Raw genomic sequence first — 69,946 nt, forward strand, 5'->3', positions numbered from 1 at the left:
TGTATGAGGTGCTTCACGTCTTCGCGACACCTTAAATATTTCATCCTTCAATGTACTCAATATTGAGCAGATTAGTAGCCACTAGTCCTAGAGAGCATATGCACGTACGTAGCAGCTAGCTAGCTAGAGTTTGAAATAATTTGAGAGGATTATTTACTTGATCAAACTTAACCGATAATTTAAAATAAATGGTCTAAGCAATATATTTTTTAAATATATAAATTATTTTAAGGAAATATATTTTTCGAGACATGGAGCAAATAATATGTTCAAATAATTCGGTAAAAATCTAAACATATAAGCATAACTACATATTCATGCTTCCGGTGCGTACCGCGCGTAATGATTATCTAAGAATCTAAGATCAAGTTCTTATTTTTTTTTAAATAAAGAAACATAAGTTGTACTCCCTTCATACTAAAATATAAACATTTTTAGATTGTTTACTAAGTACTCCAATTTTAAGGTTTCCTTAATTTCAATCACTTTAGTGGTTAAACTTTTATCTTGAATTATTTAGATTACCCTCCAATCATTTCGCATACAATTGATTATAAACCCTAATGTTATTTGCGGCTAAAAATTAATTTATAGCAAAACTTATATATATAAAAAACAAACAACGTGTAAAAAAAATTAAAATCAACTTTAAAATAAGTTTTGAAATTTAAATTCTAACCTTGGCTAATCTCTACTATTAAATTGAATATGTTTTTGCTAGTATTTTGGTACGTTATCCGTGTTTGAGTCGGTTTTTAAGTTCATTTGTTTTTGAAAATACAAATCGGTGTTTAAGTCGGTTTTTAAGTTTATTTGTTTTTAGAAATACAAAAGGAGTCGTATAAAAAATCTCTTAAAAAAACTTACATGCTAATTGATGAAAGTTGGACTCCTAAATGCAGCTCATGATTTTTTTTAAAAAATATTTAAGCAAATTTCTACAGTGAATATCATCCTAATCCAAAATAAATCGTATAACAATAATAAAATTAAAATAACATTTATCTGTGGTAACGTATGGATATTTTTCTAGTAAGTTAAATAACAAAGACGATGAGAAGGGGATGAAAGAAGAACAGCCGGGACGGTCTATCCTGCTCTGGCAGCCAGGGTTCAGATACGGCCTGCACACTGTACCATCCGGTATTCCGGTTGATGGCATCTTCCATTCCCTGCATACATGGTCAATAAATAACAGCCGCTTTGCCGTCACCAAAATTACCTGTCAGGTAGTGTAACTACTTATTTTTGGCGTATATACGTACTCCTACAGTGTGTACGCATGTCAATGGTCAAGTCAAAACCCTCTTTGCATTGGTCGACGCGGTACAACTTTTCTTCCCTCCCGGGTCACTGCATGTCTCCGCACAGTAATTACTACTACCACTACAGCAGCAGCCAAAACCAAAGGGAATAGACTAGACCCAAGAAGAAAAATTCAGGAGAAAAAATTGGGGCTACGTGCATGGAAGCTTCGCGCCGAATCACACGTGCCTCGTCCCACCTGTCCGCGTCACCCGTCTCTCCTCGCCGCCGCCGCTCTTTGCTTCTGCACGTAGCATCCTCTATCTCGCTCTTGTCCTCTTCGCTTCGTTTTGTATATAAAGACGCCACTGCGCTTCGCTCTCCTCTGCTACTACCTGACAAGCTTTGCTTTGCTCGCACGCGTTCGCAGCTCCACCTCATCATCCATGGCGTCCACCGACAGCGTCCAGGTGGCTGCAGGATGGCCCGCCGCCGCCAGGGAACACGAAGAGTGCCCGCCGCCGCTTGTCGTTGGAGCCCCGTCGCATGATGCCGACGCGCAGCCGGAGGAGGAGATACCGTACTCCGTCTCCTTCAGCGTGCCGGCGTCGCCGTCGGGGATGCACCTCGGCGCGTCCGTCGTCCGCGTGCACGCCGCGCCGCCGTCCGTGGGCGAGGCCAGGATCGACATGATCCACCCCGCCGAGCCACCGCCGCAGATGCTGTGGCAGCAGGCGAGGTTCCACTCGCAGCCCACCCTGACGGTGATCAACGGCGAGGCGGCGGCGCCGGTGCCCCGGAGCGACAGCACGCGGGACCGGCGGTTCGACCAGTTCAAGACCTTCTCCGGCCGCCTCGAGCGCCAGTTCTCCAGCCTCCGCGGGATGCTGCCGCAGGAGCCCGCCGCCGACATCGAGACGGCGGACTCCAAGATCTCCGAGGAGGAGGCCGACGGCGGCGAGGTGCCCACCGCCGACCGCTACTTCGCCGCCCTCGAGGGCCCCGAGCTCGACACCCTCCGAGTACGTCACTTCGAAACCTTAGCTAGCTCAAAATTTCTTGCCATTGTAACGACTAGACTAATGAGGATGTCGGCGTGCAGGCGACGGAGGTGCCGGTGCTGCCCGAGGACGAGAGGTGGCCGTTCCTGCTGCGGTTTCCGATCAGCGCGTTCGGGATGTGCCTGGGCGTGAGCAGCCAGGCGATGCTGTGGAAGACGCTGGCGTCGGAGCCCTCCACGGCGTTCCTCCACATCAGCCTCGACGTCAACCACGTCCTCTGGTGGGTGTCCGTCGCGCTCATGGCCCTCGTCTCCGCCATCTACCTGCTCAAGGTCGTCTTCTACTTCGAGGCCGTCCGCCGCGAGTTCCACCACCCCATCCGCGTCAACTTCTTCTTCGCGCCATGGATCGCCTGCCTCTTCCTCGTCAAGGGCCTGCCGCGCCAGGTCTGGACCATCCACCACGTCGTCTGGTTCCTCCTCATGGCGCCCATCCTGCTCCTCGACCTCAAGATCTACGGCCAGTGGATGTCCGGCGGCGAGCGGCGGCTGTCCAAGGTGGCCAACCCGTCGAACCACCTCGCCATCGTCGGCAACTTCGTCGGCGCGCTGCTCGGCGCGAGGATGGGGCTCCGGGAGGGCCCCATCTTCTTCCTCGCCGTGGGGCTGGTCCACTACATCGTGCTGTTCGTGACGCTGTACCAGCGGCTGCCGACCAACGTGCAGCTGCCCAAGGAGCTCCACCCGGTGTTCTTCCTGTTCATCGCGGCGCCGAGCGTGGCGTCCATGGCGTGGGCGAGGCTGACCGGCGAGTTCGACTTCGGGGCGCGGATCGCCTACTTCGTCGCGCTCTTCCTCTACATGTCGCTGGCGGTGCGCGTCAACATGTTCCGGGGGTTCAGGTTCTCGCTGGCGTGGTGGGCGTACACGTTCCCGATGACCAGCGCCGCCATCGCCACGGTGCTGTACGCGTCGGAGGTGACCAACGTGGCGACGAGGGCGATGGCGGTGGGGCTCTCCGGGATCGCCACCGTGACGGTCACCGGCGTGCTGGTCACCACCATGTACCACGCCTTCGTGCGCAGGGACCTCTTCCCCAACGACGTCTCCATCGCCATCACCCGGAGGAAGCCCAAGTTCAGCAAGATCCTCGCGCACCTCCGCTCCTCCGGCACCGACGTCAAGGAGCTCGTCTTCTCCGTCTCCTCCAAGAACGGCGCCGACGACTCTGCCTCCGTCTCCAAGGCAAGCAACTGCAGCTCCGGCGATCAGTCCCCGGTGCCACACGCCGGAGCTGGGCGTGGGCGTTAACTAATTTAGTACGCTGTCGCGTGCGCGCGCGCGTGTACAGACTTGATAATTAATTTCTCTTTTTTTTTTCTTTTTCGATCCTTGCACAATCGATTCGCTACGAATGGACGGCATTGGCGGATCGGCAGCGACCAGGGGTTTATTCTTTGAGCGAATTGCAATAAGGATATTATAAGCTTCAGTTTTGTAGGTTAGTTCCAGTTTATAATTATTGACTCGGGAGTTTTTTTAATTTATTCCATCGGACATGTGTTTTTAAAGAGGAGATATAACGTGTAACTGCATTTGGATTTGGATTTGATTGTATCTTAATCCATCACGCCGTGCTGTTCGTCTAACTTCTGGATGAGATAATGGGAGACCCAATTTGGAAAAAAATCTATTTAATTAATGTGGTGTTTGAGATGGGAGGGACTTAACATAAGTCTCTAGGCGAGCGACTATATTTTTTTTTTGTGAGAGAGACTAAAAAATACTCCCTCATTCCCTAAATGTTTGACACCGTTAATTTTTTTAAACATGTTTGGCCGTTTGTTTTATTTAAAAACTTTTGTGATATGTGTAAAACTATATGTATACATAAAAGTATATTTAACAATAAATCAAATGATAGAAAAAGAATTAACAATTACTTAAATTTTTTGAATAAGACGAACGGTCAAACATTTTTAAAAAAATCAACGGTGTCAAACATTTTAGGATGGAGGTAGTAAGTCCATCCCATCCTAAACACCACCTTACGTCTGTCGACTCTAACGGAGTCTGATTTTCTTACCTCAACTTTAGAACTATTAAAAAAAACTAGATATATATAACAACTTTATTAAATATTAATTAATGTCAATTTAATTTGTCTCCTTCAATAGTTTAGATGTTGTTTTATTCTACGTGACATGTTAATCAGTCCAACCCATACTAACATGACATCTAGGTTGCACTTAGGTAGGACTGTAGGAAAAATTAAAAACAAGAATCTCATTGGGACTTTGAGAGGGTGTTTGGGAGAGAGGGCCTTAAAAAAAATAAGACGCTTATCCCCTCAGTCCGGCCCTTGCTTCTCTCCCCATCTACTACTTTCTTCGTTTCACAATGTAAGTCATTATATCATTTCTCACATTCATATTAATGTTATATCTAGATTCATTAACATCAACATAAATGTGTGAAATGATATAATGACTATCCCTCACATCTTCCTCTGACGCCGCTCCTTGTTTATTGCCATTGTCGTCGTCGCCTGCTCCTTCTCGCCGGCGCCTCGAGATTTGGGGACGGAGCTCGAGCTCCACCTGTGAGAGGAACAAGAGACAAGGTCAGAGAAGAATGTGAGCGTGACGTTGGGCTTGGATGTGAACTTGTTAATTAATTTCTCTTTTTTTATCCTTGCACAATCGATTCGCTACGCATAGACGGCATTGGCGGATATCGGTAGCGACCAGGATTATATCCTTTGTGCAATAGTTACAATACAATTTTGTAGGATATCAGTTTAAAATTATTGTCTTGAGAGTTTTTTTTTTCATTGGACACATGTTTATAAAGCTGTGTGTACCATGTAACTGGATTTGATAAAGTATTATTCCATCGCGCGGTGCTACTCCTCTGAGTCGTCACACCAGATGCGATCATGGGATGCCTAATTTTGTTCCATCACGCGGTGCTACTGTCACGCCCAGAAATTTAGCCCAAATTTCCAGACTATTTTATGTATTAAATCCCTGTCCAGAACCAGCCAGGGTACACAAAACGACAAGTAATATACAGTTCCAAACGTAAATAAAGCGTAAAATACTTACAGAAGAGGCACTTAGTCCTCACACCGAAACAAAAGCAGCAGCAGCGGAAAAGGCGATCCTAGCGGGGCTTCAGCTCCACTCCACAGGCAAAACTCAACTGGGGTCTGAGCCTTGGTCTTCCAACTTCGTCTTCAGCTCAGAAGCACTACACTTCTGAAAAGGGGGAATAATAGCAAGGCTGAGTACAACCACCGTACTCGGCAAGCCACACCAATGATGCAGACGTGCAAAGGGATACAAGGACGGTTTGTGGCTATTTGCATAAAGGCGGTTGTAAAACATTTTATTTAGCAAAAAGTAAAACTGTTGAATAATTAAGGTAAATTAGATCTCCACTGATCAACGCTACACCACGTTGAACAGGCCCAACCAACCCACCTGTACAACAGTGCATTGGGTCGATTTATTAAGTGTGAGACTAATCATGGTGAATCTGGTCGATCGCCCATAACCGCGGGCACGGCTATTCGAATAGTTTTACTCTGGCCAGAGGTGCACAACTGTACCCACAAGACACAACCCACCGACATGTCACCGCGTCATCATGTGCCCATGATGCACACGTCACCATGTCGAGTGATTGTGACGAGACCCTTCGCATAACCCTCCCCTAACCATCCACACCACGCTAAGGTTTCACCCCCACCCTCAAAAGGCAGTGGGCGGTCCCCTCTTGCGCCGCGGCGAATCCGGCAGCTGGACAACCAGACACCCCGGCCGACCCAACTCCATCACGCCCACCCTCGCCACCGGTGCCTAGGAAAGGGTCGAGCTATACTTCAGATCAAGCAGTTACCCACTCCCGCTTGTGGCAAGCGCTGTAAGTCTTCCAGGGTTTCCCATGAACCGGTCCTTAATTGCCATGGGTGCGACTCGCAAAACCATGCACCCACAGCCCACCATTCAGTCGCATTTTAGTTGGATAATTGCGACCATGAAACATGGCCAGATGTCTCGAGCACGCAGCTCAACAAGATACTAGAATGTCTAATACTGCAATTATCCCATCGACTGAGCTAGTGGTAATTAAGCATGGCTAAGCATATAGTTCTAGCTAGGTCACATAAGTAACATGAGCTAGTCGATTTATCACCCAAGGTTGACAAAGGACAGATATCATGGCACAAGCGAGCAGATAGGTAAACCCCTGATCCCATGTAATTAGCAAAACATGCATATTTATTTGCAAACAGTAAAACATTTATAAATTGGGAACAACATGCTCAAGAGGAATGTGTGACTTGCCTTGCTTCTTCACTTGGATTTTCTGAACTCTTTTCCTCGCGACCGCGATCTTCCGAAACTACGGATTCTACACGCTGGCACGCAAAACGAGGAAAAACCATAATAAAAACCAAGGAAACAGTACATAAAAAGTAAACAAACATTTAGAACTCAATTTTAGATGAATTTTGCAATTTGAATGGCCCAATTCGGAGTTCGAATGAATTAGATATGAATTTTAGAAGTTTTGAGCCATTTAAATGGATTTCTATAATTATTAATGATTTATTGCGCAATTATCAATTATTTTCTCAAAGGAAAAGGCATTCGCTGACGTCAGCAAGGGGCGCCGGCGCCGACACGCGGGCCCCGCACATCAGCGGCACAAAGGGGCGGGCGCACGGTGGACTCGGTCCACCGCGGCCTGGCGGCACCGTGGACCCAGACCACGAGAGTGGTCCACGGGCAGCGAACAGAGCGGCAAGGGGCGGGCTCGCCGGCCAGCCCGACAAGGCAGCGGCACACGCGCGGACGGCCGCCGGCGATGGCAGCACGACGCGGCGCCGGACAAGGGAGGCAGAAGGGAAAAGGGAGGAAGGAGGCCTCACCGTGCACCGGGCGGCGAGGGGCGACGAGCGCGGCGGCGAGCTCATCAGGACGACTGCGGGATGGCGCTCCCGTGGCGGCTCCACGGGAAGGAGAGGACTCCGGCGGTGAACGGCGGACGGAGGCCGGGATGACCTCGACGGGAAGGAGAGGACTCCGGCGGTGAATGGCGAGGGCGAAGGGGCGGCACCAGACGGAGAAGCCGATGGAGGCGACGGCGCATATTAAGGTGGTCTGGGATGGCAGCAGGAGGCGGCCGGAGGCGGCAAATGCGGCGTCGGCCTCAGGTTGGCGGTGGGGGTGGTTTTTCGGTGGTGGAGGGGATAAACGGATCGGTGGTTGGGCTTGCCCACGCGGCGGCGAAGCCGGCTGCGGTGGTGGCAGGGCACGGGAGCGGCTCAGGCGACGACGACATGCGGCTGGAGGCGGTTTAGGGTGGTGGCGACTCGGGTGCATGGTGGAAGGGGAGTTTCGGCGGAGGTTTGTGCAAATGGAGCGGTGGCCGGTGTGCGGCGAGGCATGGCGAAGCCGGCGGTGTAAGCGGCGCAGCGCGGCGGTGGCTACGGCGACGGCGGCGTGCAGCCGGAGCTCGCCGGAAAGCGGCGGAGCGCGGGCTCGCGCGGGGAGCACGGGAGAGGTAACGAGGAGCTCGGGGAGGAGAGGGAAACGGAAGAGGAGAGCACGAGGGTGCTTTTTGTAGGCTCGGGGAGGAGAAATCGTGGCCGGACGTGGCGGATTTGAAGCGGCAACGGCCGGCGACGTGGGCGACATCGTGGGCGAAGTGGGGCTCGATTTGGCGCCAAAAATTGGGGAAAAGTGGGGGATTTGGTGGAGGAGGTGGAGGGGAACCGATTTTATGCGGTTTGGGCGCGAGGGCGCGAACGGGAGGAGCCGGAATCGGCGGCGACGTGGGTGGCAATGGCGGCAATGGCGGTTTCGGCTCTGGAGGCTGAAGGTAGAGGAAGGACCGGACAGGTGGGATCGTCGGGCCCACCTGTCGGGGAGGGAGAGAGGGAGGAGAGCCAGGGGGTTATTTAGACTTTGCGCGAGGGGAAATTGATCGGGCTGAGAAGGGAGGGGTCGGCCCGAGAGGGAGAAGGGAAGGAGAGAGGGGCGAGCGGGCCAAGGAGGGGGAAAAGATCTTGGGCCGAAAGCGGCCCAAAGACAAAGAGGGGAAATTTTATTTGTTTTCTTTTTATTTTAATTGATTAAATGAAATTTGTGCTATTAAAATTATTTCTTGAGCTCCGAAAATTCACGAGAAAATTTCAGAGAATATTTTAGGGCACAGAGAATATTACAAAATATTCTCGGCCAATGATTTTTAAAGGAAATTTTAATTTCCTCAATAATTCACTTGATTAAAATGCTTTAACTTTTATTTAATTTCTAGAAAATGCATTATTAAATGATTTTTAAATCCCGAACGAAAATCGGGGCGTTACAGCTACTCCTCTGAGTCTATTTTACCTCTCTCGATTTTAACCCTAGTCTAAAATTGCAATAGGGATATCATAAGTTATTCCAGTTTTGTAGGAGTAGATTAGTTGCCAGTTTAAAATTATTTTATCAGGTTATGGATACCACATACCTAATAGTAGTTGACTAAATCTCGGCAGGACCCACCACATACCATGTCTTATACGGAAACAACCTTTAGATATAGGAGGAGTTCCGCATAAGAAAGGATAACCAGAGTCCTACATGGAAATGACAAGGACTACTCGGATTGTATCCATATTGGTTTCCCTAGTTCTACTTGAACAAGGGGACACCTATAGGTACAAATACAAGGTCCCCTAGGAGGAGAGGGGAGACGGAACAACAGAAGCCACAACATACAAAGCCAACATACGCTAAGACAAGATGTCGGATATCGACTTCAGAAATAGGCATGGCTAGTCCCCTACGATGCCTACGGGTACTGTCAGGAGATATCGACTTCAGAGATAGGCATGGCTAGTCCCCTACGGTGCCTACGAATACCGTCAGGAGAGATATAGCGCTGTCTCTGATCTCGCCGGATGTGGATTCAAGGAGGAAGACCACCCTGTTGTCGACTACGAGTCAGACCTTCAGACCGCCATGTCGACAACAGTTAGATAGGCTACCCCAAATATTGTACTGGTGTTATTATGATGAATAAGAGCAAGCCCAAATATTGTACTGGTGTGATTATGATGAATAAGAGCAACGACCGGCTTCGGTCAACAGTATGTAGGGTTATTACCTGACAATTCAGGGGCCCGAACCTGTATAAAAATCCTCGTCTCCGTCTTTTTTACCTAAGTCTTTGAAGACTGGGCCGAAATATTGTACTGGTGTGATTATGATGAATTAGAGCAACGACCGGCTTCGGCCAACAGTATGTAGGGTTATTACCTGACAATTCAGGGGCCCGAACCTGTATAAAAATCCTCGTCTCCGTCTTTTTTACCTAAGTCTTTGAAGACTGGGCCGACAAATCCTTGAGATTGATGAAGTCACCACGTGTTTTTTTAGAATTACACAGTACAACAGACACGCACTCACCCCTATGAACACACGCACACAAACCCTACCCCTATGAGCATCTTCGAAGACTGGGCCCCCTATAAACACACGCACACAAACCCTACCCCTATGAGCATCTTCGAAGACTGGGCCGGCCCTATGAGCATCTTCGAAGACTGGGCCGGCAAATCCTTGAGATTAATGAAGTCACCACAAGCGTATCGCCGTCGACAGGTACATCACCTACCACTTAAAACACAACGCCGTTAAATCCTGGAAAATTCGCTCTCATAGGGAGTCAAACCCAGGACCTAAGGTGCTACTGAGGCACTTGTAACCACTAGGCTACCGCTACAGGCCCTTTCGCGACTCGAGAGTTTTTTATTCCATTGGACTTGGACACATGCTTTTAAAGCTGTATACATGATAGATGTATCGTGTAACTGGATTTTGATAGTATATCTTATTCCATCACGCTATGTTGCTCCTCTAACTCTTGAGTCCTCACACGGAATGCGATCATGGTAGGACTAAAAAATAAATCTTGTTCATGTTCCTCTCCGCGAGGAGCCTCCTCCTCGCCCGAGATTTCTAAAACGCGACTCGCCCTCCCGCGCGCGACTGAACACGTGTCGCGCGCGGAGAGGAGGCGGCGGACGGCGCGTACGGTTCTTTTTTTCGGGCGTACAGTTTCTTTTTTTTTCTTTTTTTTCTTCCGTACCTTTTCTGGTTTTCTTTTTTTCTTCCCGTATATTTTCTGTTTTTCCGTTTTCTAATACGTATGTATGCAAACTTTGTATGCGTATAAGTACAAACTTTATATACACGTGTACAAAATTTGTATATGTGTATGCAAACTTTTATATACGTGTATACAAAGTTCGTATACGTGTATTTTTTAGGTTTTTATACATATGTATACCAATTTTGTATATATGTATACGAAGTTTATATACACATACATAAAGTTTATATACATGTATTTTTTTTAGGTTTTTTATACATACGCACACAAACTTTATAGACATGTGTATATCTTTTATCCATTAAAAGTGCATACATATAAAAAAAATATGTATATATATACACATATGTATATATTATATAGTTTATACGTATGTATATATAGTTACTATCTCCGTTTTTTAATAGATGACGCCGTTGACTTTTTCTCACATGTTTGGCCATTCGTCTTATTCAAAAAATTTACGTAATTATAATTTATTTTGTTATGAGTTGTTTTATCACTCATAGTACTTTAAGTATGATTTATATCTTATACAGTTGCATAAAATTTTTGAATAAAACGAATGGTCGAAACATGTGAGAAAAAGTCAACGGCGTCATCTATTAAAAAACGAAGGGAGTATATACATACGTATATACATATAGTATGCATAGCCCCCCCCCCCCCCCCCCCCCCCCCCTCCTCACCGCCGTGGCCATTCCATGACGTTGAAGTCATACGGTATCAAGGACGATGCGCCTGTAGCTGAGTAGACACGCCCTAATATTATTAATAGGCAAGAGAGTCTACGTATCTGGTTTTATACAATTGAGGAACGAAAATCAGCTACTATATTATTGAGGGAGGGAAATATACCCTTTTTTTTTCCCCCATTTTTACTGCCCTTTTCCGTGTGCCTTTATACGTCGATGGGCCACCGCGATAGACCTGAAAAGATTAAAAGCCCATTGACCGAAGTATTGGTCTTGCCAAACCACGGCTGAAAAGTTTGAAGCAATTCGATCCATATATATTGGCCTTGTTTGTCTCCGTCTATGTTACCCAGATACGGCTGAAAAGCCATGTATCCGTATCGGATACGCTCCGATACGTATCCGTACGTATCGCTATTTACTTCGATTTTCGAAAAAATAAATTAAATCGGATACTTCGTTGATACGTCCCCTCCCGTCGCTCTTGATACGCCTGAACCCATCCATGGAAGACGAAGCGCCGATCCAATCCGTCGCCGCGCCGCCTGCTATTGCTCCAATCCCTGATGCAGTTCCCACGGGCCACGTCCTCCCCATCACCGCATCCATGCCCGAGGCGTGAGTCCTCCGCTAGCTGTCGGGTTCCGCCGCCGCATCGCCAACCAAGCCGCAGGGTCCCAACCAGCCCGCAATCGAGCTCGAGCGCCTCGCGCGTCGCCGCCCCTGAGCGCAGCTGCGCAGGGCCATCGCCGGTCGCCGCATCTCCTCCACCGGGTGCAGCGTCTCCACTGGCCGCCAAGACCAACACCATCAGTACGCCACCAAGCTACTTGGTTCTTTCCCATTGAAGTCTCGATCTGCATTTCTTGCGTGTTTCCCCATCTCATCTTAGTGCTAAGTGTTCTCTCCTCTCCTAAATCCAATGAGTTTTGGAAGTGGCAGTGCATCTCTAGCACTCGTGCGTACTGCTACTGCTAGCGTGGCTATGCGGCTGCACTTTGCAGATTCATTAGTAGTACTAGCGACCAGACATGGGAGCTCCAAGGTGAGCCTGTACTAAAAAAATTTGGTGTATTGATCAATTGATGTCATGTATTGGCTATCTCTATTTACAGCCTCATAGTTATTTACCTCTATATATTTATTATTTTAAATATATATTGACGCATCCCCGTATTGGTGTTTTTAAGAAAATGCCGTATCCTCGTATCCCCGTATCGCGTATCCGTATCCCCATATCTAGGTAACGTAGGTTTCTGTTTTCTCCATGTAAAGGAGGTGGCCAAGTAGCAATGGTAGTGGCAAAGTATACAAGCCAATTGATCAATTCAAATGGACCACCACCTCGATCAACCCTCTTAATTTGATTCTAGATGGGTACAGTGACAGTACATGGTCTTTTCAGACGACGTACATCCGTTCGTAGACTACCTCCACAACGGTTTTTTCCTTGACGGATAAAACACGACGACAGGAAGGAAATAAAGGTAAGAGAACCGAACCCATTCTCTGTCTGCCACTGTCAGGAATGCACCACGGGATTTCCGATCGAGATGAAAGAATTCTTGCTCTTGCCTGGCTAGAACGTCCTTTTGACGATCTGATCGATCGATCGATCCAGTCATATATGGCAGGCATGCTAATTAAGACCATATATAGTATATTCCATCCGTTCTTAAATATTTAACGCCGTTGACTTTTTTTAATCATGTTTGACCGTACATTTTTCTTAATCATGATGAAATATATTTTAAAAAATAAACGGTATCAAATATTAGGGACGGAGGAAGTATTATGCAACAACTAATGCCCGTATGTGATTAATTCAATTTCAATGCAAGCTGAGATACTCAGGCACTCAGCTTCTTCCACCAGCGAGCAACTGAGCGTTTCGTTCAGTGCAGTGCTCTGCCCTGCCTCTATTCCATCCACAAGTCACGACTAATACATGACACGAGATTATATTTGCTCTTTAGTGTGCATTTTTTGGACGCTCTAAATTAAGCACATATATCCTTTACTTTTAATTAAATCCTAGTAGTATAGTAGTATTGCCTATTGCCTAAAGAATTCTAAAAAAAGTATTCTTGAACTCTTGATACATATTTTTTTTTCTAACGCGCAGAAGAATTACTCGTTAATATACTAAAAGGGAAAATGGAAAAAGTGTTTGTTACACAACGGTCTTGATATATTAATTAAACTAGCATGGTGGCCCGCGTAGATTACGCGGCTAGTATCATTATATTTTCTCTCATATAATAGCATATATATATTCTTAATTTATTATTAAAATATATTCCTCCCTCCGTTTCTAAATATTTGACACCGTTGACTTTTTAGCACATGTTTGACCATTCGTCTTATTAAAAAAATTTATAAAATATGTAAAACTATAATATTTAGAAAAAAGTATATTTAACAATGAGTCAAATGATAAAAAAAAATTAATAATTACTTAAATTTTTTAAATAAGACGAATGGTCAAACATATTTTAAAAAATCAACGACGTCAAATATTTAGAAACGGAGGGAGTAAAATGACAACATAATTTTAAATTTTATACTAACTTTACCAAACTACAAATGTATAATATTCATATTGTATTGTATATACGTGATAATTATTAATTATTTTTAATATCAAATTTTAGTTATTTCTAAATTGTATTCCTATATAGACTCTACACTCATCTTCCAATATTCCTTATTTTTTAATTTTGAATTTTTGTATTTGTAAATTGTATTTATATAAATATTATTTATTTTTAATTCTGAATTTTTATTATTTCTAATTGTAATTATATGTGAAATCTAAACTCATCTTTCAATTTCGAATTTTAGTTATTTGTAAATTGTATTTCTATATGAGCTCTAAACTCTACTTTTTAATTTTATTATTTTTATTCTAAATTCTAGTTAATGCTAAATGCCTATATGGACTCCATACTCTTCTTCTAATGCTCTTTTTTTTCATTTCCGAATTTTTATTAGTTCTTAATTATATTTCTACATGGACTCTATACTATTCTTCTAATATTCTTTATTTTTGCTCCCTAATTTCAATTATGTCTAAATTGTATTTCTATATGGACTCTATACTATTATTTCAATATTCTTTTTTTAAATTTCGAATTTTAGTTATTTCTAAATTCTATTTCTAAATGGACTCTAACCTGATTTTAATTTTCCTTTTTTAATTTCGAATTTCCATTAATTCTAAATTATATACCGGCATGGACTCTAATCCCCTCTTCCAATATTCTCTATTTTTAATCAATGTTGATGATCACGGCGAGAAGTTTGAACGGCTATAAGTATTTTGGCTTGTTGAAGATTTTTGGCTTGCTTTGGTTAATTGTAAATTTGGAAACGGTGCAGAGTTTCTAGCAGTGGTGTGAACACACAAATTCCTAAAGCAATGTCTGTTTCCAATGTCCTAGTATACTTCGCTGAATAGTATACAAAACGGTGCAGTGTTTTTTTTTCCTTCTTTTCGTTTTTAACCAATCCTAATCTCGTTCCAAGGTACTGTCCGCTTCCAGTGTCCTATTATGCTTCGGTTTTTTCCTTTTTTTTTTCTTATTTTTCTGATTAATGTGAGATTTTCTAGGCCATGAGAACAAACGTGGAGGCTTCTTTTTTATTACTTTAATAAGTTAATAGATGGGTAAATCCCTGCACAACGATAAAGAAAGAAAACATCTTACATGACACACTGTTGCATGCGCTTGTTTGGCAAAAGCGAATTAAACAAGGGAAACGATGAATACAAATTCCGTTTTTCTTTTTTAATTTCTTGGCACGCACAAACTGACAGAAAGACATCCGGAGATCTTATATTAAACAGAAGGAAGAGCGAGTCGTTCAAAAAAAAAAAAGGATGAGAGCTTACAGGGTAAGGTAGCTATCAGTATCTTCAGAGACAACATATGAAATAAGAGAGAAGAACCGACAATTATTCAACTTGCCTTCTTCGGACTGATATAGGTATTGCAATGACCATTTGTTTACCTATCATTGCGACTATCAGGATTACAAAATCATTCAATCAATCTATAAATATTTGATATTCACGGATAAATCAGCACTGCAATTCTCCGAAAATAGCCTAATCACCGGTATCAGTGACTTCACTGAATTGAAAGAACCAATGGTAACTTGCCAGATGAATGCACAGAGATTTGCAGATAATCAAACATGCTGTCCATAGCTCTTGCACAATGCAGACTCCTTTGGTAGTCAATACCCTCCTTACATGAATAAGTAAAAAATTACACTACAATCTAGTACCATTAATAAAACAAGAAAGAAATATCCAAAGCATGGGGAGCATATGATTGAAAATTATCCCAGGTGCACATATATGCTAATAACAAATAACAAAGATTGTTTGGTGTACTTGGAATCAATCAAAAGAAAATGCACTATTCTCTTTTGATCACCAATAACAATTAGAGCATCCTTCTAGTGTTACTTGGATATCTGATCGTCTCCTCAAGCCCTTGGGAATGGATCGAAGTACAGGGCAGTCAGACATCCTCAATGATGTGAGACAAGGAAAACTCTGTAACCAATTCGGCAAGCTTTCCAGTCTTACATAGTTTTCTACTCTCAAGCTACGGAGCGATACAAGATATCTCATACCATACGGAGCGATACAAGAACAGACCTCAAGCTCCTGAATGTGCCTCAGTTCTAGAAGTCCCTTGCAACCATCAGATACTATGAGCTCCTGGCATAGAGAAAGCGAAATGCTCCTGACGCTTCGTGCCACGCCATTAAAACTGCCTCTTCTACTGTACAACAACCAGTTGTTCATCGACAAGCTTAGCTTCTGGAGATGCTTCAGCTCCATGCACAGTGCTTCAAACTTTGGGCAGTGAATGAGTGTTAGTTCACAAAGACGAGGAAACATGTCCTTCCTCTCACTGTGATGCCAGATTTCAAGGTTGTGCATGTGGGATAATATGAGCTTCTCAAGCGAGGGGAACGTGCCATTATCACCATAGAATGCATCATCAATGATGCTGACAGCACTCATTCCATTTATCTCTGCAGTCTTGAGGAGAGGTAACTGCCCCAGTGGTGGTAATTTCTGACATGCGTTCATATTGAATAGCTTGATATGTAGAAGAGATTTCAGGTATGGTTCCCTCCAAGTCATCCACTGGGGCAACTTCGCTCCGGGATAGGAAATAATCTGCAAGTTTTGTAAGCCATCACTGGGTTGAAGAGATTCGAGTACCTGCTCAGCATTTTCAACATATGTGTTCCACTGATATGATAAGGATACCAGGTCATGCTTGTCATTCAGAATTGCATCCTTAGCTTCTTGGACCTGCAAAACATTTTCAAGGAAATCCAATGCTAGTACTTTCAGCTTTTTAAGGGGCTTCAACTCAGAGATAGAACTTTCATGAGTGACCCCTATAATGTAAGCTGATAACACTTGAAGTTTGGCTAGCCTGGCAATGGCAGGAGGCATTCTAGTCAGTGATGAGCACTCTAATATGTTTACATACATAAGATTTTCCATTCGGCTCATTCCTTGCGGTAACCGAGAAAGGTAGTAACATCCTTGAAAATCTAATCTTTCCATGCGCACAAGGTTGCCGAGATCACTGTGAATTTCCACAAGTTTCTCACAGTGAGACAGGTCAAGAACTTCCAAAGAAGTAACCACTCCAAGAAAATTAGGCACTACCGAGATGTTTGTATAGGAAAGGTTTAGATAGTTGAGATCATGGAAATCTTTGATGGATTCTGGAACGGAGTCCAGGTCAGTTCGCGAAAGATTAAGGTACCTCAATTTGTTTAGATTACAGAACTCCCTAGGCAGATTCTTGATCCGAGTTGCTTGAAAGTCCAACACAATCAAGCTAGTACAGCTGCACAACTCCAGTGGAACCTCTTTGATATCACATCGTTTGTCAGCAGATAGAAGCATGTCTTCCACTGGGACTAGAAACAGTTTCTTCAGAGACCGCAGTTTAAACAAAAGCTTAGGAAACTTGCATGCTTTAGAGTCAACAAGTAGATATAGGTGGTTAGCCCGAGGATGAATCCAACATGTTTCCGGTGTAATCCTTGACCCAAAACATCCGTAAGGCCCACCCATATTGGCAATGGCATTGATACTCTCCAAAACAAAGTGTCGTTGAAGGCGCATAGTGTATACTTGTTTCGGGCTGAAGCTATTTGCTGGGTGAGGGTACCTCCATTAGAGCGGTCGAGCACAATCGCAGGTCGCCACAAACAGAAATGCGCAGCGCAGGGTCCTCGGAAACCCAGATGTCAATCAGTTGTTGGATGTCGAAGACGTGATCCCGCGGGTAAGGTGCACAATGCAGCAAGCATTTCTGGAACGGGCGACGAAGAGAAGTGAAACAGATAGTGATCCAGATGCCGAAATGGGGGCAATGAGAACAATGATCCTCAAAGTTGTCAAGGACATGTCTCCAAGCTTTTGCTGTAATTTCATCCCATGGCAGGAGCTCGTCGAAGTAGAGAATCAGGAAAGGAAGACCTTCGCAGCGGTGGACGAACCACATCTGCAGGTAATGCGGCGGGAACGGGAAGAGGCGCGTTGCTGACGAACAGCTGCCATGACTCCTCCGGCGACAGAGGCGGCACGACGAGTGGTGGGAGGGAATCGTCCAAGTGGCCACCGATCAAGATGATCGTGGATCCCGCCCTGCCGGCGCTAAGAACATCAAAAAGCTGTGCGAATTGGTGGCCGGCCGCTATCCCAAAAATCTTTTCGCACTCGCACATAGCTACCATCCGTATCAAACTTTTCGCCACCGAAATCATCGATGACGAACAAGAAAATGCAGGGGGAGAGGAGCACCTTGGCGGCGCGGGCGATGTCGTCCCTGTCCTGGAGGACGCAGTCCTCCTCCGTGAGCCATTCCACCAGCTGCAATCCCACCTTTTTGGCAGTGGATCGATCGGCCGCCGCCGCCACCGCCACCGCCACCGCCATTGACCACGCGGGGGCTGCCTGCCAGTGCCAACAAGCCATGTCCATGCCGCCGCTGCTCAATCGGCTCGACACCGTCGACCGCTGCTTCGCCGTGGCCGCGTTGTCGACGTCCGACTTAGGCGGCATCAAGCGGAAGCTAGGGAGAGAGATGAGGTTTCTTGAGCTCTGGTGGGACGAGATCAGGGAGAAGTTCTATGGCGAGTTCGGGCAAACTATCGAACATGTCTGGTTCCCGATAGGCGAGATCAGGCGCCAGTATCGCACTCTTGCCGCTTCGCAAGACACCGTCGAGATCCTCCATCTCATGGAGAGGATGCGAGACACGACGCACTCCCTGCTCAAGCACAACACTAGGCCGGGCACGGGCAGCGGCGGCGACGATGAAATGCCGCGGAGCTTCCGCGGCGAGATGATGATGATGAGCTCAGCCTCGTCTCCTTGCGGGCGCATCTTACAAGCATCATCCGTCTTCTCACGGACGCCATCGTCCACGAGGACGCGTGCGGGGCCAAGCTCCTCCTGGACAAGATCCGAGCCGACCTTGGACGCCTCGAGGGCGCGTTCAACGACATCCACCAGAGCGAGAAGACCATCTAAGGCTCCTTCGGCGCCGTGCAGCACCTCGTCGACGAGCTGCTGCTCGACGCCGCGGCCGCGCCGGTGGCCACCTCGAGCCGGCAGGACCAGCTCAGGTGTCTCATCGCCGCGCTGTCGTCCGTCGACAGAGAGGTCGCCGCGATAACCGACCGTGTCAACGACACGTTCCGCCTCTCCACAGCTGCCGCTGCCGCGGCCGCGGCAACGCCGGCCGCGCGCGCCGCCTCAAGTTGCTGGGGCGGCGCGCTAGAGAGCAGCTGGGAGACGCGGCGGCATCTGCAGCTCGCGATGGACAGCCTCGACACGCGGCTCAAGCGCTGCCTCCTCTGCTTCGTCGTCTTCCCGGACGACGCGGCGATCAAGAGGAGGCTGCTCATCCACTGGTGGGTCGGGGAGCGCCTGGTCGACTCCGTCGACCAAGGGAAGGAGGTGTTCGACGAGCTCGTGTCCTCGACGGGGTTCGTCACGCCACTGCGGCGACCGCACTGCAGCAAGGTCCACGGCTGCAAGATTCAGCCATGGGTTCGCGTTCTGCTCGTAGCCTGTGCGCGGAGGAACGCTTTCTTGGACCTCGACGCCAATGGCATGCCCAGGGACGACTTCGCCAGGACGCGCCGCGCCTGTCTCCGCGAAGGGAGGACGGTTGCCTCCGGCGCCGGCGCCGGCGGATTCCGTCGGGACGTGACGACGATATACAACGTCGACCGGCGGTACGTCGACCTGGACAAGTCGTGGTTCGCGCGGAAGGAAGAGCTGACCACATTGCAGCTCGGGACATGGAGGGACCACGGCTACGACCCCCGCGCGCACCACGTCGAGCTCATCAACGGCGAGCTCCTGCGCGGCATCGGCGCCTGTCGGAACATGAGGTACCTGAGCTTCCGAGGCATCTCCAGGATCGAGGCGTTGCCGGACTCGATCGGCGGCCTGTGCAGCCTCATCGTCTTGGACCTCAGATCATGCCACAACCTCGCGACGCTCGGCGAAGGGATCAAATCTCTCGTCTCGCTCGAGTACCTCGACGTGTCGGGATGCTACCTTCTCGGCGAAATGCCCAGGGGATCGGGAAGCTCTCAAAGCTGCAGGTGATCAAGGATTCGTGGTCGCCAACTCCAGCAACAAGTACCCGTGCCGTCTCAGCGAGCTGCGCGCGCTAACGAGGCTGAGGAAGCTGAGCATCGTGATAGGCCGGACGGCCAGGCCTGAGGCGGACGAGGTGACGGCGCTCGCGAGCCTCCCCGCGCTCCGGTCGCTGACGATGACATGGAGCGGGGTGTCACCGGCGGAGCAAGATGGTCGAGATGCAACTGACAAGGTGGCGTTCGCGCTCCCGTCTGAGCTCGAGAAGCTGGACCTCCGGTGCTTCCCGCTGCCGGACTTCCCACGGTGGGCGGAGCCTCACCTGCTGCCGCGCCTGGAGAAGCTGTACGTTCGCGGCGGCATGATCACCGGCCTCGGCGAAGGCGGCGGCGGCTCGGCGGTGAAGGTGCTTCGGGTCAGGTTCCTCAGGCACCTCGACTATTCTTGGGAGAAGCTGCACGACGCATACGGGAAGCTTGAGATACTGGAGGTGTGCGAGTGCTCCAACGTGCAGGCTTGGCCTGCTTGTCGTGGTGGGCTTGGGCTTTGGAGGAAGGGAGAAGATTGCTAGAGTTTTTCACTCTCTCCTCACCGGATCTGATCAACGACGATAAAATATTGTTGCGTCCAAGTATCCAACTGCCCTGAAAATAATATTTCTATGAGTTTTTTTTCACCCTTCTTCACTGTAAGGCTGTGTTCTTTGGTTGAAGCTCTCAACTCACCATTTAACAAGTTTTTTCAAAATGTTAAATGGTGTGTTTTCTTTAAAAAAAAATTATATACGAAAGTTATTTTAAAAATCATATCAATATTTTTTTAAAAAAAATAGCTAATACTTAATTAATTATGTGCTAATGAGTCATTCCGTTTTACGTGTGCAAGAGATTAGTTGCCAACAACAGAAAAAATGTAGCAACCTAAATGTACAATTGTTTACATATTTCCATCGATTCAGTGACGGAGCAAGGAATTTATAACCCTATAAATTGATTGTTGAATAGTATAGGAGAATATTGAACATGTTGTATTGAGCCTCAGGACTGGAGGCCCGGCAACCTTCCTACCCTCCATGGCGAAAGTTGACGTCAGGACCGACCGGCAGATGGTGGCGAGACCGAAGGTCAGGGCTGGTTCCAAGTGGCGTTGGCGCGCCGGTGGCGCGCCGGTGGCGGCGGCCTAGGCAGAGGAGGATGCCGGTCGAAACGGGTCTCCCCGTGCCAAGTGTCACGCCGATGATGGTAGCGTGACAACGAAGGTTGGAGGAGAAGGAAGACGAGCGGTAGACCGTGGGTGAGACGGGCGGGAGCCCGATGTTGTGGACACGGCCTCCAGATCAAGGTGGGGGCGTCAGGAGGCGTGGAGAAGGGGCGGGCGGTGGGCTCCGACAGGCGGAGGGCCGCCAACGTCGATGGTGAAGCGGCTAACCGGAGTCTCAGCTAACAACTGAGACCTAGTAGCATTGAAGCTCGGTCCACCCTGCTTTGTACGAGTGCATATTACTGACCAATGCGCCGCAATCAACAATTACGATGATCATGGTTAGGCTAAGGGTGTGTTTAGTTCACGCTAAAATTAGAAGTTTGGTTGAAATTGGAATGATGCGATGGAAAAGTTGAAAGTTTATGTGTGTAGAAAAGTTTTGATGTGATAGAAAAGTTAGAAGTTTGAAGAAAAATTTTAAAACTAAACTTGGCCTAAGTAATTAAGGTCCTTACATTGTAACCTTGAAACAGACAGGCCATTGATCAGTGGATGGTAAAAAAATGCTGAACCTAATCAGAGCATAGAAGGTGCGTCACACAGAAATTCAGTTGACGTGTTCACCCCCAGCATCTACTCTTGACCGGATCTGATCAACAAACGTTGCATCCAACTGGCCTGACATTAATTTCTTTTTGGGGCTTTTGTGTCCCCCTGCTTAACTCTGCACGTACAATCGTTAATGTAACCATGGACCAGTTGATGTATTTGATGAACTGCTTCAACAAAGTAAGTAAAACAACTGTGACTTGAACTACTCCAAAAGTTCAGTAGTAGCAAGGAGGTTTAGAGCATACTAACCTCTTCAGCACCGTTGATCTCCCTTCACTAATCTGCTCATAACTACAGCAGGATGGTCAAAATGCTGAAGATAAGCAGAGCATATATATGCACCGACGAGTATTTCTGTTTCTCACACACAGAGATATTCAGGTCACGTACATGACATGTTATGATTAGCTGCCCCTGCCATTAGGTGAAGCGAATAAAACCCCTGACCAAACCGACAAGCATTCATGGTCATGGGGTGCGCGACCGCTGCACCACACCACACCAGCTCACACTCACACTCACACTCGCACGCATCGATCTCATTCATTTCATTACTACCTGGCTCCATCGCATCAGCATGATATATGTGTAGTAGTGCAAGTTTTATACACACGCGACAAGGACGAGAATACATTATATGGGCATGATGTCCCAATTACGAGCGACTGTACGTACGAGAGACACTGACATTCAGATTCAGATCCCTCCTTTCCTTATCTGCTCAAAATTTACTGCCTTTTTTTTCTATCTATATCTTCAGTTTACTACTGTTAAGCCGTGTGTGTACGATTAGTACTGGTTTGTCAAAGATGAATGGAATAAAGCATGCGGTAATAAGGACAATGAGGTTAGGACAGCAAAGATCCACTACTGCTCAGTACAGTTGCAGGTAGAAAACAAAGCGATCGACCAACCAAACCAAACCAACAAACAAACCAATTAAGCTAGCTCTGATGATGAATGATGATGATTCCCCCGTGAGATTGCTACCTCCATTTGCTAAAGCCAATCCCACCGAGATCGCTTCTTCACCGGCGCTAGCTACCGTCGCCATCACCTCCTCCTCCGACGCGCCAAGAGAGACCCGTGCTTTCTTGCTGCGTGGTATATACAATTGCACACTTGCTCGAGCAATTTATTAGTAGGAGTAGTGTCGCTTCGTCCTCACTCTCACTCTCCTCCACTGAGCTAAGCTTAGCTTAGCTTAGCTTCTCCTCCCCGCTTCTTCTTCTTGCCCATCCCACTCGCCGGCCGCCGCCAACCGGAGAGGAGGCAAGAACGGTGGTGCGACAATGCAGCCGTTGCGGCCGAGCCCGGCGGCGGGCGGGTGGGCGGGGGTCGCCGGGGTGGGGCCCACCAACGTCGACGAGGCCTCCATGGAGCGGAGCAAGAGCTTCGTCAAGGCACTGCAGGTGCGTGCCCGCATTCCATCCCAGATCCCTCGCGCTCACAAGAATGTCTCGTTTCCTTCGCTTAATTTTGTCCATGGATCCGGCCGGTTCTTGGTTTGTGGTGGTGGTGATGCCTTGCGTCTGTGCGTGTGCAGGAGCTCAAGAACCTGCGGCCTCAGCTCTACTCCGCCTCCGAGTACTGCGAGAAATCCTACCTCCACAGCGAGCAGAAGCAGATGTGAGTGAGGTTTTAGCTCTTTGGTGCATTTTGTTACCACTTACCATTTTAATTTACAATCATAAAATCAGTGGTAAATTTGCATCTTGCATGGTATCTAGCTCTACTTTCGTCTTTTGTTTTAGGGGTTGAATTGAATTGAATCGAATCGTTGGTACATCGTGTGCTAGCAGTTAATTATATGATAGGTATTGGAGGCTAAAACCACCTAATAAGTGAAGGAGGACAGCAACATGTGTGGCAAGGGGACTTGATGTTGAGATGTGACAACAAAACAAACTCTACTGCCTAAAGAAGAATATAGGATGTCTGTATTCTCTGGAATTTTGGATTTATCTAACCACCATCTCTGTATACTACTAGTATGTACTACCAATTGGATTCAATTTGGAATTTTGCAGCCCACATGTTACTATTAGGGGCTTTTCTCATATTTGTTAATGTAGAAGAAATTCTGAAACATGGGTTCTAAAATGTTTATTTTAGAAAAAGACCATATGGTAATTCTAAAGCATTGTTTCTTAGTGCATCGTATTTTCATAATTTGAAGCTTTTCTGCTGATATAGGGTGCTGGAAAACCTGAAAGATTATGCTGTACGAGCTGTCGTCAATGCTGTTGATCACCTTGGTACTGTTGCATACAAATTAACGGACCTGTTTGAACAGCAAGCTTCTGAGGTCTCTACGGTTGAGCTGAAGGTTGCACGCTTAAACCAGGTAAAGCTATATCTGCTTTGCATGCAGTATGTGCTGATCAAACCATGACAATTTAACTGACAATATCAGTTTATCCTATCCTCCAATTTATAGCAAATCCTCACCTGCCAAATCTTCACCGACAGAGCAGGCCTCAGGCAGCAGAAGATTGGTGGAACAACTTTTAAACATCATAAGCACTATATCCTACCATGTAAGGATGTATACAATTAAGAACTTCTCCACTGTTTTTTCCAATTAAATGCTAATTATACTTACTTGCCAAGCTAGCTACCGGTCATAAAAGAACTCAAGCTGCACGCCTGCAAACAGACAATGGTCAGGATTCAAAACCTAAACCTTATCCTTCAGGTATGGACCTTCTTGTTCGTTTTTGTTCAGATTGCAAATTTTATGGATGCTACTTTTCATATGAACCAACAAACAACATTTCATATTTGGACTGCAGCCAAGACCCTTTCATGGCATCTGTCTTCAGAGAACAGCATTTCGACAACTGGAGCACAGAAATATACATTTACGTAAGATACTATCATTAGTTGTTTTGTTCAGTTCTGTTTAAATTGCACCTTTCTTCATTTACTAAGGTGCAATGGAGCTATTCTCTTCTGATCTATCTTCTTGTCATCTTTTGTGCAGACTAGGGGATACTATATCGTCTAAACCTGCATCAAATGGTTCCATGTACCTTCTAGGTAATCAAACACTATGCTAAATTGTGTTGTGTCTCATGACCATGATCTGATGATGGATGTGCGCATATCGTTTAACTGTAAAATAGGGGGATTTTGAAATATTCGTATGCCAATTGAGTGTTCCATCTAAATAATTGATCTTTCAGGCAAGGACATACCTGCTTCTCCCATGCACAAGCCTCTGCAACCGAATGGGAACACCAGTTTTGATGCTAAGAAAAATGTTGGTTCAAAGGTAAATAATTGGAATATAAAATAAGCTTAGTAGGAGTATGAATTAAAAACAAGTTAATATTTTACCGTCATACTTGTCTATATTCAGTAAAATGGGTTTATCCCCATATAGTTGTTTTGTTCTTTATGAAACCCAACAAAAGCAAATTACCATGTCTGCAGTTTCAGGACCAGCCTGGTTTCATGCATATCTCGACATTTAATGCATTGGACAAACCTAGAGGGCGTGAAATCCAAAAGGTTCCAGTTAGCACTAAAAGCATGCTAGCTACCCTCTTTATCAAGCACAAGTCAGCAAAGACGAGAAAGGCCTCAGTTCGATGATTAGTTCCCGTTTGTGTGTGTGAAGTGATATCACTGTAAAGTTCAAGCAAGAGGCTTATTGTAAATCTGATTTTCGCTTGTGCGGTTTAGAGCTGAATGTGTAAGTGTCAATTTTTCAGGTCAGCATCAGTGGTGCCATTCCTGTTGATGAACAAAATGTAGTAATTCTGCATCAGCGCCCAATCAGTTCCATGTTGTTGCTGTGCTATTCTGCTTCTAAGAAGCCTCGGCTTTCAGCAGACAATAAAATTCATATTCGAAATGGAGCTGCTGGCTTGTAGAGATACTTCTGATGTTCTTCGTATCCTTTTCAAGGGAGATTTGTACCAGATTTGCTGGCATATGGTCCTGTCATCGCGAACATTTTGTTGCGATCCAAATTCTGAAAGGTCAATTGGGCTGTGGAATCTGGCATTGAAGCAAGATGCATTGGGCTGACCATTAACGGATCCCCAATCCTCGCTTCAATAGTCAAATTCTTCTTAACCTTAAAACCTTCTCGAGTTATCAACTTATCTATCGTCAAAGAGTTCATTGCCAAATTCTTCTTCTGGCAAAGAAAAGTAATCAAATTTCGAAGCATACATCATCAGTTAAATTCAGCTTCACCAGAAAAGCGTTATCTTGCCTTGCCTGATATGATCAGTAGAAACTGTTTTACAGAGCTCTTTTTATCAAGAGACAGAAAACATAATGGCCAGAAAGCACAAGCATACATACACAAACGCACCACACCCACTTCAGAGAGCTATCCACCATGATACATAACGAGTCCAATATGCCTTGCATATACTTCATTGAATTCCGCCGATACGAACTGCTCTTGTAACATTTACAAAGATAATGCTCACTTCCCTAAGATGGAACCATATAGAATTTGTGAAAGGAAAAAAACTTCACAATAACTGTAGGAAAGGCTTAAAACATCCGCCGTCGATTTGGAACAATCTCAGGGCTGTTGTTCTTCATCATGGCAACAAACTCCTGGTAGTTAATTCTTCCATCCTAAGCAGTAAGTCAGGACACAGTATTTAGTAGGAAATCCATGCAGTTCCCGTTTTAATGTTCACTTTTGAAGAATAGCATCAGCAATTTTCAGTTATTCACCCACATCATGTATTCATGTTGGTAGAAGTATATTGCTTAGAGAAGGAATGATTTCTCGATAGCTAACCTTTTTATTTATCTAACAGGAACTCGATTATTAGAGAGCAGGATGGATCAAAGTTCACTAGCTTACATAGTTTAGTAATATAGTTAGATTTACCCTATGAAAATTATAATTAGCCAGCATCCATGATCTTAGAGATGGCTGAGCAACATTCAGCATACTTGAAAACCAAATCTCCTCCAATGTTTTCAAGATATTCAATGTAATCAATTCGATTATCCTGATTTAAAGGCCGCAGGAATGATTATTTTCATATTCTAAACGTTGATGACATATCAAAAAGTAATCACTGGAGTTTTCTAGGTATTTAGTGGAGTGACTCACATGGTCTGTATCCACTTCAGCAATTATTTCTTTAATTGTCGCTTCATCACCCATGTCGTACTTTGTCAGAGCTTCTTCCAATTCATCGACTGTTATGAACCTGTACAGAAACAAGCAAACAACAAACTAGTTAATCCAAAAGATCGAACCTATCAAAATGATTTTCAAAAAAATGACAGAAGTAAACTTACCCGCTGTGGTCCTTGTCAAAATATTCAAATGCTTTATATATGTGATCTTCCTTCTCTAATCTATTCATGTGCATCGTTGCTGATATAAATTCAACATAATCAATGGACCCATTTCCATCAACATCAGCCTATGCAAGAAGAAAATATTATCAGATAGGAAAGGAGAAAAGATTTATGAACAACAAGCTGAAACAGAAAATGTTGAATCTAACAGACAAGTTCTAGCTGTGGAAAAGTCAATTCCATCTTAACTCAGTATACTGTTTAAAGTCACAAAGTATGGTTCCATTTCTCCCTTTTCGGATATATGAACAGGACATTTACTAGGATGACACTACAATATTGGCACTGTTTGGATCCGGAGGGCTACTAAATAGCCCTCCGGAATCTTGCTATTTAGGAGTATTAAACGTAGATTACTGACAAAACCTATTCCATAACCCCTAGGCTATTTTGCGAGACGAATCTAACGAGGAATGTTAATCCATGATTTGCTACAGTGATGCTACAGTAGTTAGCCACTAATCATGGATTAATATACATCATTAGATTCGTCTCACAAAATAGCCTAGGGGTTATGGAATCGGTTTTATCAGTAATCTACGTTTAATACTACTAAATAGCAAGATTCCGGAGGGCTATTTAATAGCTCGGAGGATCCAAACAAGGCCATTATAGTGAACTACTGGCATTGGTACAGAATCAAGATATGAGCGTGCAGAGACAGAGAGAGAATATGAGCATACCGCTTCCATCAACTGCCTTAATTCTGATTCCGAAATTTTAGTGCCAAGCTTTGGTAGACCAGCTCTTAGTTCTTCAAGAGTTATCGTCCCACTGTTATCAGTATCTAAAGATTTGAACATTTCCTTTAAACCCACAATCTCTTCCTCTGACAAGTTCTCTGCAACGACCTAGCCATAACATAATAAAAGACAAGATTTATCATGTATTGCAGAATAAAGTGCAAAGCCATAGAGAAGAAATGCTTGATGTTCAAAACATCTTATTACCTTCAAGGCAACCTTCTTAAGTTTGTTCATTGCTCTGAACTGCTTCATTCTACTGATCACTGTAATATCAAGTGGTTTATCTGGGGCCTCTCCATCCTCTCTAATCCATGGGTGGTCTGTGTATTTAAAATATCAGATTAAGATACTATACACAGATGAAGATTTAGTTTGTAAAATCACCACAAATGCTTTTACTAATAATAGCAAGCAGTGCGCTTTAAAAGTTCCAACCACACATATGGGCAAATCAATTCGTAGAACCAAGATTGGCAACAAATAGCAGAGTTTGAAAATATCAACTTACTCAAAATTTCAGCAGCAGTTAACCGCTCCTTTGGGTCCTGCCGAAGCATCCGCTTGACCAAGTCTTTTGCACCACTAGATATAGAAGGCCATGGTTCAGATGAGAAGTCGATATGACCTTGCAGAACAGCATCAAATATACCGTCCTCGTTTTCTGGTAAAACCAACAAAGGGTCCATGTTAGGATAATGGTATCAAAATCTATTGGATGCTTTCTTGTATTGAACCTGGTTCTGGGCTTTCTTACTAAAAGCCTGATGACATAGTGATCTGCTCTATAAAAAAAACTTTTTGATGCAAAGAGCAGCGATATGTAATGTACCTGCCCAGAATGGAGGAACCCCTGATAGAAGGATGTAAAGGATAACTCCAGCACTCCATATGTCTGCCTCAGCTCCATATAGTCGTTTTAGGACCTCAGGAGCCACATAATATGCACTTCCAACAAGATCTCTGAACTGCTCACCTGCATTCCCACACCACCCCATCAGTTTGAACACACCTTGAGCACCCCATCAGTGCTACGATTCATGACATTTCCTCTCTTGTGGTCCTGAAACAAAAGCCCATGCCTTGCCTAACATGATGCACAGGCCTTTGCCGCTATATTTGTCCCTGATCCCGCTTTGAGTTGACCATGAGAGCGTAAATGAAGTGTAATCCGACAGGATACCATAGTCATCGCAGTTGGAAGGTGTCCACACAGAGAGCAGATGATGGCTAATAGATTGGTGGTGGATTTGGTTTGTGTAAATTATTTATATTAATTTGGAGGAAGCAGCAAGGAATGGGCAGTAGAAAAGAAAGATGGGAGGATACCGGGCTTGAAGAAGACGGAGAGGCCAAAATCGGTGGCTTTGAGCGGGGAGTCCTCGCGCTTGTTGAGGAAGAGGAAGTTCTCGGGCTTGAGGTCCCTGTGCATGACCCCCATGGAGTGGCAGCTGTGGACGACGGAGACGATCTCCCTGCAGAGGGCGGCGGCGGCGCGCTCGGAGTAGTGGCCCCTGGCGATGATGCGGTCGAAGAGCTCGCCGCCCTCGCAGAGCTCCATGACGAGGTTGACGGAGTGGCGGTCCTCGTAGGCGCCGCGCAGCTCGACGATGTTGCGGTGGCCGGTGAGGTGGTGCATGATGTGGACCTCGCGGCGGACGTCGTCGAGGTCGTCGGGGCGGGCGAGCTTGCGGGCGGCGATGGACTTGCAGGCGTAGCGTCGGCCGGTGGGCTTGTGGGTGGCGAGGTAGGTCACCCCGAACTGCCCCCGCCCCAGCTCCCGCCCGAAGGTGTAGGTCGCACGGACGTCCTCCATGGGCCGCCCCAGCACCCGCCCCACCCCATCCTCCGCCGCCGCCTGCTGGGGCTGGTGCCGCGGCGGCGGCGGAGGCTGAGATCGCGGCTGCTGCGGCTGCGGCGGCGGCGGTGGCTGGGGCTTGGGCTTGGGCTTGGGGGCCCGGGTGGTTTGGTGGTGGTGGTGGTGCTTGTGGTGTGGGGATGGGGATTGGGATTGGGATTGGTCGGGGGATTGGCGGTGGCGAGAGGCGCGGGCGCCCATCGGTGGCGAGAGGGGTTTTGGCTTTGGTTTTGGGGGTTTGGATTGGGGGGAGGAAGAGGGGAGGAGGAGGAGGAGACCATGACTTTGGCATTGCTCTGCTCTGCCGCTGCTGTATTATCAAATCATCGTCGACTACAGTCTCGTAGGGCGTTGGGTTTGCGCGTGGTTCCCTTCCCCTCCCCCGCGTGTCTCCGCGTCGGACGCCACCATTCCCCTCCGCGTGGGGACGGGAGTAGTAGGATTCAGCCGCGCGCGCACGGTCGCCGTTGTGTGCTGCGGCTTGCGACACGAGAGGGGAGGTTGACGGGCGATTTCTGGGGCGGCCGTGTCCTGCGCTCATTCGACGCCGCCGCCGCCACGAACCTTCCTCCCGTCCCGACCAACAACCGACACAAGACTTCTCTTATCAACTTTCCACCTCCTTATATTATTAATGAAAAATTAATGAATTCCTTTGCTCTGCTCTCACAGAGGGTCTTCCTCCTCCTCCTTCTCTCTTGCTTTTCAGCATTCATAACTTGCATGGACCGTCATCTCCGTCTATAAAGTTTTACTCCCTCCGTCCCAAAATAAGTGCAGTTTTACATTGTTTATGTTTAACTTTTGATCATTTATTTTATTTGAAATTCTTTAATGATTAGTATTTTTATTGTTATTAGATGATAAAACATGAATAGTACTTTATGTGTGACTAATTTTTTTTTCAAATTTTTCATAAATTTTTTAAATAAGACGAACGGTCAAACGTCGGACACGGTTACCCAGGACTACACTTTTTTTTTGAGATGGAGGTAATACTCTGTACTCAGTTGCGTCACTTTCTCTTAAGCCAGCTCGTGACGACGCTGACCAACTGCAACTTCATCACTTTCTCCCTCACCGTGCGTGCTCCCTCCTCGTTGGACCCACGCCACGTCACCACCGTACTAACAAACGTTTCACGGGGTTTCAGATTTTACTACAACAACTAGACCCTGTTTTCTACCTTCAACCACGTCCCCATTCTGCATTTGTTTGTCACTACTTGTCACGGAGCACGTACTTCATGGAGTTTATTACTACAACTACATCATTCATCTATTCATTCATTGATGGCCATCAAGACATCAAGAGGTACTTAGAGGGTGTTTGGAATTTTGGATCAGAGACTAAACTTTAGTCTATGTCACATCGAATATTTGGAGTATTAAACATATTTCATTAACAAAACTAATTTATTAACTTATTAAAGGAATAGAAAATGAAGCATCCACGTTCGCTCTCACGGCCTAGAAATTCTCATATTAATCGAAAAAAAAGAAAAACAGAGTCCATATAGAAATATAATTTAGAAATAGTTAAAATTCAGAATAAAAAAGAATAGAGTCCATATAGAAATACAATTTATAAATAACTGAAATTCGGAATTAAAAAAATAAGAAATATTAGAAGTAGAGTATAGAGTCCATATAGAAATACAATTAGGAAATAATGGAAATTCGGAATTAAAAATAAGGAATATTAGAAGTAGAGTATAGTGTCTATATAGGAATTTAAAACTAACTAAAATTCAAAATAAGCATAATAAAATTAAAAGTATGTTTTAGAGTCCGTATAAAAATACAATTTATAAATAACTAAAATTCAAAATTTTAAAAAAAACACATGGGAAGAAGAGTCTAAAGTCAATATAGGAATACAATTTAGAAGTACCTGAAATTCGAAATTAAAAAAATTAAAGAATATTGAAAGATGAGTTTAAAGTCCACATAGAAATACAATTAGAAATAATAAAAATTCAAAATTAAAAATAAATAATATTGAAAGAAGAGCCTAGAGTTTACATAGAAATACAATTTACAGATAACAAAAATTCGGAATTAAAAAAATATTGAAAGACGAGTCTAGAGTCTATATAGGAATATAATTTACAAATAACTAAAATTTGATATTAAAAATAATTAATAACTAACACGTATATAAAATACAATATGAATATTACATATTAGTAGTTTCGTAAAGTTAGTACAAAATTTAAAATTATGTTGTCAATTTAATATATTTGAATAATACATTGAGAAAACATATATGCTATTATATAAGAGAAAATATAATGATGCTAGCCGCACAATCTGTGTGGATGGCATGCTAGTTACATAAATAAGAGATAATTCGCGAGATATTTTACATCCGTGCTCGTTGCCTCCCCCATCGGATGGCTTAAATCCATTTGGCAAAAAAGGTTGTGTTCGATCCCCAACCGCGATGTGCTAGGGTTTGGAGGCCCGGTGCTCAATCCCATCTTCCCTCCGTGCAGCCGCTAGGATCAGTTTTATCTTCTTTCTTTCTTTCTTTCCGTGTCATTGTTATTAGATTAGATTCTAAGTTCCCTGTTGAGATTCCTTGCTGCTCATGGGGGCCTGCCGAAAACTACCTCACCTGATTACGTTTTGTTTTTGGTTTTAGCCCCTTATTTTTTTTATATGCAGATAGCGCTCGCCGGAAATTCCAAGCAGTATATAGAATTATAGATCGCCGACATGTGTAGGCGTTTCTTGTTTCAGGAATTCTCGTCCGTGCTGTCCAGATCGATGCCTAATCGTCCTACCTCCGCTGTATGTATACACACTCCTCCAAATCTTTCAAATTTCTGGTTTTTCTTTCACAGCAGGGAAGAGCATAATTGCTCTTTTCCTCCTCTCAGGAAGGAGGAGGCGTTTCTGCTATCAACAATGTTTTTAATGGAGCTCTCCGTCGTTTTAGCACGGTGATTCCCAATAACCATGGCCTTCCTGTTTCTGTAAGTAGCTAATAGTACTCAATTTCTTTGCTAGCACTAGTTTTACACTTTCAAACCGGCCAATTTATAATTCCTTTTCTTTTTTAAAAAAAAGAACAAGGCGGTGCCTTTTCTTTTGTTTCCTTTCTCACATCTATGCAATTTTCGATAACTTTGATTTTTCCACAATATAAGAGTGAACTTGTATGCCTTTGTTGAAAAAAAAATATTAATTTCCTTGTACTGCCTTCCAATGCAGCAAGCAAAGTGCCTGAATTCTATTCAAAGCCCTAACGCAGCTACCAAAGCAAACCACCCAACAATTGGTGTGGTTCCTTTTGCCAGCCGGACTTTCTTCTCTTATACAAAACCCTACCACCTGCCTTCTCTGGGTGAAACCAATTACCTGGATTATGCAGCAGCAGACTTTAAAGCGTAAGTCTGAGTACTAGCCTGTATCAGTTTACTTCCTGTTACTTGAATTGATGTGTTTATTGTTGGCTTAGCCCGAATCTTGTTCTGCTATAGATAAACTAAATTTCAGCTTATTATTTGGTCTTTTCTTTATTTGCGGGATGCATTTGAGAGCATATATTGTCATTGTAGTTCCCGTTAGATCTGGTTACAGGGACGGCTGTTAAGGAGTTACAGGCCAGATGATGATTGTATTTTTTTGTTTGTTAATATATGAGCAACTCTAATAAAATTTTAGTTCATTAGTTGGATCCTTCCCATAGTACATGATTGTAGGAAAGCAAATACTAGTAATCTAGGTCGATCAAATTAAACATAATCGAATGAAAGAACCTGTTTACAGGAAAAAGGTGAACTTTGCTCCCCTGAACTTTAGCTATGGGAATTTTTGCAACATAGGTTCTGATCCCGTCTATCATCCCATAAACTTTCAACTTAGAACACAGCTTGTACGACAGGAAGCAAAAATGCCAGTTGTTTTTAGGGATTAAAACAAGCTATATCACTTCTTTTAGTGAAATAGTTTCGCAGTAGAAAAATGGACTGATTTTTAACTTAATTATGGGGCATGAGCATCCGCATGTATAGTTTCTCCTTTTCTGGTGGACAGTTGTTATTCTTTTTTCTGGAGAAATCTCCAGTTCAATTAAACCTATGAAAACTCAATTTTTCTATGTTCACGAAGAAATTATTAAAGGTAGGGATAGGCATGGTCTCTTTCTCACCAAATTTCTAAGACCAAACTCAACTTCGTTTGGAAGATTAAAAGAAGACAAATTCTGCATGAAACTTTCCTATCACTATCCGTTCAAAGTTTGTATTTCTTGTATCTTGCAAGCAAATTTGAATTTGGTGTTGAAATTTTGTGGAGATATAGACCATGCCTATACCTACCTCTAATATTTTATTCACAATTTTTTTCACGATTGTAGAGATCTTTTACGTCCTGTTTTAAGATGTTTGTATCTATTGTTTTCACTTGATCCTCTTAAGGTATGTTTGGTAGGGCTCCAAATTTAAAGCTGGAGTTGTGGAGGTGGGAAAAGGTAGCTCCACCCTTCCTATGTGTATTATGGAGCAGATCCATTGTAGTAGTGTTTGGTTCGGCTCCAGCTCTATTGAACAAGGATCTAGGAGTTGGAGTTCTGCCAAACAACCCCTTATACTAGTGTGGAATATAAAAAATGACACTATTTTGCCTTCTGGATGAATTCGATAGACAGTCAAATAGTATGTTAATGCAGCTATGTCCAAATCGATTTGAATTCTGTAGTGAGTTACTCCCTCCATCTACTTCTGATAATCATATTTTATCTTGGCACACAGACCAACGATAAGTAATTCTACTTATCATCTAGTTAAACATGCTACTAGTCATTCCTCGTAAACAAGCGATTAATTAATATTTACATTTCTCAATACTCATGTAACCAATTATGTGTGTAAGAATAGAGAGTCACGCATTAAATCTGAGAAAGCCATTAAGATGATAAGTTGTTGGATTGAAATATGCCTATCAAAAATAAATTTTTCAGATTTGAAAATATGACTATCAAAAGTAGATAGAGGGAGTACTATGTTTTATGTGGTGCAGGTCGGAACATGCTTTCAGAAGAGGCATGAGGAATATAAGGTTTGTCATTGCTGTTAATGCCGCTATATGGTGTTCCAACATTTACTATATGATCGTCAGCGCTGCCATGGTGATAAGTCCAAAGATGAAAGTAGGAACTTCCAGGAACCATGAGGTGGGCTAGTTTGTGTTCCCCTAATTGTGCTTTAGACTGCACTGAACAACTATATATTAAGTCTATATCCCTTGAACTCCGTACAGATCAAATATGGAGCCTGGAATATTTTATTTGTTTTATATGCTGAAGTGATACGTGCAATATATATATATTATTATTACAAGGCTTCTGTTATGGATATTACAGAGAGTCATCTCGGTGGGATGTACTAGAAAGCAGGGGTGGTCTGTTTTGTTTATTTTGAATGAATGGGTTTATTGTTGGCTTATTGTAAATTGCATTTCAGCTTATTCCATTTTTATTCACCCGCTTTGCATTTTAAGCATATTATGTCGTTATGGTTGCTCTATTGTTTTTTTTTTCTAAATTGGGCCCTTTCCCTTCTATTTCCTCCATCCCACAATATCATAAATTTTGTTGGACATTAAACATGTTCAGATTCGCCAACTTAGATTGTTATATTACAGGACAAGGAGAGTATAAAATTGAACTTTACATCATTACAGACGGACAGGAGTATAAAATTGCATCAGGGAGAGACGAAAGGGAGGAAGAGGCTGACGAGTGGACCCCACACTGTTTTCCACCTAACTTTGCCACGCGGACAAAAGTGGCAAATAGTTAAGACCATCTTTTAAGAAGGGCAAAAATTAAGTGTAAACCTAAAAGGGTATTTAAATAATTACCAAACCTAAAAGTGGCAAATAGTTAAATTCCCCTGTATCAGCATACAGTTACTGGTTTGTCTCTGCCTCTCTGCACGTTATCAACACCGTTCGAGGACATATTTTTTTAGAGATAATAAATAGATAAAAATCTAGCCTTTGGTTCAACAGAAGCTAGCTACATTAGAGTTGGATAACTCAAGGTGCTTAATTATACACAACAGCTGCCCATACACATTACCAAGGATAATCATAAAGGTTGGTTGCATGTTTCTCATATCGATCGCCGGTGCTTCTAAACCTCATCTTCGTCAATTCGACGCAATCATGCCGGCAACGAAGTAGCCTGAAACAACGGCTGAAATAATCACAGCCAAGTTCAAACGTCTGTTTGCTGTCTTGAGCCTTAAGTTGTTATATGTCACATAAAGGCAGGGGCAGCAAAATGAATATAGTCAGCATATATATCATAGAGGAGACGTTATCGAAGTATATAGATAGTTGGAATATGTATATATACCCTGAGTTGGCCTTGTACTCACGAACCAGGTCAGATAACTCTTTTCTCTTCTCAAAAACAAGGCGTGCCTTTACTGGATCAGCGGTTTTCAAGGCCTCTTCAACTAGATGGAAAAACTCATGTTCCTTCAGCTCACAACGCCTCTTGATATCCATTCGAGCATCCCTAGATTCTGAAGAAAAGCCATGCTGCGGAATAACATGGTAGATTATGTTAACATTCCATTGGCCTTCGCATTCGATACATAAACTATGCATCATACCAAGCTAAGCCCAAAAAAACAGATAGTCAATATACAAGCATTTGAGTCAAGCAAATCACTGTGTGTGACAGCTCTTTTGCGCACCCCTAGGCCCTAGATGGTAGGGTCTGACTGCATACATACTGGCTGACACACCAGAGGTACAAAAGTTCTACACACAAGGAAGAGTAATCTGCTCGGTGACTATACAGTACACAGCCTATTTAAGGGCATTAGCAATGCGCCGTCGTGAAACCAAGGAGCCAAGTCTCCACGTAGGAAAAAAAACAAGGAAGCTCCCATCTCTCCAACGCATGCGTAGCCTTGGATGGTCCATCATCATTTTTTTTTCCTCACGTGGGGCCCACGACGAAAATCACTTTCCCCAACCATCCTTTTCCCCGAGCAAATCGCACCATCTCCCGTGCCGCCGCTCCTTCTCCAACCTCCACACCACGGCCACTTCAGATGAATCCAGGCGCTGCAGCTTCCTGTCCTCCTCCTCCCGGCGGCGCAAATCGAGGCGGGACGGGGCCGACGAGATCCCAGAGGGGGCAAAGACCGGGATGGGCGAGATCGAGGCGGCCGGCGAGCTCCCGGCGACATGGATCGAGGCGGCCGGCGAGCTCCTAGCGACACAAATCGAGGCGGGACTTGCCCGACGAGCTCCCAAGGGGGTGCAGATCGGGATGGGTAAGGTTGAGGTCGTCGTCGCCGTTGTTCGCCTTTGATCTATGATCTTCCTGCTACGCCTCCCACTCACCTCTGCTTGTATCCATGGCTCCGCCGCCACCGCTGGGCTCCTGCTCGAGCTCCCGGCGAGGGCCGTGGGGGGAGGGGCGAGGCCACGACCTCCACAACGCGGCCGCGCCGTTCTCCCCCACGCCGCGCGCCCTCGAGTTGTCAGAGAGTTGCAGAAGAACGAGTGTCCAAACAAGGCTCCGCGGACTTCGTTTTGGAGCGCGCGATGTCTAGGTGGCTGCGAATCTCCGACGTGTCAAGGATTGGCCGAACGGCACGTCGGAGCATTGTGAATGGCCTAATGGCATGGTTTACTGTTACCCAGTGAATATCTGCCATCAGGTGCAAGGCTTTACAAGGAGGAGAGGGGCTGATCAAATAAAGCATCCAAATACGATTCTGTCATGTTGCCAGGTGATGAAAAATTTAAAGACATGTTGGAAGTGCCACCTTAGAGGAATTAAATAATCTTACTGAGCTGTTATCCCCTTGTGCAGGTCTGCTAGTTCAAGCATCCGAATGTACTGCTGCCATATTTAAACTTGAAGCTAACAAGGAATGATAGATACTTGATATGAAATTGTGCATTAAGAAATATATAAGACAGGTCAATTGTTTCCTATTTTCAATGCACCAAATTACGAAAAACAGAATTTGGTAGTAGAAGAAAAGGTAATTTTGGAGGCTCTATGAATTTACCAATCAACAATGTTCATTTGGGAATCTTGTGTCCAGATAACTTCAGGGCCTCATCGTTTGGCATATTCATATACTTATCAGCTAAAATTTGAATTTTCAACATTAAATTTGGAGCTGATTTTAGGGTTTTTTCATCGAAGTTTATTTTTCAGCCTTTGCTTTTAGATCGCTAAGAACACATATATAAAAGTTTTATTTACAAATTGATTTTCGTTTGCAAATATGCCATTTGGCATATTTAGAAAATATTGCCAAACGATGAGGCTGTCAATCTTTTAAGACGAACATGATTTTCTGGCAGGTTCTTACCCAAAAAATTCAGGACGCAATCTAAAAGAAAATAACATTGTATACTTAACTGGTTTAGAGTTGACACTTACACACTACTGCTAAAAATGCAAATACTCCCTTCTCAGTATCATCATTGCAAGCTAGTTTGAGGAGATTAGGCCCTGATTGAAGTTACTAACATGTCTATCACTCTTTCAAGCACACAAGTTAGCTACATGCATTTGTACTTTCAAGGAAGGAGCCAACCAATTTAAATTACCAATCCAATTGCTCTACAGTTGGATTTCAAGCATGGTTTGGATTGTAGTAACAGATAGAGCATGCATTAAGTGGGGGTACCTTGCTGTTTTTTAGGCAGCAGATGCAGCAGAGTTGATGAGGCGCCGGAGGAGGGGTCCGTGCTGAAACCCTACCGGTGAAGCCGCCGCACCCATACCGGGAGACGGCGAGGCCGCCACCGTCGCCGAGAACGCGCGGCGCAGCGCTACCCGTGCCGCCATCGCTGTCCAACTCCAACACCCGCTGCTTCTATTCTTCTTCCTCCCTTTTTTTTCCTTTGGGAATTGGGACGCTTCCTTCCTTCGTAAGCCTCTCCGCGTACGGGCCGGCATACCAGGTTCGGGCCTTCCCCTCGAGTTCAAGCCCAGCCCGAAAGTCGAGGAACAAAAAGGATGGCAGAATTCAATCCAAACTCTGAAGGAATAAGTCTATTTTTCCTCCCTCTCTCTGTTGCCTCGGTCAAACTGTATCCCTCCTTCAACTTCAATTTGAACCCTAATAAATTTTAGTAGGATAACAAACAACATGATCTTACCAATAACAACCTATCAACATTTGATAGTTTCAGAACTTTCCTCATAAAAACACTACCATTTTTTTTAGATTACACGGCAGACGCACACGCGCACACACACCACTACACATGCAACACCACTCAACACCTCCACGAATGCGTCACCTAACACATTCTCTAAGAGATGGAAACCAGCGGCACATCCCTGATCTCACTAAATACATCCAAAGTTATTAAAATTTGGCAATGGTAAAACCTCCCAAAATCTAGCATTCTGACTTTCATCTTGAATGTAAGTTGCTAATGCTCTGTTCGGGAGTGAGGGTTAGGAACCCTCACTCTCCGCACGCAAAACGAAGCAGCACGTCATTAATTAAGTTTTAGCTATTTTTTTTTAAAAAAATAGATTATATGATTTTTTTAAAACAACTTTCGTATATAAACTTTTTACAAAAAACGCACCGTTTAGCAGTTTGAAAAGCGTGTGCACGGACGAGGAGTTGGGAACTACTCCTAACGAACGGTATAAAGTAAAGTTAAGTAAACGTGGTGGAATTGCTGCTAATTAATTTGGTTTTTTGTTCACCTTTAGGCACTCCAAGAACGAAAGGAACGTGCCTCAGTTTTTGAGGACCCTTCAGATTGATGCCAGAGCACCGTCATGACAAACTGAAGTGTGTGAAGATACTCAATTTCTCGTCTGCAAAGAGTTTGGTTGAGATAACATGTCACATTGTTGAATCGGCGACATCGCTCGAGTGTCTTACGCTGGACACAACGTCAGGTTTTCCTAGTAGATGTTCAGTGGACAAGCTGGGTAAATGCCTCTTGTTGCGCAGAGAGGTACTCGTGGAAGCTCAGAGAGCACTGGAGGCTGTCAAAACGTTCATCAGGTTGAAAGTTCCCTCCAAAGTTGAGTTCAACGTCTTGGAGCCTTGCAGCCGGTGCCATGCTGCTGTTGAGTGGCCTTTAGATGTCAAAAATGTGCCTGTGGTTCTACCAAATGATTAGTTCATTATTGCTAGTGTCATGTTACAAGTTTTGTGTTATTTTAGCCGTGCATTTGTCCCGAAACTATATATCAGCCCTGTCTACTGTTGAGGTTTGTAATATGACATGGATTTAGAACATGTTACCTAGTGTAATTTCATCTTTTGAGATTCTCTATTTTCTGTGTTTGAACGATTGTTGATTTTTCATTCATCACAATACTTATTTCAAGAGAGCGTAATCTATTTTCTGGCACTCTTTATTTTATGCACTGAACAAAAAAAAAGAGAGAGAGAGTGAAATGTAATGCAAACACGCAGGTGTGTAATGTGTTACAGTTTGTGAAAAATGTGCGAAAGATAATTCATCTCCATACATTTCGTTTTGTTTAGTTTTGCGGTGCAAGAAGTAGCTGAACATTATTTTTAGTGTTTGGTTTGCTGATTTGAAGCGGTATTCGTTTATATTGTTAACGTTTCTTGATGTTTTTTAAGTTTTTGAAGAATCGATGTTTGGTTGCTAGTATGGGATTTCTGAATAATTTATAGCCATAGGCTGTGTTTAGTTCCATTCACACTTCCAAAAATTCCGTCACATCAAATGCTTGGACAATGAATGGATCATTAAATATGGATGAAAAAAAATCAATTGCATAGTTTACATGTAAATTACGAGACGAATCTTTTGAGCCTAATTACGCCATAATTTAACAATGTGGTGCTTCAATAAAACATTTGCTAATGACGGATTAATTAGGCTTAATATATTCATATCGCAGTTTACAGACATAATCTGTAATTTGTTTTATTATTAGTATACATTTAATACTTTAAATGTGTGTCTGTATACTTAAAAAAATGAAAATGAACTAAACACGGCCATACTTTATCATAACTTTAACAAGTCGATTTTTTTAGAAACTTTAACGATTAGACTTGAGCAACCTGAAAATAACTAGATTGAGATGGCTAAAATGACACATGTTTCTTTACGTACGGCAAGTTGAGACGACAAGACGATTATTATTCCTGCAATTTAAACTAAATAATTTTCGTGTGGTGTAGATGAATATAGCCATGCTTAGCTAATCCTTAATTTCTCCTTAGAGAGAAAAGCACGGCAAATTAATATCCATATCCATAGATAGATAGAAGAAGAAGAATCGAGGAGGAGGAGGAGGAGGATGGAGCAGCTCCGGCAGGTCGGCGAGGCCATCGGCGGCGTCAACGCCCTCATGGCCTTCCACGACGACCTCCGCTGCATCAACCCTCGCCAATGCGCCCTCCTCGCCCACGCCTACGCCCTCGCCTTCCGCGCCGTCGCCGGCGAGCTCCGCGCCCGCCTCCGCTTCCACGACCGCCTCACCAAATGGAAGCCCCTCGACGATCCCCTCCGCGAGCTCCACCGCGTCGTCCGCGACGGCGAGGCCTACATCCGCCACTGCCTCCTCCTCGACCCGGCCCACTGGTGGGCGCGCGCCGCCGCCGCCACGCACGGCACGGAATGCGTCGAGCACCACCTCCACAACCTCCTTTGGTGCGTCTCCGTCGTCGTCGAGGCGGTCGAGAACGTCGGCGAGGTCACCGGCTCCGACCCCGACGAGCTCGCCCGGCGGCGGCTGGCGCTGGCCAGGGACTACGACAAGGACCTGCTCGATCCAAAGCTCTTCCGGGAGAGGCTCGGCGAGACGTTCCTCGCCACGCATGAGCTCGCCGCCCGGATGGACATGGCGTGGAAGGAGGACAGGTGGCTGCTGTTCCAGCTTCTCGACGAGAGGAAGGGCCCGACGTCGTCGCCGGAGCCGCCATTGACGCGGCAGGAGCACCGGCTCGCCGACCTCCTCGCCGCGCCGCGCGGGAAGCTGCACCCGGCGAGCGTGCTCCTGATGAGCGACTTCCACATGCGGAGGCGCCTCGGGGGGAACGGGAACCTCAAGGAGGTGCAGTGGTTGGGGGAGGCGTTCGCCGTGAAGCACGTCGTCGGCGTCGACGCCGAGGCGGCGGCCGCGGAGGTGGCGGCGCTGGCGTCGGTGTCGCCGCACCCGAACGTGGCGCACTGCCGCTACTGCTTCCACGACGAGGAGAAGAGGGAGCTGTACATGGTGATGGACCAGCTGATGAGCAAGGACCTCGGCAGCTACGTCAAGGAGGTGAACTCCGCCAAGCGCCGGGCGCCGCTCCCGCTCGTCGTCGTCGTCGACACCATGCTGCAGATCGCGTGCGGCATGGCGCACCTGCACTCCAACAAGATGTACCACGGCAACCTCAACCCATCCAACGTGCTCGTCAAGCCGCGCCATGGCGACGCCTACCTGCATGTCAAGGTCGCCGGCTTCGTCTCCGGCTCCGGCACGGCGAACGCGACCAACCCATGCATCTGGTGCGCGCCGGAGGTGGTGGGGAACGAGGCGGCGGCGACGGAGAAGGGTGACGTGTACAGCTTCGGGATGATCTGCTTCGAGCTGATCACCGGGAAGATCCCGTTCGAGGACAACCACCTGCAGGGGGAGAACATGAGCAAGAACATCCGCGCCGGCGAGCGGCCGCTGTTCCCGTTCCAGTCGCCCAAGTACCTGACCAGCCTGACGCGGCGGTGCTGGCACGGCGAGGCGGCGCAGCGGCCGCCGTTCCACTCCATCTGCCGCGTGCTCCGCTACGTGAAGCGCTTCCTGGTGATGAATAACCCGGAGCAGGCGGCGGCGGACGCGGCTGGAGCCGGGCCGGCAGTGGACTACCTGGACATGGAGGCGCAGCTGCTGAGGAGGTTCCCGGAGTGGGAGGGGAACGGTGTCGCCGACGTGCCGTTCGAGATGTACGCGTACAGGGTGATGGAGAGGGACAAGATGAGCAACGCGTGCAGGGACAGGAGCTCCGACTCCGGCAGCGACGGCAACTCGCTGTGGGGAGATGACAGCGCCAGCGGCGGGTCCAGCACGACGGCGACGGACGCGTCGGCGTCGAGCCGGCCGCTGCTTGACCGGAGCGGCAGCACGAGGTCGTCGCCGCCGCCGCCGCGGCGCAAGGTGGCCATCGCCGCCGCCAAGGCAGGCAAGTGTCGCAGCGGCATTGTTACTCGTCTAAAGCCTTCCTCCAAGATTACAGCTAGCTCCATGTCCGTGACGTGTGCAGGGCCGCCGCAGAAGTCGAGGTCGATGGGCACGGTGAGGCCGCCGCCGGTCGTGGCCCGCCGAACGCCGAGGATTAAGTCCGACGGCCACCTCAATAGGGCGGCAATTCCGCCTACCCGACGGCGTAAATCCGGCGGGAACGCTTCAGACTCGGAGTTAGCTTAGCAAAATGTTGGGTAGCCTTCTTTCTCGTATGATGAGAGGTTTTCACTTGTTTCAGAAATACAGTATCAAAACGTCAACAGTGAAAAAAATTTCACTCTTGTAAATAATAAGCAAACGAATGGATGGATGTAATGTAATACTACAGATACTTCAGGAATGGGAAAAGGAAATGCTGGTATAAAACGCACCAACATTACTCGGTTTAAGTAGAGTATTTATCAGCAGAAACAATCTTAGACAAAGAGAAAAGAAAATGATGAAAATCAACTATTAGCAGCACACAGCATACTGCATGAGTTTTCAATCTCAATACACCATCACGACTGAATAGACTTTATGAGTTAGGCAAATGCTTCATGCTTTACAGCCAACTTATTAATTTTTCCCACGGGTCCAGCAACAATTAGGATCTGGAAACAGTAGTAGGATATACCAACATGGGCTGAGAGGGCCTTATGCTGAATGGGAGCCTCAGTGCTATGATCCTTCTACCTGCCCTTCCTACAAAAACAGAACTCACCACCCTACAAAAATAGCAGTTGATAATGACCAGCACTAACTCCAATTTCTTCAGTCTGATATCCTCATCTCTACTCCTAGAACTTTTTGCACAAACTCGTATGTCACGAATGCAATAGCGATAGAAGGCACCACCTGATGAAGAGGCAAGCAAAGGTCAGCATGTCATAAACAAGCACTACGATGATGATCCATTAAGGTTGCAAATATTTGAATTTGTCGTAGGAAACATTACCTTCACTGAATTGGGCACAAGACCCTTGTACAAAGCACCAACACCTTCATAGCGAACAGTTTTCCTGAATGCATCGATCATACCATTGTACTGGAGCGCCTCTTTGCCTTCTCCAGTAACAATAGATGCTGCATTATTCCAACCAACCATCTGCATTCTCCTCCTGATGACATCAAGAGGGTAAGCAACAGTCTGGCCTATGGTTCCAGCCACAGCTCCACATCCAAGCCTTGTAACTACATGCAACTCATTGTCCTTGCCAAGATCATATGGATTTGTCTGAAGCAGCCAGTCCTTCAGAGACTCGTACACAGCAAAGTTGAGGCCAACATACGGAACCTGCAAGAAGATGACAAAGATAATGTGGAAAGCACTTGTCAGCAAGGCACTAACGAGGCAAAGCTGTTAACTAATTAAAGAAGAGACCTACCACTCCGATAACAGATGGAAGCCACCCTCTGTATAGAGCACGGAAGCCTTCTTCACGGTATACTGAACCCAATGCATGAAACATACCACGGTACTGATAAGGAGACTTTTCCGTCTGCATATATGACATTTAGAGGTCAATAGACAGAATATGAAACAGAAGTAGATTGAGTTATGCTGTGTTGACGTTGTTGATACATTACCTGCACGGTAATCCTACCCCTAACCATATCCATCGGGTAAGTAGCAGACATGGCTATGATACCAGCACAAGCACCAGCTCCAAGGCGCAATAGTGGACTAAGCTGAGCATCCTCTGTACAGCATAGGAACATGTCAGTGCTGAATCCAGAATTTTCTGTTATCAACTTTATATAATACATCAACAAGAATATAAATTCTCTTGTTCAATTGAAGCAGAATATTCAAGAAATCTATTTGTACAGAAAAAGACATGAACATCAGGAACCCTTCCAGTCAAAAAAAAAAAACATCAGGAACTCTGCTCCCCAGCATTTAAATTGTTAATTTACATTTTTAGAACAATACTATACATAAGGAACATTGGATATTGTGTAAGCTCTAAGATCCGTCACAGGCTCACAGCATGTCCAGCAGTGTTGCACACGTTGTCATATTACTGACAACTCTACAGCATACAAAATGATTTGGACTCAGTGTGGATATACAGTGAGCACGGACTGAGATAACGAGAACAGACACTGGAGATAACGTGCGCTCAGAGTATTGCACTACTTGCTTTGTACTACTCTTTGGAGGTGAGGTATTCAATCTTTCAAAGTTGCTAATGGATTCCAGTTTGGTAGGTGATTCAGTTACATAAGCCTGTCCTCTAATAGGGATTTAAAAAGTAAAAGGCAGACTTTGTTTTCAAGTTCAAGCAGATGACCAACAACTTTTCTTGTGTGCTTTATCGTCCTAAAGCAGGACTACAAAGGTCGCTAGCAGAAACAACAAATAATTAGCTGTACAAGGAAGACTTTGTTTCCAAGTTCAAGCTGGTGAGCAACAGCTTTTCTTGCGCTCATCACTTCATATCAGGACTAATAAGGTTTCTAGCAGAAATAACACATGATTTAGCTGTACTGGGCCATCTAGACGAATGAAGGTTTTGGACTTATTATACCAGGCCTCACAATCTTGAAAACGATCATAATATATATTGAAACTAAAAACTGAACAAGAGATGGGCAAGCTGAGTATAAAAAGTCTACAATTGTATTTTTCCTATAGATAAACGGAAAAAACCGTAGAGCAGTCATGAGACTCATTACATAGTCAACAACCAAAGGTCTGCAATAACAACATGGTGTGTAAACACTTTCAAAATAACTAAGATGCATACACAGGAAAACTAATGTGTAGTATGGTAATAACGGAGAGAAGCATACCATTCCCTGTTTGTTGCCGATAAAGCCATAAAATTCCACTGCATAAAATAACAAAGAAGGCAAGAATACAATTACTAGTGCTTTCATGAAACAAAACCATATTAACAGTAGAGTAAAAAGGAAATGCTTCTGACCAAGATCAGGTCAAAGAAGACTCATCATGCAACAGAGAAAAGGTCTGCAAAGTGCAAAGGACAAATAGCAAGTAGGTGGCAAGAGAGCAAGCAGTAATGTAGGATGACAGTAATTGGAAACAATAACAAACCTTGATGCTTGCTCATAGCTAAAAAACTTCACGGCAGAATTTGGAACAATTCTGGCACAATTGGTACCATTGCCCTTAAAAAGCCCACGGAGACCCTCTGTTCTCCATATGTACTTAAGACCTTGAATTGTACCGTTGTACTTGATACTGTGAGGGTTTTGGACCTGCATTAGGAAAGATAACACGAATCAGGTGTTAGAACCAACTCATACAATTGCCCATGCATTTCCACGCAAAGTACTTGTACAAATTTACAATATTAACAAGAACTGGACTAGGGTCTAGCACCAAGTGCAGTGTCTGTACTTCAACTATTAATACAAATGGCTATATATATGTAGTGAAAGAGGTTATGTTTCAAGCAAGCTCCGCAAAGTAGACAACAGTAGCATGCCACCAGATAAGAAATGCAACAGCAATGAAAATATCACCTGAAGCAGAATCTTCATTCGTTCGAGTGGAGCAACAGCAGTACGTGATCTGTTCAACAAAAAAAGTAAATAAATATTATAAGCATAATTGTGTAGTTAGTTAGAAACAATTGGTCCAAGTAGATTGTCATTTGCTGGTCAAGCTCGACAAAATGCACCAGAATGGATAACGAGAAAAGAAAACCTGCACCAGGTAAACATTCTAGTTGATCCGTGTGTTTTGCTCAAACATAAAATAAATAATTTCTGCGTGGACTTCAGCTGACTATAACAACACCTGATAGCAACATTTTTAGCCCAAGAATAAAACAAGTTGCAATACTCTTAAACCGATCTTATATCAGATGACATAATTATGCATATAATTGATTATTGTTCAGCTTTAGATGCAAGTGCATGACGTTATAAAGAACAACATACTCCATGAAACCTAAATTATTAAACCATAAAGGTGAAAACTAATTGGAGTGCGACACAAACATGTAAAGGGTCTGATGCATAAAGTGAGAAATGACTCTTATTTAGAGGAATTAGACAGCTATTAGTGAAACCAAACTGAGATATTGAAATGTCCAGGCCAGCCGCCCAGATGATTTGTCGTAAAACTATAAGATAATAACAGACAAGATAAAGGCTGAAAATTTAATAGAGCCATAGGATGAAAAAGCCAACACCACCTTGTCAGACACAATATATTGCTAGGGTGTTGGTGTACTTATCCAGATAATATATTTTGCATTGAATACAATAATTCAAGTGGAACTTGGTTAGATCACAGGCAAACCGAACCAACAAGACGGAAATTTTAATCCACCAGATGGCCAGGCTATACCATGACAACGAGTTGGACCGTAAATGCATTCGTCCACATGGCCCAGTGAACCGAATCAACTAACGAGTCAACGAAACGAGATCTGGTTACCTCGTTAGGGTTTAAGCGTGGCGAATTCATCATAAGAGTCCATAGATCACACATCTCCGGAACAGACGTTCATGCAAAAACTTATAACCGCACACACACAACATAGCCGAAACAAATCGCGACGAGGAATTAAAAAAATGGTAGGACACGAGAACCACAAATCCATCAAGGATCAAACGCGAATCTAAAGGAAACCACTGAATCTAATCCGGGAGCCGCGCAGAGAGAATTCAACACGGAGACGATGAGACGCGGGCATGGAGAAGAACAGGGGGGATAGATAGATAGATAGATAGAGAGAGAGAGAGAGAGAGAGAGAGAGAGAGTGAGGGAAACTCACACTCCACCGGCGACGCCACCGGCGAAGAGAGACTTGCAGATGGAGAGCACCTGGTAACCAGGCCCCTTGACCCCCTCCCGCGCGAGCTTGGCCTCCTCCGCCAGGTTGACGATGGTGGTGACCGCGGTGTCCCCCCTGCTCTTCCCCACCACGTCCTCCGATGCCATGTCCACCCGGCCCGCACCGCACCGGATCGCCCGCTCGCCTCGCCTCGCCTCGCCGACGAGATCAGCCCCCGCGCCCGTCTCCTCCTCTCGGCCTCGGGTTTTTGCGGCGGCGGCGGCGGCGGGAGGAGGAGAGGAGGGGAGAGGTGTGCGTGCGTGCGGCGGGGAGAGGCGACTGGTTGTGGTGGTGGTGGCTAATTAACCTATTTCGTTTTTTGCTTTTGTCACAAAAATAATATATAATGATAATAATATTGCTGCGCGCACGCGGGGAACAGCTGGTCCATCACTGGCTGCGGGTGGGCCCGAGGAGGGAGTGGGACCCACATGGCGGTGACTCAGTACACTGTGGCGCTGTAGGTTTAGGGGCGCCGCCGGGGGGTTGCGATCTCGCCGTCCGTGCTTATCTCCCTCCGCCCCCCTCTGCCTCGGGATGGACGAACGGGGCCCACCTGTCATTGACACAGAGAGAGAGAGAGAGAGGAGGGGAGAGGCTTAACGGAAACCTAGATCCGTCGCGACGGAGTGCCCGTGTTCCCCCTCTCTCTCCGGGCCTCTCCCTGCTTTAATTTATCTTTATCGTGGAGATATAGCTTTGTTGTTAGTTAATAAAATCTGAGAAGAATGATTTCTTCGGATTTAAATAACGTTGAATTTAAACAAATTTCTTCTGCTAATTAGTGTTCATCTCGTTGATAAGGCCATATAGTCACCAAAAAAAAATCTCTACTTTGTGAGACATCATGTGTAATTGCGAGCATGAAAATGACTCCAGTGCACACCTGTCTCCTGGGCTGGGCATACATATTTCATTTCATTATTTTGTTTAGTTTTTGTTCCTTTTTCTCCCAGCATCGATGGTATAATTCTTTGCACCATATAATATTCCATCATTTCCTTGGTGCCAAGAAGAAGAAAAAAAAAGACATTGCTTGGTTCCTAATTAAGGGAGTTCGGTGCTCACAATCGATCGATCGGTTGGTGAATGACTGAATATCATTTGGTAATGTCGGTACGGTATGTAACACTGACTGCACTTCATATATGGTCTTAATTTCGAAGTGGATCCTGCATCACACATTTTATGCGGAAATATGTGTGGATGCCAAAAATGAACGGTCTAATCATTTACTTATTGGATCGTGTATTTCCATGGCCAAGTTTAATTCTTTGCTGACTTTGAGAAAAAGAAAAGAAAAAAGTTGATAGAATGTGACAGACGTAGACTAATATTTGGCCTTTCCTGCTCAACTTGGGCCAAAATTCTCGTTTTATGGCTGTAGCAATTCGAGGACCACGCATCAGTGCGCAAAGGCATTTGGCGACTGATCCATGGATGATACGCATACTGCAAGTATGTAACAGCGATCACAAATGGTTTTGCGTTGCGTTTTTGTGGATGGGATAAAATAAAACGTCGTGGACAACATACATAGATGGACGCGCGGCAAAATTCAGGGGAAGGAGATCAACGCCTCTGCAATTTGCAGTCACATAATTTTCATTTCAGTCGCCATATCAATAAACTAGTGGACAAGAATATCTGAATATGTACTCGAATGTATACGTTGTCCATTCATCTATAGTGCAAGCTGTTTTAGATTTGTTCTCTGGTCAGATTCATCTGTTTAATTAAGTTTGTAGAAAAACCATAGCAAAATCTGTAGCATCAAATTGATCTCACTAAACCCACTGCTGAATATATATATATATATATATATATATATATATATATATATATATATATATATATATATATATATATATATATATATATATATATATATATATATATATATATATATATATATATATATATATATATATATATATATATATATATTTATAGCATGTTTGTTTTGTGTTCAAAATGCAACCATACTTGGTTAAATGAACAAGTTTAATTCAGGGTAAAATGAAACACTTACAGGATATAAAGTTGAGGGAATAGGATAATGAAGTATGTGATGCAAGAATCCAAAGGTGGTGTGATCGGCAGGTAGCCATCGCATGGCAATGTGGCGGCCGGAGATCGAAAGGGCGAGACACCGTCGTTGTCTCTCCGTTTTTCTCCACAAACTCTGGGATAAGGCCGGGGAGGAGACCAAAATCACACACCCCATGACACCATGTATACAATGGTATTGGGGACGGACGAAAAGAAAAATAGGACTGAACAAATTAGATAAAGTTTTAACTTTCTTTGTAAATATATGACAAAAAAATTAAGAGGTTTCCCTCAATTCCAACATTGGTATTGGAACTAGATGTTGGTTCTATGGTTTGGGTCCGCTCAGTAGAGCACCCACCACCCGTGTCAAGCGAATTTATTTTTCATATGATTTTACTATTCTTAAAAATATACCATACTTTATAATGTAAAATTTAATATCTCCGGATACTAATTACCTCGATGTACTTTTTCAAGACTATAAATTTCTTAAATTATAGTCATACATACGGATGAGACACAATGGTCAGGACAATACGTGAAGCCTGTTGATGACTTCAATATATCTCAGCACCACGTGCAATCTCTGGGTTTGCGTAGATATAACTTGCACTTGGTGTACATGGGTGGTGTGAGTTTGTGCGTAAGTTCATATACTACTAAGTTCTCAAAAAAAAGTTCAGATACTACTACAGCGTATATACGTGAAGAGTTGAGAAAAGAAAAAACAGGTGTTCAAGCCCCATCGATCCATGACAGATCCGCCACTAGGAATAAGTTCACTTTAGGTCCCTCTATTTGTCGCCCAGTCTGATTTTCATCCCTGCAGCACAAAACCGGACAACGCATCCCCCAACTTACAAAACCGTGCAAAGAAGGTCCCTCGGCGGTATAGTCGCTGGTCTTGACTGAGCCACGCCTACGTGGCACTCATTTGACTAGGTCTTCGTCCAACGTGGCATTGACGTGGCGCTTACGTGGCATTTTGATAAAAAAATAATAAAACCAGTGGAACCCACATGTCAGTTTTACACAGATAATAAAAAGTGGTGGGGCCCACACGTCATCCTCACTACCCTCATCTCTCTCTCTCCCACTTCTCTCTCTCCAGCCGGCGGAGCGGGGTGGGCGGCGGCCGGAGCAGCAGCAGAGCAGAGGGCGGAGGCGAGGGGCGAAGCGGGGCGGGCAGCGGCGGGTCGGTGGCCGGAGCGGCGGCGTGTTGTTGCCCACAACTTGTGGGCGGAGCGGCTGGTCGGCAGCCGGTAGAGAAGAGGACCGGCGGCGCGTCGTGGCCGGAGCAGAGGGACGGAGCGGCCGGCCGGCGGGGGAGAAGTCGCGGCGGTGGACGGAGGGGCGCGGGGCGCTGACCGGCTGGAGGAGAGGAGCTTCCCGCAGGCCGTAGCTGCTCCGCCCTCAGCTCCGGCCGTGGCCCACCACTCGTTCCACGCGTTCTCTCGGTGGTCGTTCACCTGCCCCTGCACGCCGCGCAGCGGGCTCCGCTGGTCCAGCATTCCGCCAGCCGGTTGAACATCCTCGCCACCGCCTTGTCGCTGCCCAGCCCATTTGACACCACGCCGCCGCTGAGCAGCCGCACGTCGTCGCCGGGCCGGAAGCTGATGTCGCGGAGGCTCCGCGTTGGGCTGCGGCTGAAGTGGACGCCCGCCTGCTCCAGCTCCGTCGCCGACGGGACGAACTCGTCCTCCGGCTGCCTCTTGCGGCCGGTGCTTGGCTGAGGTGGTGGCGGCGTCCCGTGGAGGAGGCTTCGGTGGCAGACGTCGATCGGGTGTAGCGCCAGGGCGTCTCCGGTGATCAGCGGTGGTTCTCGCGTCATCGACACGAATCGGAGCACCATGTCGTTGATGACATTATTCGTCTGTCCATCACACGGATCAAATCAAATCGGTTCTTGGATGATTCTTGATTGATTGATCGATTCCGTGATGTACCTAACGCTTTGTGCGGGCCGCGAACGACGGCGACGAGGCGCCGTCCTACTTGTAGCCCGCTCCGGCCACTGCCCAACCTGCTCCGCCGGCCGGCCGCTGCGCCCCGCTCGTAGCCCGCTTCAGCCGCTGCTCAACCTCCTCCTATCGGCTTCGCGCGTCGCCGCCCGCTCGGCTCCGCCGGCCGCCGCCGCTCCGCACTCCTGCCGGCTTCGCCCGCCGTCGTCTCCCCTGTCCGCCTTGCTCTGGCGAGTTAGCATGTGTTTAGAGAGAGGATAGAGATAAGAGATGAGGCCAATTGTGACATGTGGGCCCATGTGGGCACCACCATTTTTTATTATTTATGTGTAACTGACATGTGGTCCCACAGGTTTTATTATTTTTTTCGGATCGGATTGCCACGTAGATGCCAGGTCAATGCCACGTTGGATGAAGACCTAATCAAATGAGCGCCACGTCAGCCAAAACCATGGACTATACTACCGAGGGACCTTGTTTGCATGGTTTTGTAAGTTGGGGGATACGTTGTATCCGGTTTTGTACTGCAGGGACGAAAATCGGATTGAGCGACAAATAGAGGGACCTGAAGTGAACTTATTCCCCGCCACTACGGTACAAGCCCACAAGTCAGCTAGACAGAGTGATGGGCCGATATGCACGTGCTTTGCTTACCTTTCGGCCCATATATTATGTTCTCTGGGCCTGTAGAGCAAACGATCAAGCCCACGATTAAGGAAAGTAGCACATGGATGGGCCCGGCCTGCTATATGCGAATGTGGTCGTCGTGGGCCAGCCTATCCTATGTGTCCACTACTAACTACTAGCAATGGATTCCAGATGGGCTTTCTCTGATGAACTAGGCTTTTTTAGCTCATACAGATATCCCGCGTAACTATTCTCTCTCTTTTTATATTTTTTCTTTCCCATGAGAATAACAATAATAAAAAAAACGATTGCTTTCATTCAATTGACTATTGACTAGACCACTCACTATATATGCACCACATGAACAAGCATAATAGTCGTACAAGACCACTGGCTCACTATGCAATAAGTTTAGGGCTTAATTGTTTTGGGGGAAAAACAAAGTATCTGAATTTATAAGGATTACTTCTTTCCTGCAAGGTGAGGAGTATAGAGAAAACATAATTTTTTTTCATCCATTCATTTTTTTTGAAAAAAAAATCTAATAAATTAATGTGCGCAAACATTTATATTCCTTTAGTTTTTCTATTTCTATAGATTCAAATTCCTCCGAATCAAATAAGCCCTTACTATTTACTCCCCCGTCCCATAAAAAACTTATATAGTACCGGATGTGACGCATCTTAGTACTGTGAATTTGGATAAACATCTGTCCATATTCGTTGCACTATAATTTGTCACATTCAGTATTAGATTTATTTTTTTTAGACGGAGAGGGATTACACACCAAGTAATTAACCAATGGAAGGAACGAACACGCATACTTAATTTGACTTTGAAACCAGCTACTAGTACGTGTACTGGCCTATATATAAGGTTGGAAATGTACATATGTTGGCCGTGAGAGCGCGTGGACAAGTCGATGGATCGGTCGGAAACCTAAATTAACACACGTGCAATGCGAAAATGACCCATATCCCCAGCTGACCAGCAAGCAAGCTAGGCAGCAAACAAAACTACTACTCCATAGAGAGGGATGCAACAATGTCCCGGTTCGTGCAGGCACGGATGCAACTATGCGACAACGACTTACTTCCCAGTCTCCAAGGGCCTTTTGTTCTCCACGAACCGATCCACTGTAAGCTGCACCACGCATTGCATGATGAAATCAAAACAGTCAAAAGCAATATTTTCTTTTCGCGAGGAGTCAAAAGCAATATTATTTGCACGCATGTAACGTTGATATATTTTTCATAAACTTCGTCAAACTTAATGAAGTTTGACCAAAAAAAAAATGTTTAAGCATCTTATAAAAAAGAGTGACACGACAATTTTAATTTGCTACTCAAATTAAAGAGATACTTATTTTACAAATTATATAAGGCTATGTTTATTTGTGGAGCAATTTTACAGATCTTAAGGAGGTACCATGAGGTAAAAAATTTAGTATAAATATAGCCTTATATAATTACTAAAATAAGTATGTACATACGTAAGTAAGTACGTATATACACGTACCCACCCCGCGACAAAGACAGATCCATTTGTGATTTCCGCAGATAGCCTATATCCTCCTCCTTCCCCCTCGAGGACCAAGCATACCATGGGCGCGGGCCTTTTAGCGGTCTGTCTGTGAGATGAGAGGTTATACATATATGTGTCTATATATATATATATATATATATGTGTGTGTGTGTGAGAAAACCGTTTATAATGGTATTCATCAAATCAAACAGTACTGTGCTACAATATTCACCGATGACGAGTTGACGACCGATCCATTCATCCAATCCGGCCAAATCGATCGACATTACTACGTACATACAACTTATGGTCAACAACATCTGCATGGACTCTTAATACACATTACCCGGACAGTCCAGATAGCTACTGTACAGGTACTGTATGCATTGCATCAGCGCCGTACGCACAAGTACCATACGAACGTCGTGCTCCTATAGTCCCTAGCCGTCGCTCACTATTATATACAAATTAAAGTCGTTCCTCGTCTTAGCTTTGAATAATTCAAAAACCAAAAGATCAAAACCAAGGGCTACAAAACCACTTTTAATTTTACCAACAAATTCATCCCCCGTGTGTTATGCGTGTTTCGCGGCGCAGACTAGTTTTTGGATTATTGTTACCAGGTTTTTCGTATGGTCAACCTCTGAAAACATCGTGTTAGTTACTATAGCAAGTTCTAAAAAAAAAAGTTACTATAGCAGTTTTCGTTCTAGTCCGTATGCCTCGTATATGAGCATGTTCCTAGCTAGGTTTGTCCTGATCGATCGAATTGAAATGGATTAATTATTGGTCATATTAGATATCAATCTGAGGCTAGTGTCGTTTTCTACCTCTAAAAAAGACACGATGAGAGGGAAGGGGCAGCTTAAGAAAAATTCCACTAATTAATGGTGGAGTGGCGTCTTGCTTAGAGATCGTGTTGACGAAAAAATCGAACACACTGGCCAGGGAGATCTGCTTAGCTCCTGTGTAGGTCCAAAGGTTGATGAGATGCGGGCGTGCCAGTCAGTTTGATCCTGCAACTGACAAGATATGTAAATAGTAGATCAAACAGTCGATCGGCTGACAAGCCGATGGAGCAATCTTAGCCGATATCGATAATAGCCGATGCCAATACCAGCCGATAGCGATAGGGTTTTGATAAATCGGCTATATGTCCAATGTAGATGATGATATAAAGGCAATCGGCTGATGATAATATAATATTGCAATATAATCCAGTATAAACCAATCGGCTAGCAATGATATGATAAATAAGCATCGATACGAGGTTTAAAGCACACATCGGCTGGAGGTCCGATGTCATGAAATCCACAAGATTAGATTAAACAGTGAAACCTTTGTTGTCATCGGCTAAATCCAACTTATATGTATATGCAATCCTTATGAGCCGATGCAACGTCCAGATAACTCACCGGCTGAAACCCCGATGATACCCTTATTGGCAATCAAGAAGCAGGCTAGAGATTATGGTTCTAAGCACGGCTTAGTAGATCAAACTTAACTGATGCAGCACTAAGTATGAAAAGAAACATAATATCTAGACAATCAAGCCGTTGACTGAGTTTTCAGGGTGGTAGATGTCTAAGCTAATCTAATCTAGCAACACGATTTAGCCGATACCGGCAGAAACCCTAAAACGAGAAGCAACCAATAGAGCTAAATTGATATGCTAAGACTAGATTAACAGAGACATATGATAAATAGGTAGGCAAATATATCATCCAAACCAGAGCAATCCAAGAGGTCGAATGTACTGATGCAGCCTTGAACGACGCTGACGTAAACGATACAATTGCCTGGGCCCGCGGAACATTGGACTTACCTCTTAGCCGGAGATCGAACACCGATGCAGCCCCGCGTCAGGTGCCAAGTCCCGCCGGACGATAAAATAAAGTAGAAAAGGTAAAAGGTGGCGATGCGCCGAATTGTATTGATCGTAGAGATAGATTACATAGACCCCGGGTGTACATATTTATACCCATGGGTTAATACAAGTCTTTGTCGGACAAGAAAGAAACTTTCCTAAAGATAAAAGAAAAAAATAAAGTCCTTATAGGACACTAAACACACTTTCCTAGAGATAAAAGGAAACTAACAAACTATTCCTAATTAATAAATAACTTGCCATGCCGCATTCTCTTTGAACTCGGTCTCTCCTGGATAAGCTTACTTTAGTAGATCAATTTCCTTAACCGAATATAGCAAGAATCCGACAACTGACGACTTGACAACTCTCATCGGCTAATCTCAGGACTTCCAAGCCGATGACGACTCTAAGCCGATGACTACTCCGGGCTTACCAAATTTCGCTGTTAACACTAGCCCACCACCTTGTGAAGCTAGCCGTAAAACCCATGGACGTTTCTCCTCCCGGCGGACCTATATATTGTACAACAACAATTATAGTCATGTTATCGAGATGCATGCCATTTTATCAGCGCCTCAGTCCTACCTATCCTAGCTAGCTCAGCTCGTTTGTTTACACTTGTGCAATTTGAAGTAACCAAACAAAGACATACTACTACTATAGTCGTAGCTAGAGTTCAGTATTAATGTACAGTGTGGCGTGAACGGAATCATTATATATCCTTTGTGCTTAATTAGCAGCTACTACTTCTAGATAGTAGTACTAAGTAGCGACATGTGATTCTTATGCATCGCATATGACCTGATCAAGGCTAGACGACCTACTAATAAATTTCAAGCCTCCAACAGAGACTATATGCATATTTAAATAGCTGATGGTCAGTAATTAAACATGCACGACACATCGATCGTACTACGCTCTAGCTCGTGTTTAATTGTCTGTCGATCGATCGATCTGATGTCTCGATGCAATGGTTTGGCTTACCGGCCGAATAAAACAAACAATCAATTAGCTGTGGCAGTTAATCTTTTCGTCTTTGCAAGGACAGACATGGAGGCAGAAGCTGCTGGAGTAGTACACTGCTGCATCAAGGTTTCAGAAACAGTGGTGTAACTGTAACGTACGTTCAGGCATCAATTTCTGACAAAATATGCATCAATTTCTAACCAAATTGTGTCCGATCTTACATTTCGTTACCGAGTGAATGCATGGTTCTGACACAGCACTGTGTAATTCTACTACTACTACTGTATAGTACCAGTACATGGACGACACTGAAGGACTAAGATTACGAGGGCAAGAGCAATGCAAGACACCCATTTAATAGGCCTCAGTTATCAACTAAGCTCAAGGCCCTGACAGACTACAAGCTCCACAGTGTAGGCTGCATCAAGTAGGGTATATCGTTACCTAGCACACGTACGGATTCGGTGGGACCAACAACGGTGCGAGGGCACGATCGATGATGCGATGGCGCAAGGTCCACACATCTTAATCCCATCTGAAGAACGCGTGACCCTGCTGAGGCACGCTCTTCCTCCTAAGGGACTCGAACACGGAGGACAATAGTCGAGCTTGTGCATCAGGACAAAATGTCATATCCTCGCAGGGGCGGAGGTAGACTATGAAAGGGGATGCCTAGGAACGCGGTTAAGAAAAACTTTTAGTTATAACTTACCAATTTTCACCATGTGTGTATCCCCTCAATACAAACTTAGGCACACGCATCAGCTTAAACTTGATATAAAGTAGAGTAAATTAAGCAAGATACACCCTTCTCCAGTTCGTTCTAGCTCCGCCCTTGCATCCTTGCATGGTGAAGGGCCTGAGTAGCAACCAGTGAGAATATAGAGAAGCTGATTTTCATAGTTTCTAGATTATTTTCTGGATAATGCAGCTATAATTTCTCATAATCAAATTTTTTGATTATGGGATAAGCTATATCTACCAGAAACGTCTCTCCATACAGACTCTAAAAACAAGCTAAATGACTATCTCTATACAATTCATCTGATATTATCCCTATCCTAAATTAACACTTTATATATGAACTAGCATGGTGGCCCGTGTAGATTGCGCGGCTAGCATCATTATATTTTTCATCATATAATAACATATTTTTTCTCAATGTATTATTTAAATATATTAAAATGACAACATATTTTAATTTTTTTACTACCTTTAGAAAACTACTAATGTATAATATTCATATTGTATTTTATATATGTGTTAGTTATTAATTATTTCTAAAATCAAATTTTAGTTATTTGTAAATTATATTCCTATATGGACTCTAGGCTCTTCTTCCTATATTATTTATTTTTAATTCTGAATTTTTATTATTTCTAATTGTATTTCTATGTGGACTCTAAACTCATCTTTCAATATTCTTTAATTTTTAATTTCGAATTTAAGTTACTTCTAAATTGTATTCTTATATTGACTTTAGACTCTTCTTCCCATGTTTTTCTAATTTTGAATTTTAGTTACTTCTAAACTTTACTTTTAATTTTATTATGTTTATTCCGAATTTTAGTTAGTTTTAAATTCTCATATGGACTCTATACTCTACTTCTAATATTCCTTATTTTTAATTCCGAATTTCTATTATTTCTTAATTTTATTTCTATATGACCGCGGGGGACCGATATAACTAACGAACGCAAGATTGTAGGTATGCAGCTGATGTGGTCACCATGGCATGCGTGTGCCACGCCTAGATCCTCCATCACTAAAAGAATAATTAACTGTAAATATAAAACCTCTTACTAAATTTAAAACTTGAACTGATAATTAAATAGGTCAAAAAAAGTTACCAGTTAAGTCACGCTCAAAATTTGATGTTTGCAATTTATTCCCTCCGGTTCTATAATTCTTGACGTTTTAAAAATGATACGATCTTTAAAATATATGTTTATATGTTTGACTTTCTTTTTCTATTATAATATATACAATAAATAAATACATGTTTAGTTTTCTCAGTGTACTTTGAAAGACAAATTAAATCTAAATATTGTTGTTCTACTAAATACTTATAAAGTTATTGATAATCAAAGTTACAAAATTTTGATCTCAACGGCCTTATCTAAAACGTCAAGAATTATAGAACCGGAGGACTCTATACTCTACTTCTAATATTCCTTATTTTTAATTCCGAATTTCTATTGTTTCTCAATTGTATTTCTATATGTACTCTAGTCTCCTCTTTCAATATTCCTTATTTTTTAATTCCGAACTTCAACTATTTCTAAATTGTATTTCTATATGGACTCTGTTTTTCTTTTTCTCTGATTAATATGGGAATTTCTAGGCCGTGAGAGCGAACGTGGACGCTCCTTTTCCTATTCCTTTAATAATATAATAGATTTAGACATAGGTATATCCATATTCATATATAAAAGTAAACTTAATTTAGAATGGATGGAGTACTATATGTCATCAGTATAAATAAATACAACTAGCATGGTGGCCCGCGCAGATTGCGCGGCTAGCATCATTATATTTTCTCTCATATAATAGCATATATGTTTTCTCGTTATATTATTCAAATATATTAAAATGACAACATAATTTTAAATTTTGCAATAATTTTACAAAACTACTAATGTATAATATTCATATTGTATTTTATATACGTGTTAGTTATTAATTATTTTTAATATCAAATTTTAGTTATTTGTAAATTATATATATTCCTATATGGACTCTAGACTCGTCTTTTAATATTTCTTTTTTTAATTCCGATTTTTTTTGTAAATTGTATTTCTATATAGACTCTATGCTCTTCTTCCAATATTATTTATTTTTATTTCTGAATTTTTATTATTTCTAATTGTATTTCTATGTGGACTCTAAACTCATCTTTCAATATTCTTTAATTTTTAATTTCGAATTTCAGTTAATTCTAAATTGTATCCCTATATTGACTTTAAACTCTTCTTCCCATGTTTTTCTTTATTTCGAATTTTAGTTATTTGTAAATTGTATTTTTATACGGACTCTAAACTCTACTTTTAGTTTTATTATGTTTATTTCAAATTTTAGTTAGTTTTAAATTCCTATATGGACTCTATACTCTACTTCTAATATTCCTTATTTTTAATTCCGAATTTCAGTTATTTCCTAATTGTATTTCTATATGGACTCTATACTCTACTTCTAATATTCCTTATTTTTAATTCCGAATTTCAGTTACTTCCTAATTGTATTTCTATATGGACTCTAGTCTCCTCTTCTAATATTCCTTATTTTTTAATTCCGAATTTCAGTTATTTCCTAATTGTATGTCTATATAGACTCTAGTCTCCTCTTCTAACATTCCTTATTTTTTTACTTCCGAATTTCAGCTATTTTTAAATTGTATTTTTATATGGACTCTGCGTTTTCTTTTTCTCCGATTAATATGAGAATTTCTAGACCATGAGAGCGAACATGGAGGCTCCTTTTTCTATTGATTTAATAATATAATAGATTTACAAACTTACCCATAAAACCTAGACGTGCACATACAGAAAGGCATACTCCTACTACTAATGGGCATACAAGGACGCATTGTGAAAATCTGAGATGAGACGGCCTTACTTGCAACAACTTAATTAAGAGCAAGTTTAATAGTATAGTCAACTACTAGCTCCAATTCATCTATAGCCAATCTAATAGCCTATTTATACAATAGCTACATACTACACTATTAATACCTGGTCCTACCTGTTATACGCACACTGTGTCTTGGAGTCCGTGCTACAGCTGGCTACAAATCTGTAGCCCGCTGCTCTTCTCTCTCCTCATTTATCTCTTTAAAATAAGTTTGTAGGTGGCTTATAGCCTGCTATTGTACATGCTTTAAGGACTACCATCAGTTTTTTTTTTTTGGCCTAAAAAGGCTTTTATAGGCCGGCCGCTTAGGTGGAGTGTTTGGCTGCCTGAAAAACGTGATTTGTCCGCCAGGAAAAAAGCAATTTTCTAGTAGAGTTTGCATGAAATTAGACAATAAACTCAGACTATATGTAGATTTGGACGTTTACCTGCAGCTTGTTATTATTCAAAAGGACGAATAATCCTTAATTACGACTCAACTATTTGATTTTTGGTCATAACAAAATTAAGATGCATGCATATATGGATCTGGAAGAAAAGTACTGTACGGCCAACGACGATCTCGTTCTTGAAACTATTTTTTTTTCCTTTTTTTAGATTAATACGAGAACAAAGCAATTCAAAGTACTATTTAATCAAAAAGTTATACCTACACGCCACCGGCATTAATAACATTATATTGGTTCTCGTCCCTGTCTCTTCATTACTTGAGAGAGAAATCAAGGTATGTGGTTGGTTTATCAGTACAGAAATCAAGCTCATGTTTGCTGTTGAATTAATATATACAGATACTCTATGTGGTTTTCAATTTGTTGGCTGGTATTTTAGTTAGGTCTGTGCAATAAGAAACCTTAGCCAACGCAGCATTACGCATGCATGATCATATAACAAGGGAGGCCGGATCATCTTGGAAAAAGAGCTAATCATAACTAAAGAGTAAATTTCACAGAACAATAACTATTTGATTAAAATTATCACTTTGTTATAACTTTAGCCGAATATTTCATAAAAGTATAACTTTAATTAGCAAAGGGTTTCATTAAATATCAATAACTTTATCCCTTGTATGTATGACACGTACGTGAGTCCAACTTATAACACCGTGAGTATATTGCATTTGTGTATAATATGTGGACCGAATAAACTTGTCAGATAAATAAAATTGTAGCTTTTTGAGAGAAAAAAATCATATATTATTGTTGCATTTCAATGATATATATGCTCGGTTAAAGTTGTAGTGAAGTGATAGTTTTGATAAAAACAATTGTACTTTGCTGAAATTTACTCATAAGTAAATATTTTTCATTTGTTCTATTTTATACTTGTTTAGGCCAATACGGTCTATAAAGAATATTTTTTTCTTTTAATTTTTAGTTAAAGAACTTTTTTTTTCTAATCATGCATGTAGTCATAAAGATATTTAAAAATAAATGCATGGAAATAGTTTCTTTTGGACAAATCTAATAATGACACCTTAATTTACATATCGAATCTTAATGTTTTTTAATATATTAGTGAATCAAAACTTTAGATTTGATGAATAATGGATTGTAGTAACATCTTTTTGTTTTATAATTGCAACATCTCTATTTGAAAACATTTTAAGCACTATACTACACAATGCAAAGGCATGTGCCGTTGCAATCTTCAGGGTGGTAATGATAGCCAATAACCCAGCAGGGATGCATGGCGCAACATGTATGTACAGGATTCCTTCTCATGTTCATGGTTAGGTTGTCTCTGATCTATCAGTGTGAAGTACTTTGGATGCTCTTAGGGTCTTATCAACTGCTCGTGGCCATGAGTAAATCAATCATGTTTCTTTTGACGAACAAACCTCCGAAGCAACAATTTATACCATCAACTACTACATATATATAATTAATTGTTCGATTTTGTTAAGTTTATTAATTAATTTGTGGTCATCTCTCTCTCACACAAAATGCACACAAAGCTGAGACATGACTGGCCACAAATTGACCACTTTCTATCGACCCACTTCCAATTTTTGGTTTTAAAAAGAAATAATTGAAATTTAAAAAGATTGAGTGAGACGCACACCTGACACCGAGATTTACAGTCGTGCCAGTGCCCAAGAACAGAGTCCTGCCTGAAAAGCTCATATAAGTCGTAGCTTTGAAATTAAACGTATTAAATTAAAGTGATTAGGGTTTGTTCACGATCGAACATTGCACATGAGTCAGCGTAAAAAGTTTTCAACATTATTGAGATGTGATTGAGAGCTTATCAACACGAACAAACTCTCGCTGTCCATACCTACATATATATATATATACTATATTCTACTGTACATGCCCTTTGATATAAACATCATTTTTTCGGCAAATTAATATATAAAGAATTTATCAGTGTACGTGCACTTTATTTAACATAGGAGCATGCTGCACATGACTAGGTTAATTAGTTGCACTTTAATTAATAACTAGTACTATATTTAACTAGGATTAGTTGGAAGTGCTCATTATATAGAAATGATTTTGATAGATAGGATAATTAAGGAAGGAAGACACACACTAGCTACTGGCCATGTGAATTCAGAGTGGAGTACACCACGGAAACCTAGCAGGTTATTAAAGGTTCATTTGAAACGCATGATTCTCAAAGCACAAGATTCACACCTTGAATCATAATGAATGAAAACACACAGGAAACCGTTTGAATGGAACACAAGAAGCACATAAAATTTAGAAGAGATTTAGACACAAAGGAAAACTTTCAAGAGCCTGAAGCTCATGCTAGAAATTAATCCTCTAAAAATTTTCATAAAACATATCATTACATAGGAATTTCAAAGGAAGAGGCCTAATCCTTTATTCTAAAAGACCACATAGGAATTTTTTTTTCTATATATAGGATTTAAACCCTTTCAAATTCCTCCGTTAATTTTTCTTTGTTCCAAAGTAGCCCTAATTCATCTTGCTATATACTCCCTCTGTCAAAAAAAAAAGAATCAACCTAGGAGAGCTATGTTGATTCTTTTTGGGACGGATGTAGTTTTTTTAGATAATGGAAGAAATATTCTAGCCTTTGCTCATTAGAGTTACAGCCAATTATTACAAGGAATCACACAAACAACGAGTGAAGTCACTATTGGAGAATCGATTATTAACGACGGGAAATATGGTCGTTAAAAGCTTAAATGTGGTCGTTAAAGATCATTAACAACCACAAAAGTGTGGTCGTCAGTGGTTGTTAAAAGCTTTGTCGTTAATAGTACTAACGACCACACAACTTTTTTTGGTCGTTATTTTATTAACGACGGCATTTTTATGCGATCGTTATTTCATTAACGACCGTGGCATTGTGCCATCGTTATTTCATTAACGACCATGGATTTGTGTCATCGTTGTTTTCTTTAACGATGACAACACTGGGTGGTCGTTATTTTATTGGCGGCAGTACTACCGTTATTTTACTAATTTTACTGATTAGATTCATGATCACATTCACAAGAATAAGATGTTACAAACTAATAAATGAAAATTATTAACAAATCTTTATTGATCAAATGCAAATAATTTAACTCGTTTGTTACATAATTGGAAATGTATGTACATATTCTAATTAAATTTCCGTACAACTACAAGAGAGCTATATAGTTTTATAGTAGTCTTCAACTAAAGGTTGTACAGCTCTTGGCTTGTTTCATGCTTGTTGTGAGCCCTGCAAAATACAAGATTTGAACCAATCAATACATAAATGAGCTGTGATAGCAATATAGAGTTAAAACAGAGCATATAGCTCAGCCTGAATGAGAGCAGTGCATGATTCTGCTGTGAATAACAACTAAAAACGAAACTGCAATCTTGTCTGGATAAAAAGGAGCATCTTATCAGAAGATTATACTTAAGTACTTAACATACCTGAAACTTTGCTTAAGGAATGAGGAATGCTTTGTCACCATCTCAATTATCAGGATTGAACCCCATCCATTTCATCTAGATCCTACAAAAGCTTTGCTAATTCTCCTTTGCGTGCTTGCTGAGCTGAGCTGGTCACTGTCAGTAAAATCTATAGCATATCTATACATATTTTTTTAAAAGAAAAAAGAAACTGCTTGTGAGTCACCAGAGGGACGAGTTAACAACCATGCGACCATTGTACCCAGTGGGGCACTGCACGGCGCTGCTGCACCTACAAGGGAAATGTCAAGGAGTGTCGTGCCACTGTGAGGGTTTCACAGATATATAAAATCAAGTGTTCTCATCATTCCACTCAGCAGCTTCTGGCATCTGCACTAATAAAATGGATTATATTATGCAATTTAACATCATATAGTCATGATGTACCATTTGTGTCAGCAAGAAGCAGTAGAACTCAACACGAAAACAAAGATTGAATCCATACACTTAGTTTCAGCTTTTCAGGTTTCTCCCTGAAAGACAAAAACAAGAAATTGAAGGAGATGGAAGGTCTTCCTAGGCCACATTTTCAAACCTGTACACTCTTGGAACCAAAGGAAAGAAGAACCAAACAACTGTAACTAAAAAATGCAGATATTTCCTGTTCAGATCAATTGAAAACAACTATCAGAACTTCATTCCTTTCGACACCATAATCTGATCTCTATCGACATGAGAAATGTAAATGTGAAACTAAATCCAAAAGGAAAATCCTGAAAGTAATCAGCATTTACTCTTTGAAACTGAATCCAAAAGGCATGGACTGTAATAATTCTAACCTACTAGCATCGCTACATGCAAGCAACATCAAGCACATAGACGAAGCATCCAGCGCGTAGATTCTTTTGTTTGAAACAAAGTAGTACTAGCACAATAATTATCTTCCTGTTATGCTAGAAATTTAGGGTGTGACTCAAAACCAGGGGAATTTAGGTATGGGATGAATAGATGGATACCTTCCGTTCTTGGTGATGAGGAGGTATCGCGCGCTGCAGATCGAGGCGGCAGCCGGGGAGCCGGTGCAGCGCTGCGAAGGGGGAGGTCGTCACGGCGGCGGCGGCGCTAGGTCAGGAGGAGCGATGGACAGCTGCAGCGGCAATAGGTCGGGACCAAGCCGGTGTTGAGCAAAAGGTGGTGGTGGCCGACGTCGTAGGCGGGTCTGGAGGCGGCGGCCCATGTGGATTGGGGGAGGTCGCTCGCCGTCCGGCTTCCCTGCTCCCACAACGCGATCTGTGCTAGGATCATATTTTAATCAAAAATTAAAAAGATGGCAAGTAACGAGGGCAGCCCCACCCGGAATTAACGACAACCAATCCTGTGGTCGTCGCTTTTCCACTCCTCAACAGAAATCACGCCCAAAGGGCATCAACAACCAAAAAAATGACGACCTCGTTAATTTCTTGTCGTTATTGTTTTGGCAAAATTGGTTATATAGCATCTAAAGTTCACGTTTTTGATTTTATAGCACCGAAAGTTACCGGTTCACTTTAATAGTATCCAAAGTTCACCTGTTCCCATTTTTAGCACCGAAACGTCATATCGTGTGTGTGGCTGGATTAAGATGGACGGAAAACGATCGAGAATTGACGGAAGTGTTAAAAATGGGAACATGGTGAACTTTGGGTGCTATTAAAGTGAGCCGATAACTTTCGGTGCTATAAAACCAAAAACGTGAACTTTTGATGCTATATAACCAATTTTGCCTGTTGTTTTATATTCTAGTTGTGAGTTCAAATAAAATTAAACACACCCAACGATAAAAAAAACCAAACCAAGAAAAGGAGTACGCATGCTCTATGAATTATGAATTATATATTCTTACATGCTCTATGAATTATGGAGCTCATGCATGTATATTGTAACAAAAGAAACATATATATAAGAACAACCTGCATGCATGTGTTTGTTGATGGAACATGACGAATTTGCCGTCAGACATGTGCATTATTCATATGGATATTAATCCTTATTCTAGCGATAGCATATATGGGATATGATCTTGAATTGACAAACAAAGATTGACAAATGATAAACTAGCTTGCTAAGAGCTTGTTGATGTCATCTTTTTTGTTTAGTATGGAAATATGGAAGGGGGACGACAACATAATCATCGACTAGACATGGATGATGCCGATGTTTTGGTTGCTCAAAGCGGGTCTTATGAGAAATTCCAAGTTATGGGCAAAACATATATCTCTACTATTATAAAGACCGAAGATGTTTTTGCCGGTATTTTGGTACGTCATCCGTATTTAAGTCGGTTTTTAAGTTCGTTTGCTTTTGAAAATGCAGATCCGTGTTTAAGTTGAATTTTAAGTTCGTTTGATTTTATAAATACAAAAGAAGTCGTATAAGAAATTTCTTTAAAAGAACTTGCATGCTAACTTGAGATTAAAATCAGACTCCTAACTGCAGCTCATGGTTTTCTAAAAAAAATATCCAAGCGAATTCCTGAATTTTATCCTATCTAAACCGTATAACAATAATAAGATTAAAATAGCATTCACCCGTTGTAACGCATGGACATTTTTCAGTATATAAAAAAAAACTTCTAGCAGCCTTTAATTTTCTAAACCAACCCTGATTTTATTTGTTCTTGAGCTCCTTAGAATGTTTCTGAGGGGGTGTTTGGAAGAGAGGGCTCAAAACCATAAATCCCTAGGGGAGGGATTTATATTTTTATGAGAGAGACTAAAGTTTAGTACCCAGTTACTAAACACCCGCTGAGATACACTCATACACATCCAGCTAGCTGTCATGTGCCTTCTAGAACGTACATATATGACTTAATTATGCCACCAAATTATATAATATTAATTATTAGTTGAACGTACGTATACATAGTTTGGCCGCAAATTAATAATCAAATTAGTTTGCAATAACTTCAAAGTGAAATGTTGTATAAATTATATGAAATTAACATACAACTTAATTACGTACTAGATGGAATTGCTTGTCCAACCCTCTACCTTAGTGGATTAATTAATTATTTATTTTTTTCTCATATCTCGATCGGGTGCTGTCGTATGGTGTATATATATACTATCAAATCATATCATTGAGCCCACAAATTAAATACTACTCGTACTACAAATAACTTTTTTTTAACTAAACTATGGTGCTTTTTTTTTAAAAAAAAAACGTCTTAATAAACAATAAATCATGCCTTATCACGGACTTTGACTTGATCAATTGATGAGTACTATGTTGCTAACCATGTTCATATACAATAGACAAGTACAAACTTTAATGTCAAAATCAAATTAACATGATGAGAGCACGTCGAAAAAAATTGCAAAATAAAATTATAAACCTTTTTGGGACACGAGTATCTCATGTGAGTGTGTAATGATTAGAGCTAGTAGAGGAAAAACTATTAGTACATATGGTTGGTTAAGTAGTCCTATTTTCTATTAGAAAACACACGCTATAGTCCTATTTTCTTTTTGTGCGCTTGCGTATGCATGCATTGACTTGTCCACACTAAATTAAACAAAACAATTTGATGTGTCCTTTGAACGGGACAGCCGATGAGATCTTGAATTTGAAGCAATTATACACTTGGAGAAATATACTAACACAGCATCCAACCATCAACACGCAAGAGCTGTCGTGTCTTGAATTGGAGAACATGTATATATGCACACGCAGGAGCATCAAGATGATGCAACAAGTACATACGCACTGACAAATTAAAACAGGAAAAAATTCATCATTAATTTCTCTAATCAAACTATTTTTGTTGTTCAAATCACCCCAAATTAAATTAGCGGTCAAAATTACATTAATCAGCTGGTACGTATAGTGATCTGCTCGAACGTTGACGTGAGCACACACGACCCATACTGTCGACGTCTTTAATTACCTAGCTAGTGCATGTTTTACATGCATGTTAAGAATTTGGACTTATTCATGCCAAAATGTACACATCAATTCCAAGCTTGATGTTTCGTGAACCCTGAGCCAAACGGATATCTGTCGGCAATTAATCCATTTATCTGTATTAACTTGTAAAGCTTTTAATTTGCACGCACTACGTTCACGAAATTTTTTTTTACAAATTTGGTTGGCATGCAATTTTCATGGTGTGACAGGATGATGTTCGGTGGCGATCGACAAACCATATCCAAAATTACATGTCAAGAGATCGATATATATACATGCGTCCATATAAAGGGCAACTAGTTAGTTTTGGTCTGATATATATATCCTCGAACCAACCAAACACAAATAATCCATGCAAATGCATGTGCCCAAATTTAACCAACATACTCCCCCATCCTAAAATAAATCTAATCCTAATCCTAAAGATTAATGTGTGCATATATACTCTCTCTGTTCCAAAATAAATCTAATCCTAGAGATAAATCTAATCCAATAAATATCCATATTCATCTTTAGAATTGGATTTATTTTAGAATAGAGGGAGTACATACGTATGAAATCCATTTTGGAGCTTTCAAAATGGAACATAGTACATGCAAATACAGACAGAGAGGAGTACCGACAGGTAACCGCACACACTGTGCACAACTGACAAGGGTAACATGGCATGCGCGTATCATATGCCAGCACACTCTCCGTCAGTCACGTGAACTAGCCTGTCAAAGGTTTATTTTGACTATATATACATGCCATGCATGGATTAAAAATCCAAAATTATGCTACATGTTAAAAAAAATCTTTATAAACTTCTTAATTAATTAAAGAAACACCGACCTTGAATGTACCTTGTTTTTTTCATAGCTAGCCACCAACTGATTAGATTCAACTCTATATATGTAAGAGTTATGTAAGATTTTTTCTTCTACATATGTGCATATATAGCACAGCTCAAAATTTTCTTTTCCAAATTTTGATTTGTTTCATATATATTAAAATATGAATATATAGTAAAATACCTATGCGTTACAACAGACTCTAATTATATTAAATGAGTTTATTAAAACTAAATTATCACTCTCAAATTTTGATTAATGAGATGATAGAAAAAATAAAGCCTCTCACTCCAGTATAATATTGGTCAACAATGATGGGCCCACAAAATATATGGTGGTTCTCACTTATCAGATAGGTGTGAGTGATAAAACCACCATCACTAGCATTTTTTAAGATAGTAATATGGATTAGAATAGGTAGACAAATATATTTTTTAAAAAAGAAAGTGCGTATCAATGTCCAAATTAAACAACATTTCACAAGATGAAATATCATCCATTCATAAGTGCCAGCCATTAATTCGAGTCACTACCAAGTAGCTAGAATGCACATGTCAATCGATCGCGGTAGGAATCAGAAGTATTATTACTGTGCTTGCGTACCATATTAATTAATTTCATATCATGTATTCTGCTCTATATATATCTATGCAATTAATTGGTCCCCAGTTATATATACCATAATTAGTGTATTCACATTTCGTTGTCTTGCGCGATCGTTTTCGAAGAGTGTCAACACCAACACATTGTTGAGAGCAACGTTTAATTTTTGTACTATATATGTACAAAGATTAATTTCCATATATTCTCCTAGGACGAGTCTGTGTTTGAAATTAATTAATCACGGTTTTAAATCGCCATAATAAACACCATGCATGTCCAAGACCCTTGTAAAATTGTAATCTTTACCATAAATCATGATTTATTTTCAAGCACTATATAAATAATATGTACGGCTAGCACAGCGCTCTCTAATCCTATAATACTACCTTCGCTTTTTAAATATATGACATAGTTAACTTATAACTTTTGACAGAAATTTGACCGTTAATCTTAGTAAAAATTTTTTAAATAATAATAAAATACGCATCAAATAAA

At 42.8% G+C, this 69,946-nt stretch overlaps 7 protein-coding genes, 1 long non-coding RNA gene and 2 pseudogenes across 11 annotated transcripts; 6 read left to right on the forward strand and 4 right to left on the reverse strand.

Annotated features, from left to right (window-relative positions):
* Positions 1 to 1,691: 1,691 nt before the first annotated feature.
* On the forward strand, positions 1,692 to 3,788 carry LOC127774709 (S-type anion channel SLAH2-like). Its single transcript, XM_052300992.1, has 2 exons — positions 1,692 to 2,267; positions 2,348 to 3,788. Exons 1-2 carry the CDS (start codon positions 1,692 to 1,694, stop codon positions 3,554 to 3,556), a joined length of 1,785 nt encoding a protein of 594 aa, XP_052156952.1. The 3' UTR covers positions 3,557 to 3,788.
* Positions 3,789 to 18,140: 14,352 nt separating this feature from the next.
* LOC127774311 (disease resistance RPP13-like protein 4) lies at positions 18,141 to 20,351 on the forward strand. Its single transcript, XM_052300537.1, has 4 exons — positions 18,141 to 18,569; positions 18,722 to 18,901; positions 18,983 to 19,713; positions 19,817 to 20,351. The coding sequence occupies exons 1-4, from the start codon at positions 18,141 to 18,143 to the stop codon at positions 20,349 to 20,351; spliced, it is 1,875 nt and encodes a 624-aa protein (XP_052156497.1).
* A 2,175-nt stretch (positions 20,352 to 22,526) lies between these two features.
* Positions 22,527 to 25,461, forward strand: LOC127773286 (probable protein ABIL4). 2 transcript variants are annotated; one of them, XM_052299326.1, is made up of 10 exons: positions 22,527 to 23,007; positions 23,142 to 23,224; positions 23,792 to 23,942; positions 24,036 to 24,135; positions 24,213 to 24,293; positions 24,391 to 24,463; positions 24,582 to 24,637; positions 24,784 to 24,872; positions 25,034 to 25,230; positions 25,315 to 25,461. In XM_052299326.1, exons 1-9 carry the CDS (start codon positions 22,888 to 22,890, stop codon positions 25,193 to 25,195), a joined length of 915 nt encoding a protein of 304 aa, XP_052155286.1. In that variant the 5' UTR covers positions 22,527 to 22,887; the 3' UTR covers positions 25,196 to 25,230; positions 25,315 to 25,461. The 2 variants fall into 2 exon arrangements, with proteins under 2 accessions (XP_052155286.1, XP_052155285.1); XM_052299325.1 differs by having other exon boundaries at positions 25,034 to 25,461.
* A 332-nt stretch (positions 25,462 to 25,793) lies between these two features.
* On the reverse strand, positions 25,794 to 29,943 carry LOC127773284 (calcium-dependent protein kinase 15). The gene is made up of 8 exons (XM_052299324.1): positions 29,017 to 29,943; positions 28,520 to 28,663; positions 28,199 to 28,351; positions 27,895 to 28,010; positions 27,628 to 27,795; positions 26,882 to 27,009; positions 26,691 to 26,790; positions 25,794 to 26,200 (listed from the first exon to the last, which is right to left on the reverse strand). Exons 1-8 carry the CDS (start codon positions 29,744 to 29,746, stop codon positions 26,114 to 26,116), a joined length of 1,626 nt encoding a protein of 541 aa, XP_052155284.1. The 5' UTR covers positions 29,747 to 29,943; the 3' UTR covers positions 25,794 to 26,113.
* A 2,038-nt stretch (positions 29,944 to 31,981) lies between these two features.
* On the forward strand, positions 31,982 to 34,986 carry LOC127774606 (uncharacterized). 2 transcript variants are annotated; one of them, XM_052300875.1, is made up of 5 exons: positions 31,982 to 32,340; positions 32,430 to 32,525; positions 32,764 to 32,939; positions 34,573 to 34,726; positions 34,813 to 34,986. In XM_052300875.1, the coding sequence occupies exons 1-5, from the start codon at positions 32,266 to 32,268 to the stop codon at positions 34,939 to 34,941; spliced, it is 630 nt and encodes a 209-aa protein (XP_052156835.1). In that variant the 5' UTR covers positions 31,982 to 32,265; the 3' UTR covers positions 34,942 to 34,986. The 2 variants fall into 2 exon arrangements, with proteins under 2 accessions (XP_052156835.1, XP_052156836.1); XM_052300876.1 differs by having other exon boundaries at positions 34,573 to 34,917.
* A 670-nt stretch (positions 34,987 to 35,656) lies between these two features.
* On the reverse strand, positions 35,657 to 38,386 carry LOC127772936 (uncharacterized; annotated as a pseudogene).
* LOC127772937 (uncharacterized) lies at positions 36,424 to 37,619 on the forward strand. Its single transcript, XR_008017482.1, has 2 exons — positions 36,424 to 37,310; positions 37,394 to 37,619. It is a non-coding gene; the product is annotated as an uncharacterized LOC127772937 (long non-coding RNA).
* A 2,426-nt stretch (positions 38,387 to 40,812) lies between the features above and the next one.
* On the forward strand, positions 40,813 to 43,507 carry LOC127773804 (serine/threonine-protein kinase PBL27-like). 2 transcript variants are annotated; one of them, XM_052299982.1, is made up of 2 exons: positions 40,813 to 42,716; positions 42,798 to 43,507. In XM_052299982.1, the coding sequence occupies exons 1-2, from the start codon at positions 40,853 to 40,855 to the stop codon at positions 42,959 to 42,961; spliced, it is 2,028 nt and encodes a 675-aa protein (XP_052155942.1). In that variant the 5' UTR covers positions 40,813 to 40,852; the 3' UTR covers positions 42,962 to 43,507. The 2 variants fall into 2 exon arrangements, with proteins under 2 accessions (XP_052155942.1, XP_052155941.1); XM_052299981.1 differs by having other exon boundaries at positions 40,813 to 43,507.
* LOC127773805 (mitochondrial adenine nucleotide transporter ADNT1) lies at positions 43,119 to 47,866 on the reverse strand. The gene is made up of 8 exons (XM_052299983.1): positions 47,515 to 47,866; positions 46,253 to 46,301; positions 45,822 to 45,985; positions 45,557 to 45,594; positions 44,348 to 44,460; positions 44,146 to 44,259; positions 43,716 to 44,054; positions 43,119 to 43,615 (listed from the first exon to the last, which is right to left on the reverse strand). Exons 1-8 carry the CDS (start codon positions 47,679 to 47,681, stop codon positions 43,532 to 43,534), a joined length of 1,068 nt encoding a protein of 355 aa, XP_052155943.1. The 5' UTR covers positions 47,682 to 47,866; the 3' UTR covers positions 43,119 to 43,531.
* A 2,718-nt stretch (positions 47,867 to 50,584) lies between these two features.
* Positions 50,585 to 51,962, reverse strand: LOC127773178 (uncharacterized; annotated as a pseudogene).
* Positions 51,963 to 69,946: the final 17,984 nt, after the last annotated feature.

This window comes from Oryza glaberrima, chromosome 5 (genome assembly GCF_000147395.1).
Source record: "Oryza glaberrima chromosome 5, OglaRS2, whole genome shotgun sequence".
NCBI lineage: Eukaryota > Viridiplantae > Streptophyta > Magnoliopsida > Poales > Poaceae > Oryza > Oryza glaberrima.

Bases quoted from the DNA above. Each gene is read 5' to 3' on its own strand.
- LOC127773804 (XM_052299981.1), top strand. From the start codon at position 40,853: ATGGAGCAGCTCCGGCAGGTCGGCGAGGCCATCGGCGGCGTCAACGCC.
- LOC127774709 (XM_052300992.1), top strand. From the start codon at position 1,692: ATGGCGTCCACCGACAGCGTCCAGGTGGCTGCAGGATGGCCCGCCGCC. The intron at 2,268-2,347 runs GTACGTCACTTC...GTCGGCGTGCAG, and splicing joins CCGAGCTCGACACCCTCCGA to GCGACGGAGGTGCCGGTGCT.
- LOC127773805 (XM_052299983.1), bottom strand. From the start codon at position 47,681: ATGGCATCGGAGGACGTGGTGGGGAAGAGCAGGGGGGACACCGCGGTC. The intron at 44,055-44,145 runs GTAGGTCTCTTC...ATCTTCTTGCAG, and splicing joins TTCCATCTGTTATCGGAGTG to GTTCCGTATGTTGGCCTCAA. The intron at 43,616-43,715 runs GTAATGTTTCCT...CCTCTTCATCAG, and splicing joins TTGTGCCCAATTCAGTGAAG to GTGGTGCCTTCTATCGCTAT.
- LOC127774311 (XM_052300537.1), top strand. From the start codon at position 18,141: ATGTCCATGCCGCCGCTGCTCAATCGGCTCGACACCGTCGACCGCTGC. The intron at 18,570-18,721 runs GTCTTCTCACGG...GGCGCCGTGCAG, and splicing joins GCATCTTACAAGCATCATCC to CACCTCGTCGACGAGCTGCT. The intron at 18,902-18,982 runs GCAACGCCGGCC...CGGCATCTGCAG, and splicing joins CTGCCGCTGCCGCGGCCGCG to CTCGCGATGGACAGCCTCGA.
- LOC127773286 (XM_052299325.1), top strand. From the start codon at position 22,888: ATGCAGCCGTTGCGGCCGAGCCCGGCGGCGGGCGGGTGGGCGGGGGTC. The intron at 23,008-23,141 runs GTGCGTGCCCGC...GTGCGTGTGCAG, and splicing joins GCTTCGTCAAGGCACTGCAG to GAGCTCAAGAACCTGCGGCC. The intron at 23,943-24,035 runs GTAAAGCTATAT...TCCAATTTATAG, and splicing joins AGGTTGCACGCTTAAACCAG to CAAATCCTCACCTGCCAAAT.
- LOC127774606 (XM_052300875.1), top strand. From the start codon at position 32,266: ATGTGTAGGCGTTTCTTGTTTCAGGAATTCTCGTCCGTGCTGTCCAGA. The intron at 32,940-34,572 runs GTAAGTCTGAGT...TATGTGGTGCAG, and splicing joins GCAGCAGCAGACTTTAAAGC to GTCGGAACATGCTTTCAGAA. The intron at 34,727-34,812 runs GTGGGCTAGTTT...AACTCCGTACAG, and splicing joins GAACTTCCAGGAACCATGAG to ATCAAATATGGAGCCTGGAA.
- LOC127773284 (XM_052299324.1), bottom strand. From the start codon at position 29,746: ATGGGCGCCCGCGCCTCTCGCCACCGCCAATCCCCCGACCAATCCCAA. The intron at 28,352-28,519 runs GTACATTACATA...TGGTTTTACCAG, and splicing joins GGTTCCTCCATTCTGGGCAG to AAAACGAGGACGGTATATTT. The intron at 28,011-28,198 runs GTAAGTTGATAT...TTAAATACACAG, and splicing joins AACTGCTGCTGAAATTTTGA to ACCACCCATGGATTAGAGAG.